Raw genomic sequence first — 72,089 nt, 5'->3', positions numbered from 1 at the left:
TGTATTCCTGTCCTTTTTCTTTCTTCCCAGCTGGGCATTGAGGTCACCAAGCTGTTTGATGGTGTGTGTCTCTGGAACTTTATAGAGTATATCTTGTAAGTCTTCCCAGAATTTGTAAGTTCTGTCTGAATTGCGTCTATGGTCTTGGTTGGTTGAGGCATGTACGTTGACTACATTGTAGTCCTTGATAGCACATTTGAGGTAGTGCATGGATACACGACTCCTTGGAGAGGTGAAGTCAATCACTGAATTCAGTATCTTATGACTGATTATAAGTCCTGTACCTAAGCGGTGTACATTCTTCATTACCTGCTGACCCACTTTCCTTTGAGGATCCTGTATCCTTGGAACTTGAAGGCACGATCATCCGTGAATCTAGTTTCCTATACTTTTGTCAGTACTATGATGTGTTGTGTTAGTGAATCAGTCAGATTTGTCAATTTACCCACTTTGACCAGTGATTTAGCATTAAATGTTGCGAAGAAGCTTTGCCGTCTTGGTCTGAGTTTACATCCGATGATTTCAGGATGCTTCGACTCATCCTCAAAGCATGTTGATGGGGACTCCGCAGAATTCGAAGGTCCGCTAATGTCACCTCGGGTGATGGTGTATTGGTTACCACCTGGACTAGTGTATTCAGCGAAATTTCTCTCCATGCTCAGTTGAAGATTATTCTTCGTGGCATCAGTGCCGAGCCACTGTCCAAGATAGTACCCAAGTTGTTAGCTTGAGAGGCTTATTATTGGAGTTTTTCACCCCTAGACAGATGGCCTTCACTATGGCTAAGGAGCCCTGTCAACCCCACTCTTTACTTATAACAAGGGATGGTAGGAAAGGGAACAAGGAAGGGACAGAACGAGAACAGGAAAATGGGGATAGATAGCACATTGTGGGACAAATTTTGCCTGGCTCCTTCCCTGCAGCCTGTCTGGCTTGGGTGACGCTTCTGGTAGGTAAACTACCGCTGGCATATCCCTCCGGATCAAGACCATGTAAACCTCGTCGCCCGCACAGACAGTGCTTCGTTAAGGTGGTGCACCCTGAGGAGGCCAGTTCCTTCTAGAAATTCTTTTGAGATCTTCCTGTCAGAATTCATTAATTCATTACACTCGAGTAGCAATTTATATTTAATTTGCACCTGGAAAAGATGGTAAAACTCTTCTGGAAGAGTTGTTTTTGGAACTCTGCGCAATTACAGTTGCCAGGTCATCATCGTGAATCTCTACTACAAGAGTCTGCTATTTCTGCCTTAAATATTTTCTTTCAGGGCCTCTTGTGCTTCACAATTAACACCACTGCCGCACATGACGTTAGCGAGATGGTCATAGATTTCATTTTTAAAGTCGTTCTGAGTTGTGAGAATTATTCTTTTATTTTTTATTATTTCTTTTATTTTCTTCATTATTCTTTTTCCCCTATGCTTTTCATCTATTACATGTACCATTGAAGTTCCTTCACGGCAAACAGCGTCCTGCGTCCTCACACGTGTTTGAAACCTGTCTGTTTCCGCTTCCGGGCCAAAATTGTGGCTTTCATTTTCTTGATCGAGACATAATTTTCAGTGACAGATGTGTCGAGTTTGAATAGGTCCCACAGTCATTGAAATTAAAACTCTGCTACTTTTCTTTAGCAAAACTTTTTTTTTTCGCGAATAGTCGATTAACATTTTCCTTAATCGCTGTTTCGCGCATTTTAGCCACCGGGACAGAGAAGAATTCGACAGTACTGGAAATCAGTGTAGAAGCTGTGTTCCTACGAAAGTAATATCTCAAGAATACAAGTATCGAATTTATCATGAAAGTAGTAGATACACATTAGATATAAATAATCATGACGGAATTGCATAATTCCTTGATAACACGAGTAACAAAGTAAGGCGTTTGAATTGCCTGGATGGAAACTGATATAAGGGCACTCACTATCCAGTTGTGTTACTGCAGTGTTAGTACTTTGCCCAACATCCGTTCTTGCTGATTATCTCATAATTATCTACAGCGTTGATTGTGTTAAGGTTCGTTGTTCTTGCAGTGAAACTGTCATGCACTCTTCTCGTATCGTTCTTTTGAGCTTACATGCAGCCTTAAACTGCCTTACATTGCGATAAACAGGCCTTGCAAGTATTCCCCAAAGGTTTTCCACGTTGTCCAAATGCTACGTACAACACTGCGCGAGACATTGATATCTTTACCTTCAAACCACTTTTTGACTGTAGCAGAAACACTTACACATGCAATATCTTGTTGAAACTTTAGACTTTATTCCCCTAGATCATCGTACATTCTAATCAGTTCTGTCTGCAGAATTTCAGTGTACATGTCAGATTTCATTCTAGTGATCAGCCAGGCAAAGCGTGATTTATCTTTAGTGTAGAAGGCTGCCCAAATTACACCGCCAAAATTTCTGCTCATTCTTACTTGCTGCCCTGCCCTCACGTCATGCAAATAATATTAAAAAACATCCTGCCCACCTAAATTAAATTTCTCCGCCTTATTGAAGACCTCTTTATCCCAGTCTACATTCCATGACTAACGTTTTTAGCAAACTCATACCTAGCTTCATTACGTGTGGGTGTTAAAGTAGGTTTCTGCAGTCATTTCTTGAATGCAAGATGTCTGTCATTTGATAAAATTTGTGTCTGGCAGCTACTGACAACTGTAAATCAACAGCAAGTTGAGACGAATAATGATTTGTAGCCATTGATTTTCGAAAAAGTAACCGTTTTGCCTCATAATTTTCTACTCTGGCCATATCTTCCGTTCTGTTCATGTCGTGCACCCAGTCTAACGAAATTATCAGTCACTATACTTCAACGGTTCAACTTGCTTGCTGAGTCCCATTTCCTTGTACACTCTGATTTCTGCTTTTTCATCATATGGTTACAATTTTCCGCGTGGCATTGCCATTCTAGTGGTTCATATACACAGCGGGCACTTCATTAAAGATGTGTGTAAGGGCACATACACAAACACCAAGAACACACAAACCCGATTGCGTGTACAGAATTCCACACTCAACCGCCAGAAGCACTGATGTCTTGTTATATACTACACTACTAACTTCAAATGCGCTACCACTCGACTGCATTTGTCGGTATACTAGACCTCGTACTACCGCATACACAATGCACAACAATGTTAATTCCCCTACAAATATCTATGCCTTTATGCTGATTTCCATTAACGTAGGAAGTGAACTTACTTTTGCATTCCTGCCAAGTTTTGTGAAAACGCTCGCGGCATTCGGCATGTTGCAAGTGTGCAACGTATAGCCTCCAGTAACTTCTAGCTCTGGAGGTCCCTGTTTCTCCGGGTTAGTGGCTAGTGGGCCACTCTACTAGGTGCAGAGTATTAGTCTTCAAATTGTTAGATACCTATATTCTATCCAAGCGTCTTGTCGAGCAATTGGCGATGAACGTAAAACCAAGCACGTCACCGTTTCTGTGCTCTCACGTGTCAGTTAAATTGAACTCTTCGATTATGTATTATAATTCAGCAGACGAGTTAAAATTAATGAGCTTATCTTTGGGAGGTAGGATACAGTTATAAATCTCCCGCTAAAACAATATTATCATAATGGAGTCCGAAGAGGGGGACAATTTCGTATTTAAAAAACTTTGTTCGGTTGCGTCGTTTGGTGCTACCAGATGGAACATATAAACACATCAAAAATTTTTGCATCAGCCTGGTTCCCAGAACTCCTGAGGAAACACGATGACTTTGGATATTGTATTACAGACACAGTCCCTCTGACTGTTCAGATATGTCACTAAACCCGCCCAAAGATGTAAACAACCATACATGAGCAGCGCCTATTACACGGAGGGGGTCCAACAGCCGACCGATTTCAGTCATTCCACCAGGAAGGAGATACATGGCTCTTGTTTGCTATAGTTCAACCATGTTTAGGCGGTCAATACCGCGGTTCGAATCCGTCCTCATTGTTACTTTGTGAGAGGAAGGAGTCTCTCAACAATGGGAAGTGTCCAGGCGTCTCAGACTGAACCAAAGCGATGTTGTTCGGATATTGAGGAGATACAAAGAGACAGAAACTGTCTATGACATGCCTCGCTCAGGCCGACCTAGGGCTAATTCTGTAGTGGATGACCGCTACCTAAGGATTATGTCTCGGAGGAACCCTGACAGCAACGACGCCATGTTAAATAGTACTTTTCGTGCAGCCACAGGACGTCTTGTTACGACACAAATTGTGCGCAGTAGGCTGCATGACGCACAACTTCACTCTCGACGTCTATGGCGAGGTCCATCTTTGCAACCAAAACACCATGCAGGGCGGTGCAGATAGGCCCAACAACATAGTGGAATGACCGCTCAGGATTGGAATCACATTCTCTTCACCGAGGAGTGTCTCATATGCCTTCAACCAGACAATCGATGGAGATGTGTTTTGAGGCAACCCGGTCAGGCTGAACGAATTAGACACACGGTGCAGCCACTGCAGCAAGGTAGAGGTTCTCTGATGTTTTGGGGTGGCATTATGTGGGGCCGACGTACGCCGCTGGTGGTCATAAAAGGCGCCGTAACGCTATACGATACGTGAATGCCACACGTCGATCGATAGTGCAGCCATATCGGTAGTATATTGGCGAGACATTCATCTTCATGGACGAGAGTTCGCTCCCCATCGTGAGCATCTTGTGAATGACTTCCTTCAGGTAAACGACATCGCTCGACAAGAGTGGCCAGTATGTTCTCCAGACATGAATCCTATCCAACATGCCTGGGATAGATTGAAAAGGGCTGTTTATGGACGACGTGACCCACCACCCACTCTGAGGGATCAACGCCGAATCGCAATTAGGAAGTGGGACAATCTGAACCAATAGTGCCTTGATGAACTTGTGGACAGTATGCCACAACGAATACAGGTATGTATCAATGCTAGAGGACGTGCTACTGGGTATTAAAGGTACCGGTGTGTTCAGCAATCTGGACCACCACCTCTGAAGGTCTCGCTGTATGGTATACAAGATGCAATGTGTGGTTTTCATGAGCAACAGAAAGGGCGGAAATGATGTTTATGTTGATCTCTATTCAAATTCTCTGTAGAGGTTCCTGAGCTCTCGGAACCGAGGTGATGCAAAACTTTTTTTGATGTGTGCTAGCAATCCAGGTGTCGTAGATAGTACGAGCGATCCTTCTATTATTTTTGAGTTTTTCAACGTGATTGAATATTATACACTCCTCCTTCGAAAGTACCACTGTCTAAGATTCACCTTAACTTCCAGCATTAATTGCAGTGCTATAACTCAGAGATATCGTGTTGTGCGACGTCTGTTACTTCTTGAAGTACAATATTAATTTTTGCCGCATACAGAAAGTCTTTCGGGCTATTCAATTTCAGTGAACTGTGTATGTTGCTGATGTTCAGTATTGCAATTCTGTAGGCTTGAGGTGAACTCATAATTTACTATGTTCTTATACATTCAACTCTTTCATCACACACAGTCAGTATGAAAGCTGTCAGTAAATATCAGATACATAATCGCTTACTGTTACTAAGTCTCGGAGAGGAATCTGTTCTTGAAAGAAGACTGGCAGTGCCCCTCTAGAAGTTAAAGGAGTTTCTCTCATTTCCACATCTCCCACAGTCTCGTCTCCCCAGTTCTTCTAAAACGAAGATCTGAAGTTGTCTTCCACGGCTGTATGGAGGATCCCTGCAACACATTTGTCGGGAGCTGCACTTGTGTCTTGTTCTTCTTCCTTCGTTAGGAATGGGTGCTCTACCGCCGGCTGGCGTGTGAACATTTGCAGACTGAGTACGACTGGAAGATCCCTGTCAACTTTCATTTACTTTGTGGGCTACCTTTTTGATCTTTCCGTCCATCAGTGGAACAATTTGCTCAGCAGTTCATGTGCTTCGTTTCAAATTTTTTTCTAGGCGAGCAGCTTTTCGGTGAGCTTGGAGATTTTTCTGTTGCAATATCCTGTTCAGGTTCAGTGATGTTCCCGTCAGCAGGTGGTGCGTCGGATTTCGGATTACTTTCCGGAAGCGGCTCGTGTAGGGCTTCCTTGGAGTGTACTGTTGGTTGCAGTGTGGTTGGAATTACCTCGTCTACTTCATTGACTTCCACTGGAATACCATTATCATTAGCATTATCAATCTGAGGAGTGGTCTTAATGGGGGCGGCGTGTGGGAGTCCAGTGACTGCCGCCACATACTTTATCGGCATACAGGATGTAGCTGTAGGTCTAACAGCTTCGTCGGCCGGAATCTGGGCCGCCCGCCATTGTATACATTTGCACGCACGTGACCCATTGAACCACGCTATGCGCACATTCTATGCTGTCCTTCATCCATGACGATGGCTCGATAGGCACAAATGTTATTGTAAGGCAGGTTGTTTTTCAATACTTGCACTTTACGTTGTCTGATATCACTGAGCTCTGGAAAGTTATGTGAGTTCGAACATGACAGAGCCCTATCTCATAAGACGATTCTACTATATTTATTTGCTGGTCTGGAGCTTCCAATGGCCATTCGAAAACCATTACTTTTCTTATACCAAAAACGGGCAAAAGTTTCAGTCAGAGAGCTTAAATCTGAAAGATTTTCCACTAGATTCGACCGTTTTACCACAAAGATCAGCATTCGTCAGTTTGACATACATAACAGCTATCACGATCGAGAAATAAATACTAACGAAACTGAAACTTTCTGGCAGATAAAAACTGTGTGCCAGACCGAGACTCGAACTCGGGACCTTTGCCTTTCGCGGGCAAGTGCTCTACCAACAGAGCTACCCAAGCACGACTCACGCCCCGTCCTCACAGCTTTACTTGTGCCACTACCTCGTCTCCTACCTTCCAAACTTTACAGAAGTTCTCCTGCGAACCTTGCAGAACTAGCACTCCTGAAATAAAGGATATTGCTGAGAAATGGCTTAGCCACAGCCTCGGGGATGTTTCCAGAGTGAGATTTTCACTCTGCAGAGGAATGTGCTCTGATATGAAACTTTCTGGCAGATTAAAACTGTGTGCTGGACTGAGACTCGAACTCGGGACCTTTCGCAGGAGAGCTTCTGTAAAGTTTGGAAGGTAGGAGACGAGGCACTGGCAGAAGTAAAGCTGTGAGGACGGGGCGTGAGTCGTGCTTGGGTAGCTCAGTTGCTAAAGCAATTGCCCGCGAAAAGCAAAGGTCCCCAGTTCGAATCTCGGTCCGGCACACAGTTTTAATCTGCCAGAAAGTTTCATATCAGCGCACACTCCACTGCAGAGTGAAAAATCTCATTCTGGCCACTAACTAAACTATCAGAAGTTATCTTCATAGCTTGTTCAAGAAAATATTCAAATTTGTAAGAGTTCGGTTCAAAAGACTGCCAGTCGAAGGTGTCTGCTATGTTTAGGTGACTTACACCTCCATATTCTGAGAATCGCACAAAAACAAACACCACAGCATAAAGCTGCAGCAAGCGCTCAGACTGGACTGGCTTTATGAAACCATCTGCATGGTGACATAGGTTAGAGTCCCAGCAGTGGTCCGCACACGTCTGCTGCCAAAGTTGGACTGCCACTGGACCGTGAGCAGGTACTGCACTGTAACAGCTCATGATGAGTTACAGTATATCCTCCATACACTTCAGCATCCTACTGTGTTGCAAGATGGTGCATATGGCCCGAGTTAGATTTCTAAAGGGCAGCCAGTTATATTGGCCACCTTAAGTGAATGACACCGACTTGGTCTCTGCGGCGGCCATCTGGCGGTCGGATTTATGTCGAAGACTGTGCATGACAGGCTGAATCGCATAGTTAAACGCCTTCTGTATTCCGCATGTTTACCGAAAGTTATTCGCAATATTTCAATTGTGCAATATTCATTCTTTTATTACATTCTTAGTGCACAATGTATTTCAAAATTTCTATCGTCATTTAGTGACATTTATAACATTTCCGCTATTTGATGGTTTTCATATGACTACCAGGCATTGTCTGACATATGTAGACTATTTGTTTTCGTGTAGAGCTATCAGTTTGTTTTTCTTATTTTTGTTGTGGATCCAATTACAGTTGCTCAGTTTGTTTAATACGTTATCTGGCTTCATTGTAGCCTGTTTATTTATATTGTTGATTGTGTTTTGTAAACAGTACTGCCTTTAGAAAATTTACCTATAGTAAGTTTACTTGAGATCTGACTTTGTGAATAAATATTCCACTCCAATGGCCATATTGTCTTTGTAATGAAACATACCCATGGGGTGTGGATAGTGTTTTTGACTAATAATCAAAACTCCTGCATGCTGGCTTCTAATGCTGCACTGCATAAATTTTGAGTAAAAATCATCAGCAATGGCAGCTGAAGTCTTCCAGCATAAGAAGTCACCCTTATCTGCCAATGGCGTTGTCAAAGAGGCAGAAGAGTGCAAAGAGGTTCAGGGCACTCTCTTGCCTTGGGGTGGGAAACTGCTCCTAAAAGGCGGAATAATCGGCAATTAGCTGCAGAAGACGAGGAAAGCCACTGCATTAAAGATAGGTAACGTGCATCCTCAGGAGATATGGCCTGTAATGGGAAAAGTATCATCATGATCACTCCACTGGTAAAAGGTTCTGAACTAGTCCCCCATTCAAATCTTCAGAAGGGATTTGCCAAAATGGAGGTGACCATGAGAAAAAGACTGAATAACCAACGAAATGGTGACGTTCTAAAAATTAGGGCATGGAACATCAAAATTTTGAAAGTGATAGCAAATTTAAAAAAACGCATTTAAATAAAGTAATTGAATGAAAATAATGATGAAAGTCATTTGATTCCATTTGGCGGCGTAAGGAATGAAATCCTTTTTTATTTTTAAATAAGTATAGAAATAACTTTGATCACTGCTTTAATTTAGTTAATTGACTTAAATGTATTTTCTATAATTTTTTAAATCCTTTCACACATCGTTTTAATCATTGTATTAAATTTTACATTTACTCTCATATTTTCTTCCTATACTTTATTTGCTATCTTTCTGCTCATGATTTCTATGACTTTTTCGTATTAATTTCCATTTAACTTCATCCATTTGATCATCTTATATTTTCGGCCATATTACTGCACTCATTATTTCTATCCCTCATATTCCACATTTATTTATAATCCTATCTTTTGTTTAATTCTTAATCTGTGTTATTTTGTACATGATACAACAGCAATTTGTGTTTTAAATGTTTGTATGTCAATTACTAGCCAAAATATTTGCACCTTGTATGTAACGAAAAATACGTTAATGACACTATTACAACCTCAATAGACTATTTCACCTTTCGTCTTTTAACCGATAGTTTGGCTATTCGATTATTTCAATGTTGCGACAGATAAATACAGGTAATAAAACCACATGCACAATGATTCCGAATGAAAATAGGAAGACAGGCAGAAGTTAATACGATGGTTAAACTTATATAGAATATGATTAGAATTTTTTAAAGTTACATGTGAACCAAGTAATTGAATAAAATTAACTGTCAAACTGACGTCGATTACTATTTAAGAATGAAATGAGATTCGAACCCACATGGTCGTATCCTAACCATTATGCTGGAATGGCACTGTATGCCCTAACATCAATTTTATGTCTCAAGAACATCAAGAAAATCTATGAATTTCTTTTTCCATCTATTACTAGCAAACAAGGACCCGCCAGGACTAACGACAAGAATGGGATATCTGGGACTCTAACCTATGTCACCATGCAGATGGTTTCATAAAGCCAGTCCTAATGCATGATACCTCTCCTTCTAGCCCTTAATCTAGATATAGTGGGGGACACTGAACTTAAACAGAAATGTGACATGAACTTCTGGTCAGACGAGTTAGTGGAATATCAAGAAAAGCAGATAATGGTAAAAGGTGGTAGGATTAGTTATGGATAGGAAAGAAGGGCAGAGAGTGAGTAACTGTGATCAGTTTAGTGATAGGGTTGTTCTGATCAACATCGGCAGGGGCGACAATAGTTCAGATATACATGCCAACGTTGCAAGCAGAAGATGAGATAGAGAAAGTATATGCAGATATTGAAGAGGTTATTCAATACGTAAAGGGACATGTTGAACGAATAGTCATGGGGGACTGAAATGTAGCTGTAGGAAAAGGAGTAGAACAAAGGATTATGGGAGAATATGGGTTTAGTAGAACGAAAGAAACAAGAGAAAGACAAATTGGGTTCTGTAATAAATTTCACACAGTAAAAGCTAATAATCTTTCTGTGAATCTCAAGAGGAGGAGGTAAACGTGGTAAAGCCCAGGAGATACTGGAAGATTTCAGTTAGATTACATCATGGTCTAGCAGAGATTCCGAGATCAGATATTCGATTGTAAGGTGTACATAGGAGCAGATATAGACTCAGAAGAGAAGACTGAAGTTTAAGAGAAATGACCAGAGAAGTCATTGTACAAAGAATTGGGATACTGAAGTACTGAGGAATGATGAGACCGTTGGAAAATCTCTAAGGATGTGGATATTGCGATAAAGAATACCAGGTAAAGCAGTTTAGCTGAAGAGGGGTGGACATCACTAACATGGGCAATCACATATATTGGATGCACAAACGTATGTATAACAAAGGTAACTGAGAAGAAGAAGTAGGTAACACAAGAAATAGTTCAGTTAACCAATGAAAGAAATACATACAAAGACATTCAGAGAAATGCAGGAATACAGAAATACAAATCATTTAGAAATGAAACAAATAGGAAATCCAGAGAAGCTAAGGCAAGCTGCCTGCATTAAAAATGTGAAGAAATCAAAACCGAAATGACTGTCAGAAGGAGTAGCACACAGAACTGTCAAAACAACTTACTGTGAAATTAAAGCAAAGGCGGGAACATTGAGAGTGCTGCAGGAATGCCACTGTTAAATGCAGATGAGAGAGCGGATAAGTGTTGGTTGGTTGGTGCTGTAGTGTGCAAAACTGCTACGGTCATGAGGCACCATGTCATAATGTATGAAAAGAACAAAATAACCCGAGGCGAGAAAGGCAAAAACCCAATCAAGAAACTTTAAAAAAGGAAGAGCAGCTGAGGACAAGGAAGTCCCTAGGAAAAAATTTTCGGAACATCATGGAGATCGCGGATTTCCCCTTCGGAGAGGGTGGGGGGAAGGATCAAATTTGCTTCGCCATCCCGCTGGGGCAAATAAAAAGCTAGACGCGAACAACAGAGAGTGTGTCATCTGCTAAAACATCTGGTAAAGTAGACAGCAAACAGACGAAAATGTAAACAATTAAAAATTGGGGGCCGGATCTGTAAGAGGCACACCGACGAAGGGTTGAGAGCAGTATTAACAGTGTGAGACAGAGTCGCCATCTAATAAATAGTACTGACAAAAACGACAGCGTCCTATATGCAGCTGGGCTAGAATGACCTCGTCGCAACATGGGGGCCAAGAGTAAGTTCACCATGCTGTTGAGAGAGGTATGACGTCCTGGAGTTTGTTCCCCTGGAGAGAAAACCTTTGTGCTCTCCAAAGTGAAACTGTGAGGTGTGATTGGAAAGTCTTAAGAATGGATCCGGTATTGCTTACAGGTTTGGCAACCAGGTACACGGAGGGAGGGGTTTGACTCATTGCCTCGTTCTTGAACGCTCTCTGACAGGAAACAGCATTTCCTTCATTCAGTTCATTGTGACAGCTGTTTGAGTGCGGGTCTGTTAGGGCTTGTTTCCAGATTCTGTATGCGTAAAAATGGACGTAAAAATGGAGCAACGAGTTTGTGTGGAATTTTGTTTTAAAACCGGGAAATCAGCTTCTGAGACTTAAGAACTATTGAAAACAGCTGTTGGAGATAATTTTATGAGCCTGTCAAATGTTTTTGTCTGGTGCAACAGATTTAAAAATGGCCACGAATCATTTGAAGATGAACCATGAGCCAGCCATCATTCCACCTCAAAAATGATTTAAAATGTAGTGAATGTTGGCGACGTAGTCTGCTCTGATCGTAGACTTACAATTAGATAGCTGATGAACCTAATTTAAGTTTCTATGCGGTTCAGTCAGTATTAACTGAAGATCTGAACATGCATCGAGTGTCCGCAAAATTCATTTCAAGTTTTGTCAAGCGACCAGAGACGACAGTACCGACATGAAATGTGCTAAGGACTGATTAATGGGACTAAAAATCACCCAGATTTTTTAAGTAGGGTAATTAAAGATGACGAATCATGGGTATATGGATATGATCCTGGAACCAAAGTGCAGTCTTCTTAGTGGAAGACTCCAGGTTCACCACGACCGAAAAAAGCACGGCAAAGTCAAAAGTCAGTCGAAAGTGAAGACAATGTTGGTGATTTTTTTCGATTCTACCAGTATTGTGCATCATGAATTTACCTTGGAAGACAGACAATTAACCAGGAATACTACAAATGTGTCCTTGAGCGTTTCCGTGAAAAGGTGCAGAAGAAAAGGCCTGCATTGTGGAAAGACATGACAATGCTCCGGCTCATAGTGCCTTCTCCATAGCTGAATTTTTGACCAAATTCAACATTCCTGTGCTTTCACAATCACCATATTGTCCTGGTTTGGCCCCTGAAAACCTCTGGCTATTTCCTAAACTGAAATTTTTAGTGAAAGGGAAGCGATTTGACTCGATTGAAGACATCCAGGCAAATACGGAGAGCGTCGTTAACACACTTCAGGAAAAAAATTTCCAGGAATGTTTCCAAAAGTGGATACACCGTGGGAGTCGGTGTGTTCAGTCATAAGGGGACTATATTGAAGGAGATGCATCAGAGTAGCATGCAAGAACCACAACTGTACAATTACAAGTCCATTCTTACCATTGTACAATTACAAGTCCATTCTTAAAACTTTCCAATCACACCTCGTACGTGCCGACAGACAGCAACATGAAGATCATCGGAGGTAACAAAATGACTACCAGGCCAAGGGAGAAGAATTCCAGACTTTGCAGCTGCAGCAGGAGCCTCGTTCCCTGGCAAGTAGACGTGACCGGGAACCCACAGCAACACCACGTCGGCTGCCCTTACAGTAAGCGAGTGGAGGCAGTCTTGCATCCGTTGTACTAAAGTGTGGACTGAATACAGTGCGCAAAGTCTGTGAAGAGCACTGAGAGAATCAGTGCAGATGACACAATTTGGAAGCCCGTGGCGCCAGGATGTACTGGCTAGGTGGCCTAATGAAGGGCGTCGAGCTCCACGGTAAAAAAGGATCATCGCCAAGTACAAGAATATGGTCAGTTTTGGAATCATCGGCGCAGACGAAGACACTGTCCCCAAGGCGCGTGAGAACTGCGAGAAACTCGCTGCGATACACCAGGCCAGGAGTGGGGTCCTTAGGAAATGGATGTAGTCCGGAATGAGCACGTACCTCGGCGCGAAGCCAGGGATTTAAGAGCGCACCCACATGGAATACGTGGCAGGGCGCTTAAAGCAAAGCTGTCGAATCAGCAAATGAAAGCAAACTCCGGGAGGCAACAGAGATGATGGACGCAGCCCATACTGGCGGTCAAGGGAATCGTCAAAAAAGGGAGCATATAATGGGTGACCAGGCACAGAAGACAAACGGCTTGCATAACGACTGAGGAGAACGTTTCGCCGGTAGGACAATGGTAAGACAGCAGCCTCGGCATAAAGACTCGCTACAGGGCTAGAATACAACGCGCAAGTGGCTAAACGTATTCCGCAATGGTGGATGGTGTTGAGATAATTTAAGACACACGAACATGTTGATGAAATTACGATATGTCCATAATTCAGTTTGGAACGGACAAGGGATCGGTTTAAATGGAGGAGGTTAGTCCGATCCTCTACCTACGAGGCACCGCATTAAAACACATAGGAAATTGAGGGATCGAGTACAACGTGCTGCCAGGTAAGAGGCGTGCGAAAATCAACAGAGTTTCCTATCAAAATTAACTCCCAAGAATTTCGTGTGTCAACGAACGGAAGAAGGAATGAGACGAGATTTAGGGATGTTCATACAGACGGTCTTGTCAGCCAAAAGGGGAAGCCATTGTTGATGCTCCACTAATAAAGATGTTCAAGACATACCTGAAGACGCCGCTCAGGTAGACAGGTTCCCTCAGACCTGCAATAGATCACAAAGTCATCACCGAAAAGAGAGCCTGAGATACATGGTGAGAGACAATCCAAGATAGACTTAATGGCTATGCAAATAAGACGACGCTGAGTACAAAACAATGAGGCACCCCGTTCTCTTGAATAAATGTGTCGGACAAAGACGACCCCACACGTATCTCAAAAACACAGTGTTTTAACAATTTCCAGGTAAAAGGGGAAGGCGACTGTAACACTGCCGCCCTGTCGGACGTGCGTTAGCTCAATAAAGCCTGTACTGTAATACGTTCACGGGCTTCACCTTGTAAACAAGGATTTAGTACATAAGTTGACCGCGTGTAACTAATGGAAGCAATTCGGACTTATCTTCAGTCAGTAACTACAGTGATGCGTCAAGCAAATGTAAAGTACCATTCTGCGTTCGCATGGACAAGAACTACACATAGTTGATACTACCAATGATAAATAATACGGTCGCCAGCCTAATTAGGCATTGAGTGAGTTTTTCCCTGTACAAGTGGTAGCATGTACAAGCATAATGACGCGTAGTAATGTTGCGTTTTATAGCAAAATTTAGAACCAGAAAGAATCTACTGAACTAAGGTTTTCTTCTTTTGTATTAATTTGGATGAGCTAAACTTATACAACACCACACAGCAATGATTACTACGAGTAGTACTTTGTATATTGATCAGACTGAAATCGGGCATAGATTACCCTAGAATCAGCAATTTTGAAAATACACATACAATGTCACTATTAAAATTGGAAAAAACACTAATACACTTAGGTTTAACATAGAAATTAATTTTACTGTTCAATTCTGATCAGTACACTTCAAAATGTGCAAGACTAGGCAAGAGAATGGGGGGGGGGCCTGAAACTGTTATGGTTGTTATACTGAAACTAGTAAGTCCTGAAGTTAATTTAACACTCAAAATTGTCAATCTGTGGATAACGACTCTTTTCCTTTTTTATTTTGAATTACTTAGTTATAATTATTTTAGTCACACATCAATTAAATAACATTGCTAACTCCCTTCAAAATTTATCTTTCAATTTAACCCCACTGATGTTCTTTACTAATATTAACATTCGCACTCCTAACTTTCAAACTGCTTTATAGCATAGATTGATCTGCAGATAATTTCATACTAACTGTAAACTTTCAGTTCGGGATACTCGGGTTGCACAATATGTGGTAAGGACCCTATCTAGGTCAGTGATAAGGATAAGTAACGGCTAAGGCAATTCTGGTAAAAGTCACGTTATTATTGAACAGTTAAATCAGATTCGACACTGGTCCACACAGATACACTTCTAAAGATGAAATAAATGTTTGACCTGTGCACGTCGGTGCGGCGGATGGCGGGCAGCGAGATAGCGGGCAGCACAGCACACATACAAGCACGGCTAAGGCTCTCACAGTATCGGCACTTTCATTCTTCTTAGCGTCGTAATCTTTCCACTTTTGTGCCTAAGGATATAGCCATGCCAAGTAGTCGTCGGAATCGGCCCATCCGAGGCTTAATGGAATCCACTTTTCCTATATAGCCTCCTCGGTACAGTACATGTTGCTCTGACCGATGCCCAACTCCGACTGTATTACTGAGCCCGTTGTGCCGAACCGCGTCAGTGTGCGTTTTCCCGCGCTCGCCTGCATCCACCTTTCCCGCTCCCCTACAGGTAGGGTATTCACCACAGGTTTTCTACTACACATATTCTAATGCATTACCTACGTATGGACCAAGTGTTTAAATTACAATTTTCACATCATACAATAGTTTTAACATTAAATACACTTTCCTTTGGTTATCGAATTGCTTAAAATCTAACATAAGTAATGACATTCATTTCAAAAGTTGTGTACAGTTTCGTTAACATGACACGAAAAGGAAAAAAAATCCAAAATAATATTTACATTATTTTACATAAATTCAGAAAGAAACATTTATCTAAATGCATAAAGAAAAAAAATTATTATAGGTACATTATTGTTACACATGCCCCTGTTTCCAGAAAATTTTCTTAAGTCTAAATTTTATGGGAACACTAAATTTAACAATGATACACTGGTTCTGAATCTTTACGTAAATGTTCAAGAAGATTTACACTACATATTTCCTTCCACTCACTGTATATAGGTTCACACTATTTTAACATATCAAGACCAATTTCTCGTTATTTATTTAAGTGCCTTTTGCACAGTCCAACTTCCCATTTTAACATTACTAAAATAGCAATTTAATCATTTTTTCCCAAATTTCTTAAAGAAATAATTTAAAATTCTGGAATGCAAACATTTAACTACAAAAACAAATGCATATTTCTTATACACTATAAGATAATCTGTCGATACTCGCTTTGAATAGCAGTCCATTTCTTAACTTATTAAACAAAACACATACACAAAATTTTCAGAAAATTATCTACACATATTTGCTGCCTATTATGTGGATTTGGGCAGTCCATTTCACTTTATATTGTCACATCCTCTGGATTACATTTACTATTTTCCATCGACTATATATCTGCCCTCATTGGTATTTGGCAGTCCTTCATACTATGGTTCATACACTGCCCATTTTCATTTTAGACAGTTCCATCTTTTATCTGGCTGATAGCATTTATCCTTTCTTTTCAATCCTTTCCTCCATACATTTTTACAGTTACAGTACAATTGGTAATCTGAAACTCACATATCTACATTAGTACACTTTCAAGATTATACAGACATTTACAAAGAATAGTTACAATTGAAATAACTTGGGTTCATCATAAGATACAGCACAATTACTCGTTCCTGGGAACATACAGTTTCAGATCCACTATATTTCTTACTCCTAAAGGTCTTTTGGATTTTGGGTAGATTAGGTAGTAAGCATTGTCGTGTGGAATATTCTGTATTATATATGGTCCATTATAAATATATTTAAATTTTGAAATCTCATGGTTTAGTTCACTAGATTTTTCGTGGGTTTTTAAAAGAACATAATCTCCTATTTTAAATTTTGAAACCTTTAGATTTTTATCGTGTCTTCTAGATCTGGATTCGGCTTTTTGCTTTGCCCTTTTTATTACCAATTTTTTCTTTTGATTCAATCCCAAACTTGTACAAGGTGGAAACTCTAATTTTTCTTCAATTAAACTTCTACTACTTTTACCTAACAAAATTTCTTCCGGTGGGAACCCTGTAGTTTCATGATGTAATGTGTTCATGAAATTCTCAAAATTCGATATGAATCTGCCCCAGGCTCTATGATTGTGACTGCAGTATGTTCTACACAATCTCCCGACTTCGCGCATATACCTTTCAACCGGATTACTTGCAGGATGGTAGGCTGCAATATATTTAACCTCCACATCATTTTTCTCCATTCCCTCTTTCCAAATTTTGGATATGAACTGGGGTCCATTGTCCGATAGTACTGCCTTGGGTTTCCCGATGGTCCTGAAGTATTCGACCATCCTACTAAATACAGCTTTTGCTGTGGCTTTTTTCAAGGGGTATAGTTTCACAAATTTAGAAAATACTTCCAGAATCACCAAAACATATGCACAATTTCCCGAAGTCTTTGGGAGGGGACCATATAAATTTACCGATAATAAGTCTAGGGTGTCTTCAGGCAATGTACTTTGCATTGGTCCCCTACTAGTTTTGTTCGGTACGTTGGTCTTTTGACAGACATCACATGACTTAATCCGTTCCTTTACCTTCTTACTTACACTACCAGTAATCACTACGACATTATTCAGTTTATCCAAACATTTTTTCGGCCCACTGTGCCCCAATGCCAAATGAAAATAATCTATGACATCAGTATCAAACTGGTTTGGCCAACATACCCTCCATTCCTCAGTAACTAAATCTTTCCTCCTATATAAGATGCCTTTATAAATTTTGTAATATTCCTTAATTTGAGGATACTGCACACTGTCAAAATTTACCTTCACTGATTTCCAGGTTGAATCCTCATTCTGATTGTACCTCATATTTTTACATATCTGCTCAATTTTCCTATTTCCTGAAATCTCTTTCATATACCTTATCTGAAAAGTACCCTCTTCCCCATTTTCATTGGGCACTTCACTCATACCATTAGGCAATCGAGATAAGGCATCTGCCACATAATTCTCAGTACCTTTAACATAGCAAATATCGTAATCAAATTGCTGCAGGTACAAAGCCCAACGAGTTAGCTTACCATTAAGTAAACGGCAATCTTTAAGAAAAGTCAAAGCTTTGTGGTCGGTATGTATAATGAGCTTATGGCCCCACAGATAATTTCTAAATTTCTTTAGCCCCCATATAATGGCTAAAGCTTCCTTTTCCGAAATAGTGTAGTTTCTCTCGTATCTTGTTAGGGTTCTACTGGCAAATGCGATAGTCCGGTGTTCGATTTCTTTGCCCTCACAGATTTCTTGGAACACTTCTATGCCAATTCCATAAGCACTGCTGTCAGTACTCATATGGAAAGGTTTTGACAGTATGGGGTGATGCAAAATATTGTCATTCAAAAGTTCCCTTTTTAAGTTTTCAAAATCTCTCATGCATTCTTCAGTCCACACAAAAGCACTATTTTTCTTAAGTAAATTGTTCAAATGAGGACTATTAAAAACTTGGCCCTTGACGAATTTTCTATAGAATCCACACAAACCTAGAAAGGCTTTCAACTGTTTTCTATTTCTAGGAACTGGACATCCTGATATTGCACTTAACTTCTCCGGATCCTTGCCAATACCATTTGTAGTAATCACGTGCCCCAGAAACTTTATTTCCGATTTCACAAATTCACATTTCTTCCATTTATGTGTCATGCCCCCTGCTTGTAGAGCAACAAAAACTTTCTGTAATAACTCGCAATGCTCCAGCCATGTTTCTGTAGCAATCAGTAAATCGTCTACATAAATGGTTAACCGGGAACTCAGTTCTCTACCTAACACAAAGTCCAGTGCCCTAATAAATACTGCCACAGATGTGCTAAGTCCAAATGGCACTACTTTATACTGATAGCATTTCCCGGCGAATAGAAAAGCGATATATTTACGGGATTCTTTACTCAATGGGATTTGCCAGTATCCGGCGGTCATATCCAGACTGGTTAAATATTTTATGTTATAAAATTTTTGGAGCATTTCGTCCAGATTCTCAGGTCTATCTATTTCCTTCTTTACAATTTTGTTTAAAGTCCTAGCGTCGATAACTACTCTCACTCCCCCATCCCTTTTGTTCACTATGATAAGGGGACTATTATACTCGCTGTTACTTCGTTCGATTACCCCCCATTCTATCATCTTATCTATTTCCAATTGAACAGCCTGCCTCTTTGATATGGGTATCGAAAACGGTCTTACGAAGAAAGGTTTATGCTCTATTGTCTCAATCTGGTATTTAAAATTCCTAACTAGGCCAGGTTTGTCCGAAAATACGGGGCTGTTATTATCTAAAATTTCAAGCAATTCTGCTTTCTGTTCGGGAGATATTCCCTCTAAATTTTCCACCATTCCCTTAAATTCATGCCCCTGCTTGTCACTCTCATTTAATAATTTCTGGACATGGTACACCTCGTACTTGTTTGTCAACCCATCATTCCCTTGGTCAATCTCCAACAACAAAGAATCAATTTCTGAATCAAACATTTTCCCAGTCCCCTCAAAATTTAATTCCAAATTCCTAAATGTACTATTAATTTTGATCACTCCCTGGCTACAATCAATAATAACCTTTTCTTTATCCAACCAATCTATCCCCAAAATCATTTCAGTACTCAGGTCTGGCACAACCAAAAAATCGTGTTCAAAGTTTTGTCCTTTTACACTAAATTCAACCAAAATCTGGTTCTTTACCGGCTTGCTAGCCTTGCCAGTAGCCCCAACAATTTTTACACCTGTTACTGACATAATTACTAGCCCAGGCTTATCACAAATGTGTTCGAAAAACGATTGGGAAATTGCACTTATCTGAGACCCAGTATCAAGAAGTACCTGCAATTCCATGTTATAAATTTCAACTGGTATTATTGTTTGTTTCACCGTCGAAGGTTTTTCATTATCGTGGTCTTCCTTAAGCAAATCCGGGTCGACGATAACATCGTCCCAAGATATGCTTTTAACATTCACTTCACATATATCTGGCGGTTTCTTTGGTTCCGGGAGTTCAAAGTCATTAATTACCTGAACCCTTTGCGAAATAAACTCTGAATCGTCCGGTGGTTCTTTCTTTCTTTGTTCGGTCTCAACGTCTGGATTTTGTTTTGACACTTCGTCATCGTTAGGTACAGTATCGTACTTAACTGCATTCCCTTTGATTTCATTGATTTTCTCATACCCTCTTTCAGTAAAAGTATATTCACTTTCTTTTACACCAGAAAATTCATCTTCACTAGAGTCATCACTACTCTCTTCCTCCACATCAGATTCGCTTAAGTACGCTACTTTTGCACAATAGGGAAAGTTAATATATTCAATTTTGTCTGTATTAGCGTATCCTTCATCATCTGAACTATCGTCGGAATCCGACCATTCCGGATCGCTATCAGGTTCTAACATAAAGGCTTTTCTGAGACAGGCACTAAGTTCTTCCTCGGTATTGTCGTCAGGCTTAGAAGTTATTTCAATCTCCTCTTTTGGCGAAACGGCCTCATCATCAGCTTTATTTACCTCTACTGTGACTTCATATTCAGTGTAATCCTCGTGGACTTTAATTACTTTCATGTAATCATCTGCCCCTTCTCCACGGTGCCTCTCGGTAGCAGCTTGCACTATTGGCGGCTTGTTAGCAGAAGTTATTTCTTCATCAATGCTGAGGATTTCATCCTCCAAATCCTTCCTATCATTAACTTTCCCCTTATCGGCAGCACGCGTACTTTTCGCGGCGCTATTTATTCTCCCTTCTTCAAATTTGGGCCACGTCACTTTATTGACGCCCCTATCATTTCCCTTTCTATTAACTAATTTCTTCGCCTCATACTACTTCTTAAAATCCTCCCACTCACATTGCTTTAGGCCCTTGTACAGATCGTCGATCTGCACACGCCAATCAGTTACTTCTGCTAATTCATTGTCGCCCTTTTCCTCATTGCAAACACTGCTAACCGCACCTCTCTGTGTACTCACAGTCTCATTCATTGTTTCCTTTGCCACGGAATTATCACTCGTCAAATTTTCATTATCTCTTACGGCTACGTTCGTACCTACTGCCGCCGTATTGCTAACGGCTTCCTTCCGAACAGATGTTCTGCTAGGCTGGGCCGTTGCCCTCTGACGCTCCATTTGCCCGTTCACCTGGAGTATTCTGTGCGGCCGATAAGGCTCATGCTGGCTCGCACCTGACGCTTGTCTCGCCACAACATGTGGCGTCGCTTCACGCCTGTCTCTAACCTGTCTCATTACATTGCGGTCGGTCCGGTATCTTTTCTTAAATCGGGGCCGGTATGTATTGTCCGCTTCCGTTTGGCCCGCAACGTTCGCGGAAATTAGTTTCCCGCGTCGTTATTATTTTGCGCGGTGTACTGTCGACCGCGACCTGGATAACTTCCTCTGCCTCTTCCCCTACCTCTTCCTCTCTGTATCATATTGACGCGAAATCCATCGCCGTCATTTCTTTCGTCATGGTTTCGGTTATTACGGTTACCAAAATTTTGATAATTGGTTCGACTTTCGCGCCAATGGTCTTCGTCTTCGACCCTTTCTAGAAATGCTTGGAAGCTACGATGGTTGCTTCCTACATACCTCTTTGAATCTTCTGGGAGCTTTTTATACAGCTCCCAGATAATTTCTGAATCCGATCTTCGGCCTCTTAAATGCGTCAATTTTCGGTACCAATATTCACAGAACTCTTTTAAAGAATTCCTGCCCCTGTTATCATGCAGTTTGGCCATGATAAATTCGCGCCATAAATGGTCCTGCTTTTGTTCAGACCAATATTCTTCTGTAAATCTTTGCCTGAATTCTTCGAACGTCATTCGTTCGGTATCTAAATTTATTCCCCAGCGCTTAGCGTCACCTGCTAAGGCGCTAATTACTACATTTATCTTTTCCTGATCAGACAAGTGTTCAGGAAATACTCTCTCGCAATTTTTGATAAAGTCTAACGGATGCCACCCGTTATGTTTCTTGGCTGGATCGAAGCGTTCCTCGCCTTCTAACAGCTTCGTAATTGGTGCGCCATTACAGACCACACCAGGCCTATCTTTAATTTTGCTCTCTAGATCGAAAATTTTGCCTTGAATTTTCGTACAATTTTGAACACATCCGGTTACTTTTTCACCTAATTCTTTTTCAGTGTCTACAACTACCTTTTTCAACTGAGATATTCCGTATTGACATTCGTTTACGATCTCAGTTTTTAGACCGAAAACTTTTTCGTCTACCTTAGTTTCAACCAGAGGTTCTACTTTCTCTTGGATGTTGAGAATTTCAACATCGAATCTACTGTTAATGTTACCAATTTCCTCCTGCATAGTATCCATATTTTTGTTAATGGTGTCAATTTCAAATTTCATATTATTTACCACAGAACTTAAATTTCCCACTTTTTGTTCTACCTGCTCTATTTGTTTACTAATTTTAATTCCTTGATCTTTTACCTGTGTTTTAATTTGATCAACGTGCGTTTTAAGCTGCTCATTCTGTGTTTTAAGTTGCTCGTCAACGTGTGTTTTAAGCTGATCAACCTGATTGCCGACTTGTTTTTGAAGTTGCTCATTCTGTGTTTTAAGTTGCTCAGTCTGTCCTGCAATTTGTTTGGTTAATTGTTCTAATAGATCGTTCATGCTCAAAATTTTTACACTGTTTTGTTCTACGGAATCCGTGTGTTCCGAACCTACTTCAAAAGTTTCTTTCGAGTCTTTCTTTATCTGCGGTGAATCAAATATGTCAGTGGATTCGTTCACGTACCCACTATCATCTACAAAGTCACCCTCTACTTCCTGTTTTGTCCCTTGCTGTGTTCGAGGCGATCGCGACATTTCAATCTGTTCATTGACGTGTTCATGGTATTGTATGTACGCCAATTGTCTTCCGCTAACGCCATCTGTTATCTGGCCGCGTAAACTCCTGCTACTACTAGCCGCATTCTCCATTTCGCTCGGCACATCTACCCTGTCTACATTACTGTCCATATTAAATGCCAACTGCACCACACTATTGTACTTGACTCACACTGCAGTTTATTTTACTGAACTTTATTGCTATTCGAGCCACTGAACATCCACTGTTCGGTCTTTACGTTAGTTTATAACCGACAACAACTGGACGTCCTGTCACCGGGAAGCCACTTGTAACACTGCCGCCCTGTCGGACGTGCGTTAGCTCAATGTAGCCTGTACTGTAATAAGTTCACGGGCTTCACCTTGTAAACAAGGATTTAGTACATAAGTTGACCGCGTGTACCTAATGGAAGCAATTCGGACTTATCTTCAGTCAGTAACTACAGTGATGCGTCAAGCAAATGTAAAGTACCATTCTGCGTTCGCATGGACAAGAAGTACACATAGTTGATACTACCAATGATAAATAATACGGTCGCCAGCCTAATTAGGCATTGAGTGAGTTTTTCCCTGTACAAGTGGTAGCATGTACAAGCATAATGACGCGTAGTAATGTTGCGTTTTATAGCAAAATTTAGAACCAGAAAGAATCTACTGAACTAAGGTTTTCTTCTTTTGTATTAATTTGGATGAGCTAAACTTATACAACATCACACAGCAATGATTACTACGAGTAGTACTTTGTATATTGATCAGACTGAAATCGGGCATAGATTACCCTAGAATCAGCAATTTTGAAAATACACATACAATGTCACTATTAAAATTGGAAAAAACACTAATACACTTAGGTTTAACATAGAAATTAATTTTACTGTTCAATTCTGATCAGTACACTTCAAAATGTGCAAGACTAGGCAAGAGAATGGGGGGGGGGGGGGGGGCCTGAAACTGTTATGGTTGTTATACTGAAACTAGTAAGTCCTGAAGTTAATTTAACACTCAAAATTGTCAATCTGTGGATAACGACTCTTTTCCTTTTTTATTTTGAATTACTTAGTTATAATTATTTTAGTCACACATCAATTAAATAACATTGCTAACTCCCTTCAAAATTTATCTTTCAATTTAACCCCACTGATGTTCTTTACTAATATTAACATTCGCACTCCTAACTTTCAAACTGCTTTATAGCATAGATTGATCTGCAGATAATTTCATACTAACTGTAAACTTTCAGTTCGGGATACTCGGGTTGCACAATATGTGGTAAGGACCCTATCTAGGTCAGTGATAAGGATAAGTAACGGCTAAGGCAATTCTGGTAAAAGTCACGTTATTATTGAACAGTTAAATCAGATTCGACACTGGTCCACACAGATACACTTCTAAAGATGAAATAAATGTTTGACCTGTGCACGTCGGTGCGGCGGATGGCGGGCAGCGAGATAGCGGGCAGCACAGCACACATACAAGCACGGCTAAGGCTCTCACAGTATCGGCACTTTCATTCTTCTTAGCGTCGTAATCTTTCCACTTTTGTGCCTAAGGATATAGCCATGCCAAGTAGTCGTCGGAATCGGCCCATCCGAGGCTTAATGGAATCCACTTTTCCTATATAGCCTCCTCGGTACAGTACATGTTGCTCTGACCGATGCCCAACTCCGACTGTATTACTGAGCCCGTTGTGCCGAACCGCGTCAGTGTGCGTTTTCCCGCGCTCGCCTGCATCCACCTTTCCCGCTCCCCTACAGGTAGGGTATTCACCACAGGTTTTCTACTACACATATTCTAATGCATTACCTACGTATGGACCAAGTGTTTAAATTACAATTTTCACATCATACAATAGTTTTAACATTAAATACACTTTCCTTTGGTTATCGAATTGCTTAAAATCTAACATAAGTAATGACATTCATTTCAAAAGTTGTGTACAGTTTCGTTAACATGACACGAAAAGGAAAAAAAATCCAAAATAATATTTACATTATTTTACATAAATTCAGAAAGAAACATTTATCTAAATGCATAAAGAAAAAAATTATTATGGGTACATTATTGTTACACGACTACCGAAGCTCCACTTGTACATAATACGGGGGATATCCGTCCTCCAGTAGGTGTCATACCCCTTCTCCAAATCGAAAAACACGGCCGCAGTTTGGCGCTTCCGCAAAAAATTGTTCATAATATGAGTTGACAAGGTGGCGAGATGGTCAACTGTGGAGCGGTGCCTACGGAATCCACACTGGGCGTCAGTAAGAAGATTCCAAGACTCAAGACACCACAACAGCTTACCATGAATCATACATCCCATCACCTTGCAGATGCTACCGGTGAGGGAAATTGAGCGGTAGGTGGAAGCAGGTTTAAGTATGGGAATGACAATGGTCTCACGCCAGTTACTGGGAAATGTGTCATCTGTCCAAATGTGGTTATATATATGGAGGAGAAAGCATAGGTCCTAGGGAGTTAGGTGTTGCAACATCAGAATGTGAATGCCGAATGGTCCTTGGGGGATGACCGGGACCAAGAGAGCGCATGTTTAAGCTCCCTCATAGTAGAAGCTGTATTGTAAGATTCACAATTATCTGAGGAGAACGATATCGTCCTTGCCTCTGCCGCCCGTTTTACAGCCAGGAAGGCACGAAGGTAGTGCGTGGAACTGTAAATGTCTGCAAAATATCGGCGCAAGGTGTTGGAGATACAGAGAGGGTGTACAATGACATTGTTCGCTAAGTTCAGACCAGGAACTGAGGAGTGAACCGCGGTTCTTGAAATAGATGGAAAATTACCCCAAACAACAGAAGAGGTAGTAAAACCGTTAAAAGAGCTTTGAAGAGAAAGCCAACTAGCTTTTTTGCTATCCCTGAAAATATAGCGACACTGCGCACGTAGCTGTTTATAGCGAATACATTCCGCCATCGTGAGATGGCGTTTAAAAACGCGGAGAGCTCGTCTCTGCGCGCGGATTGCTTCAGTCCACCAGGGAATGGGGGCACGTCGCAGCGAGGAAGAGGTGCGAGGTATGGAACATTCTCAGCAGGAAAGACAGCGTATGTAAGGGCTTCTACCTGCTCATCAGTGCAGAGCACGTGGTGTTCATCGAATGTGGCCATTGGGGAGTAGAGCTACCTGTCACCTTTGAAAAGCTGCCCGTTGGTTGGAGACACAGATGCATTAGCAAACGAATGACACAGGAGAAATGCTCACTCGAGTGGGTGTCGGAAAAACCGGACCATTCGAGACGAAGAGCAAGCTGAACAGTACAGATCGAAAGGTCCGAGTGCGAAAAGGAGTGCGTGGAAACGGAAAGAAATTGTCTTTGTGTACCCATGTTCAAAGAAATTACATTGGGTAGTTTGAAAATATCTACTAGGAGAGAGTCTCCCAGACAGTGGCGTGGAGAGCACCAGAGGGAATGGTGGCCACTGAAGTCGCTGAGCAGCAAAAAGGGAGGTGGAAGTTGAGCAATAAGTTGCAAAATGTCCGCCCTGGTGACAGCAGAAGACGAGGGTAAGTAGACGTTACAAAGAAAGAGGGTTAAACCAGGAAGGGAAAGACGGATAGCAACAACTTGAATCTGTGTGTGCAAGGAAATGGTGTGACTACAAACGTCGTCTCGATTGAGCAACATGACTCCCAGTTTAGTAGGAGTTCCGTCCTCAGGAGGAAGGTCTAAACGGACGGAACAGAAGTGGTGGGACGTGAGAGCGGTCACGAGGGCATAATCTGGAGGCAGAAAACAACTGGACAGTATGATCGCAAGAGGAGGTGTAATTCAACCATACTGGATCGGATTCGTGGATGTTCCATTGGAGAATAATCTTATCCAATGATAGACAGGAGATGAGTCAAATAAGGAGGCAGTCACCACAGTGGCTGCCGAGTGGCAGAATTCGAACGTGGACAATAAACAATTTCAGGGGCTGGAGGATCTTGGTCCATCAAGTTCGACAGAGGTGTCGATAATGGCCTTCGATTGGCTAGTAAACAGGTTGTTGGCGGTGCGTCCCAGTGAAACGGAGCTTGGCCGGACGAGGGTAATGCATCGTGACACTGTTGAAGAGAAACGCCGAGGTGGAGAAGGGGAAGATGGTTTGCCTTTGTTTACTGCATAGAACCCTGGCGTTTGTCAGGTGCAGACCCAGATGTTGGCTATATGTGTGCAGAAAGCCACTGCGGAAGGACTTCTTTTTAGATTTCCATGCTTCTGTTTGCGAGGCAGGCGAAGGTTTGTTGGTGTGGTGGGCACCTGTAGCAGGTGAAGATGAGGGTGAGACCGTGGAGCTGGACGATTTCGCAACAGTGCCACTAAACTGGTAGCCGCAAGTCTGCGTAGCAATGCCTTACGTAGGTCTGAATGTAGCGAGAACTGTACTACGAGTATAATTGTCAGAGAGCGGTGTACAAGGTTTGCGGCTACACAACATTTTCCGATTACTGTTAGTAGGAACATTTTCTTCATCCGATCTCCTCAATGTCTCTCTCATAGAGGTAGATTGGACGGTCATAGGAGGAAGCAGCATAATCACCCTTGCATTTGATAGAGTGAGGAGAAGGAAGTGGACACTCACCCTCATGAGCGTCCTTGCCGCAGGTTACGCATTTGGCTGGATATTCACGAGTGAAGTTGTAGCAATTACATTTCTAGTAACGCATTGGATTCGGGATATATGATCTGACAGCAATAGCTTCGTAGCCAGCCTTAATTTTTGATGAAGGTACCACACACCCTCAAATGTGAGGAATAGAGTGCGGGTTGGCACTAACTCTTTGTCAACTCTTTTCATACAAGGTCACCTGGAGTCGCTGTTGTTTCAGCTTCGGCCAGGCCATCAGGCAGTCGGGTGTATCAGAGTGCAGTGGGCTTCTACTTTAACGGGATAGCTGTAGGGAAGCGTTGAATTAAGCAGTTGTGTGCTTGAAATGCGCTGTCCGTCGCCAAACCAAAGTCCCATTATGCACTTCTGGACAACAAGAGGATTAAGTGTCGCGAAGCTGTGACAATCTACCACGCGTGACACCACATGGTATTGCGGTGCAGCCAGGAGGGGCGTCGATTCTTTCATTTTAATCCATTTACGTTTTTGTTATGAGAAACTCATTACGAAGAGATCACTCATGATTGACAGCGTCTCTGACGGCGTCATCCTTCCTGATGCCCCCAATCTCCCTCAGGGAGGGGTGTGGGGCGCACCTGCTTTAGGTGACTGTTCACACCTCAGGTCACACCTCGCAGACTCCTAACAGAGGCACCAATCGGCATACAGGAAGGTACCAGCTCAGGCAGTCACCCTTCCCTGGGCCAGGCCTACTTGGCGTCCCGACTCGGAATTACGCGCTACCCAGTCAACTTTTACGCGTCAAACGCGTGAGCTGGCCTCCAGGAACGCGCAGGGAGGAAGAAGAAGAGAAGGAAAAAGAGAGACCTGAAACGCCAAAGTGAAGGGAGACTAAGAAGAGGAAGCAAAGGAAAAGAAAGACTGCTGGACACGGGGAATCCACAAACAGTTTTACCAAGAACTTAGGTTTCCCAAAGAAGGGATACGACTCGATCCCCAAGAGAGGGGAAGAGAATAGCAGGAGGATAAACATGCAGCACGGAAAGGGAAGCTGCGCGGCGAAGACTGAGACCCCGAGTAGCCAAGCACGAACTCACGAAAGAGTGGTGAGCCCCCTGGGGAGAGAGCGAATAAGTGGAAAGAGTACATTGAAGGCATTTACGATGGGGAGGAGCTGTCTGTTGATGTGATGGTAAGAGAAACAGGAGCCAACAAGGAAGAGATAGGAGATCCGGTATTAAAACCAGTATTTGGATGACATTTGGACAACTTAAGCTCAAATAAGGCAGCGGGGATGGATAATATTGCATCTTAATTTCTAAAATCATTGGGGAAGTGGCAACAAAACTACCACTCAAGTGCGATATTCCTGATATGGTCAATGTGGGGGCAATCTGCAGTTTATGGTAACTGAAGAAAACTTCCGAAGCCAAGATCGCTAAAAAAGCATTCTACTGGATGGCAAAGGTATGCTGTCATCATAAGATCTTATGTTCTGAAAGGTTTACAACATATTGTCAGTCAGTATTGCAAAAAATTGTCGCTTTGATTTGTATGAGATCGGCGACATACCATCAGATTTTCGGAAGAACATCATCCACACAATTCTGAAATTAGTAAGAGGCGACAAGAGCGAAAACAATCAAAGAATCAGTTCGACAAGTGGTGCATCCAAGTTGCTGGCAAGAATTACAAGAATTACTGAGTAACAACCGGAAAAGAAGAGAATCGAAGCATTTGAGATATGGTGCTACAAACGAATGTTGAATATCCGTTGGAACGATAACTTATGCAATGAGGAGGTTCTCTGCAGAATCGGCGAGGAAAGGAGTATATGGAAAACACTGAAGAGATGAAGGGACAGGATGACAGGACATCTGTTGAGATATCAGGGAATAACTTCCATGGTACTGGAGGGGACTGTAGTGGGTAAAAACTATAGAGAAGGACAGAGATTTGAGTACATCCAGCAAGTAATTAAGGACGGAGGTAGCAAACGCTACTCTGGGATGAAAAGGTTAGCGAGTCGCATCAAACCACTCAGACAGCAGACAACAATGAAACCAAATAAAATTTTTCTCTACGGTGTCTATAGCTGTTCCATTGCTTTCTGCTTTTGAGACGGTCAAATAAGAATTATCGAAGAAAGAAAAGTAATTAATGAACATTTTACCACTCGGTGACGCTGTAAGCGTCATAACATAGATGGACTCGGATAGAAACGACACATGAATCTCAACACGAAGGCTTTGGTGTTGGTTGCACATTAAACCAACCGCACTATGGAATGTGCATGACCGAACAAATTTGGCATTCAACAGTTGCACCACTGTTAGACGGGTAAGCCCTTCCACCATGGTAAGGTCTTACCACATCGGATGGGAAAAATCGGTTTTTAATTGTCTTGAGGCCAAAAACCGCATAAAAATCAACAACGGAGTCGGTTTTTATCTGTCGTGAGACAGGCGTACGACGTGTTCCGTATGCTGTCGACCGTTTTATTCCACAAGTTGATATCGATAAACAGCTTCTGCCACAACAGGGGGGAGAGTCGCAGGCGTCACGTTCGAGGTGGCTCGCGCGTGTGTCTTCAGTTCAGCTACGTTTGTGGAAGAGGAGATTATTGTTTAACGTCCCGTCGACAACGTGGTCATTAGAGACAGAGCACAAGCTCGGATTAGGGAAGGATGGGGAAGGAAATCGGCCGTGCCCTTTCACAAGAACCATCCCAGAATTTGCCTGATACAATTTAGAGAAATCACGGAATACCTAAATCCGGATGACCGGAGACGGGTTTGAACCGTCGTCCTTCCGTATGCGAGTCCAGTGTGCTAACCACAGCGCCACCTCATTCGGCGCTACGTTTGTAATCGGTGCATTGAACACAGTATCTTTCAGTCAATCTCACATCCAGAAGTCGCACGGCTTAAAATTAAGTGACCTGGACTGCCAGGCTGTAGCGAAATAAAGGGTGATAATTCCAGCATTTCCAGAATGCCCCTGCAACAGCCACTTCACTGTCCATGGCAATGTTCGTGGAAGCGCTATCTTACACCAAAACGATTGTGCCCACACATTCACGGTGTTGAAGGGCTGGAACAACTATGGTGCGCATAATACTCTCATAACATTTACCGGTCTTAGTCATCTGAAATCTGTCTACAAAAAAGAGGGGCGGACCATCTAGGTGCTCTGTAGCTCATGGCAGTAACTGTGCGACTGCGCGCCTTCTGCTTGTGTAAGTGTGCACTGCGCTTTCGTGCACTCTTATTACTGTCGGCACAGACTAAGTTGGAGCGACCACAACGAAATCGCGCGTCTATGGAAATGACCGTCAGACCTCGGTATTTTTCTGTGGCATTTATCGTATACACTCATAGTTCTTGTTCTCCTGGAGTTAACGTGCTACCAATGACGTAACCTAGAAATTGGTAAATGTGTTCCGGACTCCAGTTAAAGGTCGTAATAGTCGATGGTACTTCCAGAGAGGATAGTTATTGAAGTGAAGAGTATTTTCATTCTGCTACCGCTGGCCAGAAATAACACAGCCGTTTATAATTTTGTAATAATATATTGTGTTAATTTTGGACAGTATAGGAGACTCATGTAGGTAATAATATAAGATGCAGCACATCTCCAACCTTCTCAAAAAATGTACTTAATAATTTGTGACGTTACTGAGAGGAAAAACTCCCTGCATTTTATCTCGTACACAATATGGAAAGAGACGAAGTATTGTAAAGAGTATGCAACATGTTAATATTTTTTAGAGATTTTACACTTACTAAATTTTTTTGGGTATGGTAGGCGATCTGAAATGGAAAACTGTTGACTGTCTTCTCGAAGCATACCGTATCCGTAGAGCTTAGTGGCATCACTGATGAAAAAGTGCCAGTGCTGTATCACAGATCAATCTCATCAAAGGTATCTTACGAAATTACGAGTACAAAAAAGTTGTGTAATTTTGCGGTACTTAGCTTTGTGACATTATTAAGTGAAAAAAGGGATTTCTCAAATTTCACACCTGCATATGTTTTGTTTTTAATTAGTCTTTGGCCACTGACTTGGAAAAATTTTCTCCGACGTATTGGGCACATCAGTTTTATATAAGAAAATTGTACAATGGAATATTTACGCTTCAGCCAAGTATGGAAAATTAAGCATTTGGAATGAATACAGGTTTTTACAACAATAATATGGTCAGATACTTGTCAGTGGTATTTAAATAAAACTGTAGATTAACTCAGTTTAGGGCCTACTAGGACTTGTGCATACTAAATCAACATATTTGAATGATATATGCTATTTTGTTTTCAAGGAGCTCAAGTCAGCTCATTTTCTGTGATGTTAGGGAACACTGAAAATCTGTCTGCCTGGTTCACGCATTATCGTGTTGAGGTTTAGTTGTACACAAAAATTATCCCTTCATTATGAGTAGTTATCTGTCTCATACATGAAGTATCCTGTCATGTATTTAGACACTCAACTATCAGGATATTAAAATGTAAAAAGAAAGAAAAACGTCATAGCAGGCAGGTGACATTGCCGAAGTGTACCGGAAAGGGTGGATATTATTGCCTCACATATTTGACGAACTATGTACGCTATCATCACATTCAAGTTTTTAAAACTAAAGGCGAAACATGGAATCGACAGCTAAGTATTCCCCAGGACAGGAAATTTTGTTATTGAGAAATTTCTGAAAACTCTGCACATTCATATTTCCCCACACCAATACTGTAAATTCAGATTCTTCCAATGTGGATACCCAAAGAAGAATTAGGTCAACAGAGTAAAAAGGTGTGGTAATGACATCTTAGGCGTTTATATTTGTTACTCTAACAAGATTAACACTGTTGTGGATTGGCAAGAGAGCCAACCCGTTTTTGAGAGGAAGCCGAAAGGCACGCGTTTTAGCTCACGCAGGCTGGCGTGAGGTCTGGAACAGGTCAAGGAAATTAGACGAGCAAAAAAGGGCGTAGCTGTGGAATACTTAACTTTAATCCATAAATGGTGAACATCGCTCTTGACGGTACATGTTTTACAGCATCAATAGTAACTGGTAATGGCGTCTTGCTAGGTCGTAGCAAATGACGTAGCTGAAGGCTATGCTAACTATCGTTTCAGCAAATGAGAGCGTATTTTGTCAGTGAACCATCGCTAGTATAGTCGGCTGTACAACTGGGGCGAGTGCTAGGAAGTCTCTCTAGACCTGCCGTGTGGCGGCGCTCGGTCTGCAATCACTGATAGTGGCGACACGTGGGTCCGACGTATACTAACGGACCGCGGCCGATTTAATGGCTACCACCTAGCAAGTGTGGTGTCTGGCGGTGACACCACAAACACAATCAGCCATCCACTGGAATTCTGCGTACAATAACGCCAAATAGAGGAGATACGTAACAAACTGAAGACTTGGAGATACTTATTTAGCCGCTCTCTCAACAAAAAAGTAAAACTCTCTCGATAGCAGAAGAAATCAAGCAGTTTTCCAGAACTCACATAGAACTTCGCTCAGATGGGCTATCTTGTACAGGAGTAAGAGAATCTATCACGTTGCGTATATTTTTGTGTTGTATTACAAGGCCCTGCACTTTTTCCATTAAGCGAACAGCATCACAAATTAAGCTTCGAATTTTACCTACAGTAATCAGCTTACATGTTAGTTCCTACGTGAAAAAGCGCGTTTATAATATTTCCCTCTAACAGTGATGTAGCAAAGTTCCGTGTATTTCCTGTTGCAGCTGCGAGGGTAATATTTCTAATAGCGACCGATAACCTATATACGTACTATATGAAACACCAATAATCGTTCAGTCACCAACTGATATGTACTGGACCGTTAATATTCTAAAGGTGCTTCCACACGATGACGTATTTGTGTTCAATTTTGCGACTGCCCATTAATTTCCGACAGTGGAGCTATGCACACGCATTTGTACATGCGTCATTTCCTGGAAATGGAAAAAATGAACAAATTTGTGTGAATTCCTAAGGGACCGAATTGCTGAGGTCATCGGTCCCTAGACTTACACACTACCTAAACTAACTTATGCTAAGAACAACACACACACCCATGCCCGAGGCAGTGCTCGAACCTCCGGCGGAAGGGGCCGCGCAATCCGTGACATGGCGCAATAAACCACGCGGCCATTTCGCGAGTCCCTGGAAGTGGGGGCCGTGCGCAAAGCGCATTCCTGCGCGCCTTCGGTGGGAATCTTTGCGCTTTTCAGCAGACGGAAAGCAGCTGGGGCCCATAGGTGTTTGATTGTGAAGTGTGTTGTGGTTATACTGTGAACCGATTTATGTGCAATAATGTCTGTTGACTTCAAAGGAAGTACGTTTAAGTTTGTAGATGATTTCAGACAAAGAAAAAGGTCGTTTCGAGTGCCGCTTCTGAAGAGTATTTGAATGAAAATTCGAGATGTGTTGCCCTGTACGCCACGCATTAGATAAAAAGCCTCCGATCATATTTCTGTAAAGAATAAGATACTAGAAGTATCTATACATTGTAAGTAAAGCATACTGTAAATTTTGTGTATGAAAAGTATATACGAAAACTGGACGAATATTCATGCGATTTAAAAGCACAGAAACTGACGAGTCTGACATTTGAATAGAAGTGTTGGGATATGTGTAGCTGCTCAACAAACTACTAAAAGAGAAATGAAGCACACTGATGATGAAAAAAATATGAAACTGCAAAAGCAACCTCCGTTTGTTTTGGATTCTGTATTATATGAAATTTCCAAATTTTTCGAGTCCGAGAATTTAATCAACATATCATATTTCATCATTACATACAAAAGACGTACTGAAATTTACTAACCTTCACATAAAGACTAAGAACCTTCCTTAAATATTTCACTGTTATTTTTATTTATTATGCCTGTTCCGTTGATCCAGTATGCAAGATAATTGTATGGTAATGGAACGAGTCATAATTATACATGAGATCAGTACTTACAGATCCTAATAGCCAAGAGCCAATGAAAGTGGTACATCTGACCAGTTTCGCGTGTGGCCCCAGCAAACACGCAGAAGTGCCGCAATACAATGTGGCATGGACTCGACTAATGTCTGAAGTAGTGCTGGAGGGAACGGACACCATGAATCCTGCACGGCTGTCCGTAAATCCGTAAGAGTACGAGGGGGTGGAGATCTCTTCTGCAGGCATCCCAGATATACTCAATAACATTCATGGTTGGAGAGTTCGGTGACCAGCGGAGGTGTTTAAATTCATAAGAGTGTTCCTTGAGCCGCTCTGTAGCAATGCTGGACGTGTGGGGTACTGCTGGAATTGCCCAAGGCCGTCGGAATGCACAATAGACATGAATTGATGCAGGTGATCAGACTGGATGTTTACGTGTCACCTCTCAGAGTCGCATCTAGACGCATCAGAGGTCCCATATATCTCCAACTGCACATGCCCCACACCATTACAGAGCCTCCACCAGCTTGAACAGTCCCCTGCTGACATCTAGGATCCATGAATTCATGAGATTGTCCCCATACCCGTACACGTCCATCCGCGCGACCCAATTTGAAACGAGACTCGTCCGACCGCGCAACATGTTTCCAGTCATCAACCGTAAAATGTCGGTGTTGACGGTCCCGAGCGAGGCGTAAAGGTTTGTGTCGTGCAGTAATCAATGGTACGAAAGTGGGCCTTTGACTCCAAAAGCCCATATCGATGATGTTTCGTTAAATTGTTCACTTTTTAATGATCCAGCAATGAAATCTGCAGCAATTCGTGAAAGGGTTACACTTCTGTCACATTCAATGACTCTCTTCAATCGTCGTTGGTCCCGTTGTTGCAGGATCTTTTTCCGGCCACAGCAATGTCGGAGATTTGTCGTTTCACCGGATTCTTGATATTCACGGTACACTCGTGAAATGGTCATACGGAAAAATCCCTATTTCATCCCTACGTCGGAGATGCTGTGTCCCATCGCTCGTGCCCCGACTATAACACTACGTTCAGACTCACTTAAAGCTTGATAACCTGCCATTGTAGCAGCAGTAACCGATCTGACAACTGCGCCAGACGCTTGTTGTCTTATATAGGCGTTACCGACCGCAGCGCCGTATTCTGCCTGTTCACATGTCTCTGTATTTCAGTATGCATGCATGTACCAGTTTCTTTGGCGCTTCAGTGTAAATACAATTTGTAATATGTGTATAAGAACAAAATATGATAATAATTACAAGCTCAGGCATTTCCTACAGTGAAAAGAGGTATAAAAAATTTCAATAATAAATTACAATTATTCCACTTTACACGTTACAAACTTCATAGAATTGAAATGCTTTGCTTTGAAATCAGGAATAAATGATTCAAACTAGTATGAAAGCCGTCAGTTACTAGCTAACAACATTTTTTGCCAGCATTATCGCTGCAGTTTTCCGAGCACAAAATCTAAAATCTCGTTACGACCTCGCTCTGAAATACACACCCAAAACTTTGTCATCACTTTGTAGTTCTCTTGCCTCTGTTGTTTACATACTTTTTTACCCACAGTCGCTTATTCGTTTTCTTTCTCCGTCACCTTGACATCACAATAAACATCATTTCTGGAAACCCAGAATCTACTCTGTAGGAATCAACATGGATTCCGATCGTGTGAGACCCAACTCGCTTTATTTGTTCATGAGACCCAGAAAATATTAGATACAGGCTCCCAGGTAGATGCCATTTTCCTTGACTTCCGGAAGGCGTTCGATACAGTTCCGCACTGTCGCCTGATAAACATAGCAAAAGCCTACGGAATATCAGTCCAGCTGTGTGGTTGGATTGAATCATTTTTAGCAAACAGAACACAGGAAGTAGTTCTCAATGGGAGGGCGTCTACAGACTTTAGCGTAACCTCTGGCGTGCCACAGGGTAGTGTTATGGGACCACTGCCTTTAAAAAAAAAATGGCTCTGTGCACTATGGGACTTAACATCTGAGGTCATCTGTCCCCTAGAACTTAGAACTACTAAAACGTAACTAACCTAAGAACATCACATACATCCATGCCCGAGGCAGGATTCGAACCTGCGACCGTAGTGGTCGCGCGGATCCAGACTGAAGCGCCTAGAACCGCTCGGCCACTGCTGCCGGCATTGCTTTTCACAATATATATAAATGACCTAGTACATAGTGTCGGAAGTTCCATGCGGCTTTTCGCGGATGATGCTGTAGTATACAGAGAAGTTGCAGCATTAGAAAATTGCAGCGGAATGCAGGAAGATCTGTAGCGGATAGGCACTTGGTGCAGGGAGTGGCAACTGACCAATAACATAGACAAATGTAATCTATTGCGAATACATAGAAAGAAGGATCCTTTATTATATGATTATGTGGTAGCGGAACAAACACTGGTAGCAGTTACTACTGTGAAATATATGGGAGTATGCGTACGGAACGATTTGAAGTGGAATGAGTATATTAAATTAATTGTTGGTAAGGCGGGTGCCAGGTTGAGATTAATTTTGAGAGTCCTTAGAATATGTAGTCCATTAACAAAGGAGGTGGCTTACAAAACACTCGTTCGACCTATATTTGAGGATTGCTCATCAGTGTGGGATCCGTACCAGGTCGGGTTGACAGAGGAGATAGAGAAGATCCAAAGAAGAGCGGCGCGTTTCGTCACAGGGTTATTTGGTAAGCGTGATAGCTTACGGAGGTGTTTAGCAAACTCAAGTGGCAGACTCTGCAAGAGAGGCGCTCTGCATCGCGTTGTAGCTTGCTCTCCATGTTTCGAGAGGGTGCGTTTCGGATGAGGTATCGAGTATATTGGTTCCACCTATTTATACCTCCCGAGGAGATCACGAATGTAAAATTAGAGAGATTCGAGCGCGCACGGAGGCTTTCCGGCAGTCGTTCTTCCCGCGAACCATACACGACTGGAACAGGAAAGGGAGGTAATGCAGTGGCACGTAAAGTGCCCTCCGCCACACACCGTTGGGTGGCTTTCGGTGTATAAATGTAGATGTAGAACACAAGCTCCCAAGCAAAGGAGGGGTACTCATAACAAACTGCTCGCGCATTGAGCAAATGTGTTGACACGAGAACGCCCATGCGTACATGCGTTCTTTCCACAAAGTTTTGTGTGTGCCCTTTTATTCCCGTTGTAGCCACTCACTATTCTTCGAAGTAACTGGATTAATAGACGTGTCGAACCTAAAAAACACTGAACTATCGTCCCTGGACTACTGTCACTCTGATACGTCCCCATAGTAGTCCCCCTTCCCTCCCACCCTTTTTATGTGGGGCATACGTGTACCATTTTGTGTCGACTCTCTGGAGACTGTGGTTGATGTTTCTTCCCTTCCGACTGTAAAAATGTTCCGGAACCCAGGTGCGCCTGGACCTCTGGACGCGTAGGATAAATGCGACGTGCAGGTCGGGAGAACACTTCACTTCGCTATCCTGTTGTTGATCGAGGTGTCTCAGTAGGCACTGCAACCGGTTCCCATGGCCTTCTTTGCTGTTCCTGTGGCTGCGGCTGATTGGCTGGCGAGGCGTCTGGAATGTAGGGCGCCGAGGTACGACTTTTCTTCCTGCCCGCGTTCTATGTTCCTCTCGGACTGCGTGTCCAACTGGCTGCTCGTCCTCTTCCTTCTGATATGTCTGTCAACTTTTCTCCTTTCTCGTGAAGACCACTGAATTATGAGGTGATAATGTTTCTCCACCTTGTCGATTGTTTGTGGTTCCTGGTTTTGCAGGCTGCACTGTGTCCTCCTACTCTGCCACATACTCTGGTTTTAGTTTCTCTATAGATACTGCCGTGGCCTTGCCTTCTTGCTCCATGACAAAAGTATGTGTCTTACGCTTCAAGACTCGGCATGGTCCCTCATAGGGGGGGAAATGGTGGTTTGACTGCAACTCCTTGTCGTAACCACACAGCAGAACATTGTTGAAGATGTTTATGAATAAAAACAGGTATTATACAATTACGCAGAGGAGCCTATGGGGGAAGTTTTTGGATTGAACGCTAGCTGAAGGTATCATTGTATTTTGAAGCTGTATTAAATCCGCGGCAATACAAATCTGTTTGCCTAGAACCATTTGACTTGGTGCTAGGTCGATATCTGCCCGTTCTTAACCCAAGCACCACTACAGGGAAAGGTTCGATCCATGTCTCCTGGTGACACATGAATGCAGCTTTACGAGTTCTATGCAGTCTTTATACCATGCCATTGCTGGCAGGATGATAGCTTGTAGTCCGCAAATGGGAAATTCTACATAATCCCTTAAGCTATGAAAACCTTTAACACTCGAACTGACGTCCCCGGTCAGTTGACACCGTGGACGGACTCCAATGTAGGGGCGAATTTGACCACGAGCTGTCTCGCACCACGATGTCGTATGCCTCCCGCCGGAGGTTCGAGTCCTCCCTCGGGCATGGGTGTATGTGTTGTTCTTAGCACAAGTTAGTTTAAGGAGTGTGTAAGTCTAGGGACCGATGACCTCAGGAGTTTGGTCCCTTAGGAATTCACACACACATTTTTGATGTCGTATGCGCGGCCAGTACGTAAGTTTATTTCAATTCACAACTTGATTTCTTTTTCTTCCTTTAATCTCTGCAATTCATCGTCTACTTTTTGTGCTGGGGCAATATCTGGCCATGAAATTCCTTGAGTCGCTGTACTCGCTTTTGATATACAGCCCGTCACAATGACGCTATAACCGCTGATGTGACGAACGTCCTTTGTAAATTGTCCTATGAATTCCAGATGTCTGATGCGACGTGAGGTACTCTCCTGGTGAATCCTCTCAGAGGCGTTGACCAGTGGGCGGTAGAGAAGGGTCTTGCCTCTAAATCTGTACTGAAATATTTTACTTCTTTGTATCTTGCCAATAACTCCCTATTGATAGCTGACCACAGAGTTTGAGCTGGTATGAGCTTTCTTGAAAACAACGTCAATGGCTGCCGTATCGCTGCCACCCGCTGCTGCATTGCTGCATTAATGTCGCTCTGGCTAGCGTCAGCCATTAGAGCCAGCTCTGCAGTATGAGTTGGATGACATAACAGTAGCCAAGACCAAAGAATCCTTGAGTTTGGAGAAGGCTCCTGTCATCTGCTGTAGCCACGGCACCTGACATTTGCCACTGGTATATTCCCCTGCTAGATTTGTATAAAGAGGCTCTAGAATCTCAGCTACATGTGGTAAGTGACGTCTGTAAAAATTTATCAATCCCAATAAACGACGTAACTCTTCGTATGTTTCTGGTTGGCGCATATTTACTATAGCTTTTACTCGCTCTGGAAGGGGCTTATACCTTCTGCTGTAGCCTCGCACCCCAGAAATTTGATCTTTCTTTTCCCTAATCTACGTTTATCAGGGTTTAAAAGAACGTCAAATTTTTGCATCCGATCGAACAACTGTAGTAAATGGCTCCTGTGTTCATCCTCCTTTCGTGAATTGTTCTCATTTTCAAGTGCATTGCGGAATTTGCTTAAATGAATATGCTTGGTTCGCTTCTCTTGCGTGTTTTTGAAGTTAGACAACAGTCAGAAAATCTGAGAAGATGAAGGTGCGGACTACAACAGAAATTAGACCAGACCTTAAACAATGAAAATCAGGAATATACAAAATAGTATGTAAAACTTGCTCAAGCCACTACATTGGACGAACTAGCAGGAATTTTCCAATTAGGTACAATGAACATATCAACTGCTATACGTGTGTCTAATTTACAAAATCAGCAATAGAAAAACAGATTAAAAAACACTGATAAACACTGTACACACATTCGAAAACATAGAAAATTCTAAAACACTTCACCTCTTCCAGAAACCTCATGCAATGGATTTGATAGAGGAGCTTGAAATTTTTGTACACCACAAAAAGCGAGGAGACTACATTCTCAAAGACAAACTATATGGTGAATCACTTAATTTCTGCAAATGTTTCTCTTGTATATGATAAGTCCAACAATTTTCATAAATATGTACTTTTCGTCATTAGAAAAAAAAGCCGATAATTTAAGACAACAGTGGTAAAAGTATGTTTTATAATGTACAACCCAGTAACCCTAACAACTGCGACTGAGTACAAACCTTTTGTGAAGTCATATCATCGTAATATCTTTGTGGCATGTTTGTAGACAAAAACTGTAAGTGTTAATTTGCATCTGTGTGATATTCTGTGTAGTGGAGTAGACACCCAAAGATTGAGTTTGTCCGATTTTCCGATTGCAGTCTAACTTCAGAAACACGTAAGAAAGGCAGAAAATCACACATGCAAACATCACCAAATATGTTCATGTTATTTAATGCACTTTGAAACGAGAATAAATTCTCGCGACGCGTTGTGCTAAGCAAAAAAATTAAGTAACTGGTGCAGTTATTATTATTTAAACCATGAATGACACAAATATAGACTTACCTGAATCATATAAAATGATGAACGATATTAAATCGATTTATTGTCTTTCAAGCCAGATCTTCCGCGTATGACACACAACCAATATGGATTTAGAAAGCGTCGTTATTGCGAAACATGGCGCTTTATGTATTCGAAGAACTGAGTGTTACCGACAGGGGATTGCAAGTTCAGTTTATGTTTCTAGACTTCCAGAAGGCTTTTGGCGCCTTTTCCCACAATCTGCTTCAAATCAAACTGCGTACCTGGAGTACAGTCTCAGTTGTGCGACTGGATTTTTATTTTCCTGACAGAAAGGTCAAAGTTCGTTCCTGGGGTTCCCCAAGGAAGTGTTACAGGCCACCCGCTATTCTTAGTCGATGCAACAGATTTAGGTGTCAATCTGAGCAGCAAATAATGCTGTCGTCTATAGTCTGGTAAAGTCATCAAAAGAAGAAAACCAATTGCAAAATGATTTATACAAAACATCTGTATGGTGCGAAGAGTGGCAATTGACCCCAAGCTATAAAAAGTGTGAGGTTCTCCACAATTGAAATACTGCCAATTCAACTGTAAGGAGCGATCAAGAAGTTTCCGTTTCAGGTCGTTGTTGCACATTATATACAACAGAGCGCGACTACGATGCTGGTATATAATCACCGACATGTAGGCAAGGGATTAGTGTGGCTTTAGTGTCTTTCCGCCATGTGTGCACTGAAACCGGAATTACCTCGGCGCATCATAAAACTCCCAAATGGCTAAGCAGGGCAGGGGAGCATTCACCTTTTATCGTTCACAATATTTATTAACGTCAATGAACAGAAATAAGGATTGCCATAAAGCCCATCAGTTGGTTTCAGTACCCAACTAAATGTAACAACTCTTCAAATCAGAAAGACAATACCTTAAAAAAGGGTAACTTTACACATTAACTGTGAATAATTGCATTTTGTATTAACAAATAGTGAAGAAACAACATTTCTAATAATCTTCCAATCAAAGAACATTTATATGTAAAGCCCATGAGTTTGCTTTAGCTACTAACAAACGTATAACAACTTGTCAAATGAGAAATTTACTACATTTCTATAGAACATAGGAAACATTGCACGCCCAAAGGGCTATCGTAAGTGCACTTACAGAGAGTTGTAAAACCCTGACCAAACATGTTCATTTAAAAAAAAGAGTAACCTTACATACGGACTCTCAATCTGACAGGCAATAATATATATTAGACACTTCTATTACAATTAGTTCCCAGCTCACGGCATACGCCAAGTGCGGACATGAACGTCCTGAGGAGCGGCCAACACGGTCCACACCTGGTTGTGCCGCTCGGACCCGATTTATCCGCCCGACCGAGGGCGCGAAGTACAGTAGTTGCATCCGACTTCACTTCCCGGTTGCTCCTCTTCCTCAACCGGTTAATCCAGAGGCCTGAATTGGGCGCATCTGGGTCTTAACGGAACGTTAAATTCCGTCAGATTCAAGAACAAGCGAGAACCCGAAGGTGTAGCCCAGACCCACCACCTAGGCACAGAGTAGAACACCACAACTGAAGTCCAACAAAGCGCGTGTGGGGACGCATCAGCAACACGATACAATCAAATGTCTCAAACAGTGCGATGTTAGTGAAAGCAAAATCAATCACTTAAAACAACTTTAAATAAAAAGGCATAGCAACAATATCACAAGATTTAAAACAAACTGGGACTGCTAATTTTAGCTTAAAAGTAACCATTAAACTCAGGGTAGTGATATTTTAAGTAATCGATTGAGCTCACTTCCACACGTTATGCCCCCCCCCCCAAAAAAAAAGAAAAAAAATGAAACTTTATGCTTAAGATAATCGACTCCTTGGTGGATGCCGACATTCAAACCTCATCACAAGTGTCTCACGGAGTTAGCGTACCTTCGTGCATCATACAGTTCAAGATCCACCAGTTGGGATGGATGGTAAGGCAGAACTCCGACGTTACCAGCCACCAAGCAACAAGTGTTCCATCAAAATGGTGCAACAAATTGCGTACAGTGCGACCACAAAATGGATTAATAACAGATTCCCATAACTCAGCACTCGCTAATAGTTTGTCTCAGGTGAGGTACACTTGCAATACCGGAGGCAGAAGGTGCATGGCCAGTGAAAAACATGAAGAGAAAGACGTCACCTTATCAGTCCAGCGAAATAATCGTCCAACAGCATCGAAGAAGCAGGTCGCCACTACAAGCTCCCAGTAACATGTCATCGGTTAACGGCCACCAACTAATTGGCTGCGCAGACCATCTCAAGACACAGCCGTTACAACAGGCGCCTGTACAACGCCTTTTCAAAAACACCTCTTCACCGACCGGGCTACCTCCCCTCCTTGGGCAATCGCACCATCTTCTCTCTCAAACTCACTCGCTGACCCGTCTTCCCGCTCACCGCCGCGCCACCTGGCGACCGACCCACCAGCGCCGAAAGATTAGCATCTCTGAACAAATATCGATAGCCGCAAAACCGGCATGGCTCATGCACTAAATGTAAAGGTCAGCTATAGCGACGTTATTGCCGCATGTGTTCAAACAGGACCAACGAGCTGTTATTCTTTTCTTAGCTTGTGAAGGACGATCTACGATAGCCATTCGTCGGAGAATGAAGAATGTGTATGGGGCAGTATGATTGTAGAAAACCACCATTGTGGATATCGCAATTGTCATAAAGCAAAAGTTACGTCAACTCAAAGAGGGAGGCGCCGAGCATCCGTTCTATTGTCCTGATCCCTGCCCATGCGTTTAGAACGCATTCAGTCCCTTAGAAAAGGTCTTGAATGGTCGTCACTTCCTGTAGGACGAAGATGTGCAGCCGGCACTTACGGCCTTCTTCATGTACTAGGATCTTCAACCTCGTGCGTAGTTGGGACGATGCCCTCAATGCTCACGGTAGTTTTTCCTGATTGGCATACCGATTCTATACTGTGCGACCTATGAACGGAAATTATATGACACCCATTAGAAGTATCTAGGAACTACTGTCACTACCAACTTAATTTGAAGCTGTAACATAGAAAAAGTTCGGGGAAGACGATTTTTTTTTCGGAACATTTACAAGATGCAACATACACTCCTGAAAATGGAAAAAAGAACACATTGACACCGGTGTGTCAGACCCACCATACTTGCTCCGGACACTGCGAGAGGGCTGTACAAGCAATGATCACACGCACGGCACAGCGGACACACCAGGAACCGCGGTGTTGGCCGTCGAATGGCGCTAGCTGCGCAGCATTTGTGCACCGCCGCCGTCATTGTCAGCCAGTTTGCCGTGGCATACGGAGCTCCATCGCAGTCTTTAACACTGGTAGCATGCCGCGACAGCGTGGACGTGAACCGTATGTGCAGTTGGCGGACTTTGAGCGAGGGCGTATAGTGGGCATGCGGGAGGCCGGGTGGACGTACCGCCGAATTGCTCAACACGTGGGGCGTGAGGTCTCCACAGTACATCGATGTTGTCGCCAGTGGTCGGCGGAAGGTGCACGTGCCCGTCGACCTGGGACCGGACCGCAGCGACGCACGGATGCACGCCAAGACCGTAGGATCCTACGCAGTGCCGTAGGGGACCGCACCGCCACTTCCGAGCAAATTAGGGACACTGTTCCTCCTGGGCTATCGGCGAGGACCATTCGCAACCGTCTCCATGAAGCTGGGCTACGGTCCCGCACACCGTTAGGCCGTCTTCCGCTCACGCCCCAACATCGTGCAGTCCGCCTCCAGTGGTGTCGCGACAGGCGTGAATGGAGGGACGAATGGAGACGTGTCGTCTTCAGCGATGAGAGTCGCTTCTGCCTTGGTGCCAATGATGGTCGTATGCGTGTTTGGCGCCGTGCAGGTGAGCGCCACAATCAGGACTGCATACGACCGAGGCACACAGGGCCAACACCCGGCATCATGGTGTGGGGAGCGATCTCCTACACTGGCCGTACACCACTGGTGATCGTCGAGGGGACACTGAATAGTGCACGGTACATCCAAACCGTCATCGAACCCATCGTTCTACCATTCCTAGACCGGCAAGGCAACTTGCTGTTCCAACAGGACAATGCACGTCCGCATGTATCCCGTGCCACCCAACGTGCTCTAGAAGGTGTAAGTCAACTACCCTGGCCAGCAAGATCTCCGGATCTGTCCCCCATTGAGCATGTTTGGGACTGGATGAAGCGTCGTCTCACGCGGTCTGCACGTCCAGCACGAACGCTGGTCCAACTGAGGCGCCAGGTGGAAATGGCATGGCAAGCCGTTCCACAGGACTACATCCAGCATCTCTACGATCGTCTCCATGGGAGAATAGCAGCCTGCATTGCTGCGAAAGGTGGATATACACTGTACTAGTGCCGACATTGTGCATGCTCTGTTGCCTGTGTCTATGTGCCTGTGGTTCTGTCAGTGTGATCATGTGATGTATCTGACCCCAGGAATACGTCAATAAAGTTTCCCCTTCCTGGGACAATGAATTCACGGTGTTCTTATTTCAATTTCCAGGAGTGTATCTACGAAAGAGACTGACCACACTGCACTTGTGCGTCCGCTTTGGAATACTGCTCCGCATTATGAGATTCTTAGCAGATATGACTGACGGAGGACACCGAAAAACTTCAAATTCAGAGAAGGGCAGCTCGTTCTGTACATCACGAAACAGGTGACTAAGTAACATCGATATGAGAGTCGAATTCTGGATGCCACTCATTAAGAGAAAGGTGTTTTTTTCGTTCTGCCAAGAGCCTTTTCACGAATTTCAGTCACACATTTTCTCTTCGGAAACCATCTACATAGGGAGAAATGACAATCGCAATGAAATAAAAGAAATCAGAGCTTGCACGGGAGGACTGGGGAATGCTTTCTGCCTATGTGCTATTCGAGAGCGGAACGCTCGAGAAATAGTGTAAAGGTGGTGCTATGAACGGTCTGCCAAACATGTAAGTATGAAATGCAGAGTAATCATGCAGATGTAGATGTAAAATGAATTATACCGCTGCAGGGGTCTTTCAAGGGTTTCCAGGCTGGCATCTACTGTTCCCTCAAGTCGCTTTAAATCATCGCTCACTTCAGGTCACTCCCAGCTGTTTTGCATTTCTTGCTGCTTCCAGGGATTTCTAGCTAATAGTCTAATCGAATGGTAATCCATCTCATCGTCGCAATGCCTTTTGTTCATTTATGTTGAGTGTCAGTTGCTCATCACTGCATCAAACATCGATCATCGACCCTCTACAGTTCTTACTGCAATTGGCTACAGACTTCTGACGTTGCAACTTCCCTACGGTCAACAGCACCATCTGCAGACATCCTCATCATGCTTCCTATGTTTGCCACCTTATCATTTATATGCATTATGAACTGTATTCTTTACGATCCATCAGGTATTCTCTGCATAATAAATTAATGGTGCAGCCCTAGTACAGGCACCCAATGACTCAGTAGATGAGTTTCAACCGTTAACTAACTTCAGGTAAGACGAGTGCGTTGATTTTTCGATGGGGCCATCGGTAAAGTTTTGCTTTCAAAATTGATTGAAAACTTTAAGAGATAACACTATCGTATTGGCCTAAAAATGCAGTTTATTGTAGTTTCTTTTCAGAAAGAGAGAAATAATATTTATGATAGCTACTGAGTATATATTTAAGTACATGGTGATTATAATTAAAGTTAAACTTTCAAACCGCCGTAGAAATAACACCATTGGTGAGAATGACGTCAAATTGCAACGAAATATTATCGGAGAAGGGGAAATGGTATGGCAGAAGAAAAATAAATAGTTACAAAATGTAGCAATAGATGGTGCTTTAAGTGTCGTAATTTAATAGTGGTCGTCTACAAATGAGAAATGAATCATACAACAATACCTATGGTGAATGTTTGACGTTAAACAAACTGTACTACTCAGTGTGCTTGGGTGTACAGGTGTGATACTGTTAGTTCGTTAGCCCATCCACCATTGCAAGGTCATATCAAATTGGATGGGAAAAATCTATTTTTAATTTTCCTGACGTAAAAAAAATGCTTCAAATGGCTCTGAGCACTATGGGACTTCACATCTGAGGCCATCAGTCCCCCAGAACTTAAAACTACTTAAACTTCACTAACCTAAGGACATCATACGCATCCATACCCGAGGCCGGATTTGAACCTGCGACCGTAGCGGTGGCGCGGTTCCGAACTGAGGTGCCTAGAACCGCTTGCCAACAGCGGGCGGCTGAGGCCAAAAAAACCACATCAAAAGCATCAATCGGTTTTTAACTGTCCTGAAGCAAAAAACCACATAAAAAAGATAAAACACGTCGGTTTTTAATTCTCCTGAGACCAAAAACCGCATAAAAGCATCAATCGAAATCAAATCGGATTATTAATTTCCGTGTGATTGGCGCAGAACATGTTTAGTATGCCGTCCGGCGTTATCTGGAACAAGCTGAAATCGAGAAACAACATGTTTGACAACTTATCGATGTGTTTCCGGTAGGACGTTCAGAATATGTTGCGCAATTCGTCTCTTCGATGCAGCTAGGTGTGGTAATCTTGACTGAACAGTACTACACTTGTTAATTTAGTGACGACAAAGAAGTCCATCACGGAAAATTCTGTACATTTTGGAGCACGTCCATCTAACTACATAATATTGCTATTATTTTGCCATGTTGAGTTATATGTACTCTTGTGTGTAAGCCATACAAAAGGGGTCATACACAAGAAATGACAACGAAGCAAGCCTTTATTAGGCCTGCTCAGATATCTCATTAAGGGTTCAAATAATGATGACTGTATCAACTAGGAACAATTTATTTTCGAATCACCTAATGCGGCTACGGGATAAAGCGCCTTGTGATCAATAATATGCACAAGGTATACTGTGTGTGTGGGTTTCTGAGAACACTTTAGTTTAATGAGAAACAGGCAGCTTGGTGTAGGCCTGTTTAAATTAAACTTAAGAACACCGTGAAGGAAAAGTGCTACAGCGCCACGCCTGTGGTACCGGTAGGAGCCAAAAAGAATCCGTGATTCGTCAGTGGGCGTTTCTTTCGATGCCACGACGGCTGTACTTCCTCCTGCACGACGCTTCGTAGCGACCATTTGAATAGTTAGCTCACAGTGAAAGAAATACATGCCGCTAGTTTGTTATTTATAATTGGTCTCTGTAAGATGGTGAGTGGCAATGATAAGCAGTTTTACATTGTCTTGTTTTCATAAATAATACATGCAGTGCGGCAACAAATTTGAAGCATTAATGTATTTGTTTAACTATCGATTTTTGATGTTGACACTTTTAAATTACTTACGTTTAGTATTCCTACGTGTATTTAGACGTAATACAGTGAAAAATAGTTACTAAAAGAAATACTGAGCTCCAGCTTCCCTCAGTCGTGCCCTATTTTACACCATCAACATAAATGCATATTCAAATAGATATATTGGCATACACTACAAATGTTTAGTATGGCAAATCTCTATAAACAAAAGGCGATGTCCTGAGTGACTGACACATCACCGCCCTGCCTAAACCTGTAAGGACAGAAAGTTGAAATTACGTGAGGGTGATAATCTTATAGTATGGGCATCGCAGATGAAGCGATTTTTCGAAATTCCACCTCTAAAGGGGTGAAATAGGAGACTAAAGGTTTTTCTTGAAAATACGTCTGTATTAATCTAATTTTGAACGTAGTACGATGGAAATTCGTACTTGGTTTCTCGGTCAGAAATAAAGAAACACTTATTTCCATATTTTTTCAGTTTTAAGCCTTATGGGGGGGGGGGGGGCGGGAAAATAGTTGATGAAAGATTTTTGGCAACGAATCATTATTTAAGAACTACTGAAGAATTTTTTAAAGCCATATTCTACAAAATTGGTATTTGATTTCTCAAACAGAAATGAAAAGTACGTGTTTCAGTATTTTTGGAGTTTCAACCGCTACAGGATTGAAATAGGACCTGAGTGAGTCATTGAATCATCATCACCCAGCCTAAACTGCTAAGGACGAAAACTTTAAATTTCGAAAGGGTGTTGATTTTATATTATAGGCATCATTTAGTAAGGGACTATTCGTAATTCCACCCCTAAAGGGATGAAGTAGAGGATGACAAGATTCTTAAAAATATGTCGCTATTAAGGCAATTTTGTGGCTAGATATATGAAAACTGGTGTTCATCTAATCGGTCAAAATTAAAAAATGAAAGGTGCATACTTCAGGACTTTTTGATAGTCAACGAATAAGAAAGTAATATATTAGGTGAAAGATTTTTAGAAAATTAATAATTATTAACGTTTTCTTGTAGAAACATTAAATAGCTAATCAGTTGTTTTACCATGGTTTAAACTTTTATAAAAACGTCTTCTCCACAAGGAGACATAGACAACTGGATTACATGTTGTGGCAAAGGTATTTTAGAACATAGCCGAAAGGCATCAATTAAATATATAATTTCACATCCATAATAAATTAAAACATGCACAACATGGTAGTTGTTATGTCGTGCTTCCTCGCCAAAGTACATCTGGTGCACACGTTGAAACCATGGTAAAGCCATTTCAATAAACTTTCCAATATGTTGCTGACTGGCTATTTACTATTTCTCCAAGGAGATTTCATTTTATGGTTGCTGCTCCAACCATGTACAAAATTTTGAAACATTGTTAAAGTACCAATGAAGCATTTTCAAAGCTACATTAATGAAAACTGGTATTGAACATCGCAGTTAGGTTTTAAAAAATCGTGTTTTCAATGTTTTTGGAATTTTTATGAGAATAATTCGTTATATTTAAATATTTTTGAAGTTAATTCTACAAAAATTTGTATTTGACAGCTAAAGAAATATGTATTAAGGGATGAAAGTTGTTACAGAAATATCACTACGAAAACTCAAAAGAGAGGACTAACTAAGACTTAATAATCTAGCTGTCAGAATCCGTTTTTGGTCGGAAGTACATTCGGAAAATACAATGCTTCTATTGCCGTATTTAGCGCGCAAAGTTTAGTGGATCCTGCAAATTGTGAACATAAAAATTCGATTAAAGGAAAAATTTAAAAAAAAACATTGTACAGAGTGTACAGTCATCACGAGAAAAGCAGTGGGCGCTAAGCTACTTTTGTTGTTGTTGTTGTGGTATTCAGTCCAAAGACTGATTTGATGCAGCTCTCCATGCTACTCTTATCCTATAGAAGCTTCATCTCCCAGTACCTACTGCTACGTACATCTTTCTGAATCTGTTTAATGTATTCATCTCTTGGTCTCCCTCTACGGTTTTTACCCTCCACGCTGCCCTCCAATACTAAATTGGTGATCCCTTGATGCCTCAGAACATGCCCTACCAACCGATCCCTTCTTCTAGTCAAGTTATGCCACAAATTTCTCCTCTCTCCAGTTCTGTTCAGTACCTCATCATTAGTTATGTGATCTACCCATCTAATCAGTATTCTTCTGTACCACCACATTTCGAAACTCTCTATTCTCTTCTTGTCCAAACTATTCATCGTCCATGTTTCACTTCCATACATGGCTACAATCCATACAAATACTTTCAGAAACGACTGCCTGACACATAAATCTATACTCGATGTTAACAATTTTCTCTTCTTCAAAACGCTTTCCTTGCCATTGCCAGTCTACATTTTATATACTCTCTACTTCGACCATCACCATTTACTTTGCTTCCCAAATAGCAAAACTCATTTACTACTTTAAGCGTCTCATTTCCTAATCTAATTCCCGCAGCATCACTCGACTTAATTCCACTACGTTCCATTATCCTCGTTTTGCTTTTGTTGATGTTCATCTTATATCCTCCTTTCAAGACACTGTCCATTCCGTTGAACTGCTCTTCCAGGTCCTTTGTTTCTCTGACAGAATTATAATGTCATCGGCGAACCTCAAAGTTTTTATTTCTTCTCCGTGGATTTTAATTCCTACTCCAAATTTTTCTTTCGTTTCCTTTACTGCTTGCTCAGTATAAAGATTGAATAACATCTGGGATAAGGTACATCCCTGTCCCACTCACTTCCCAACCCTGCTTCCCTTTCATGTCCCCCGACTCTTATAACTGCCATCTGGTTTCTGTACAAATTGCAAATATCCTTTCGCTCCCTGTATTTTACCCCTGCCACCTTCAGAATTTGAAAGAGAGTATTCCAGTCAACATTGTCAAAAGCTTTCTATAAGTCTACAAATGCTAGAAACGTAGGTTTGCCTTTCCTTCATCTATTTTCTAAGACAAGTCAGTATTGCCTCACGTGTTCCAACTTTTCTACGGAATCCAGACTGATCTTCCCCGATGTCGGTTTCTATCAGTTTTTACATTCGTCTGCAAAAGAATTCGTGTTAGTATCTTGCAACCGTGACTTATTAAACTGATAGTTCGGTAATTTTCACATCTGTCAACCCCTGCTTTCTTTGGGATTGGAATTATTATATTCTTCTTGAAGTCTGAGGGTATTTCCCGTGTCTCATACATCTTGCTCACTAGATTGTAGAGTTTTGTTATTCCTGGCTCTCACAAGACTGTCAGTAGATCTAATGGAATGTTGTCTACTCCTGGGGCCTTGTTTCGACTTAGGTCTTTCAGTGCTCTGCCAAACTCTTCATGCAGTATCATATCTCCTATTTCATCTTCATGTACATTCTCTTCCATTTCTATAATATTGTCCTCAAGATCATCGCACTTGCATAGACCCTCTATATACTCCTTCCACCTTTCTGCTTTCCCTTCTCTGTTTAGAACTGGGTTTCCATCTGTGCTCTTGATAATCATACAAGTGGCTCTCTTTTCTCCGAAGGTCTCTTTAATCTTCCTGTAGACCGTTTATATCTTACCCGTAGTGAGATAAGCCTATACATCATTACATTTGTCCTCTAGCCATCCCTGCTTAGCCATTTTGCACTTTCTGTCGATCTCATTTTTGAGAATTTTGTATTCCTTTTTGCCTGCTTCATTTATTGCATTTTTATATTTTCTCCTTTCATCAATTAAATTAAATATCTTTTCAGTTACCCAAGGATTTCTACTAGCCCTCGTCTTTTTACCTACTTGATACTCTGCTACCTTGACTATTTCGTCTCTCAAAGCTACACATTCTTCTTCTACTGTATTTCTTTCGCCCATTCTTGTCAATCGTTCCCTAATGCTCTCCCTGAAGCTCTCTACAACCTCTGGTTCTTTCAGTTTATCCAGGTCCCAGCTCCTCAAATTCCCACCTTTATCTAGTTTCTTCCGTTTTAATCTACAGTTCATAATCAATAGATTGTGGCCAGAGTCCACATCTGCCCCTGGAAATGTCTTACAATTTAAAACCTGGTTCCTAAATCTCTGTCTTACCATTACATAATCTATCTGAGACCTTCCAGTATCTCCAGGCTTCTTCCATGTATATAGCCTTCTTTTATGATTCATGAACCAAGTGTTAGCTATGATTAAGTTATGCTCTGTGCAAAATTCTACCAGGCGGTTTCCTCTTTCATTCCTTACTCCCGTTCTATATTCACCTACTACGTTTACTTCTCTTCCATTTCCTACTATCGAGTTCCAGTCATCCGCGAGTATTAAATTTTTGTCTCCCTTCACTATCTGAATAATTTATTTTATCTCCTCATACATTTCATCAATCTCTTCGTCATCGGCAGAGCTTGTTGGCATATAAACTTGTACTACTGTGGTAGGCGTGGGCTTCGTGTCTGTCTAGGCCACAATAATGCGTTTACTATGCTGTTTGTAGTAGCTTATCAGCATTCCTATTTTCCTATTCATTACTGAACCTACTCATGCACTATCCCTATTTGATTTTGTATTTATAACCTTGTATTCACCTGACCAGAAGTCTTGTTCCTCCTGTCACCGAACTTCACTAATTCCCGCTATATCTAACTTTAATCTATCCATTTCCCTTTTTAAATTTTCTAATCTACCTGCCCGATTAAAAGATCTGACATTCCACTCTCCGATCCGTAGAACGCCAGTTTTCTTTCTCTTGATGACAACGTCCTCCTGAGTAGTCCCGGCCCGGACATCCGAGTGGGAGACTATTTTACCTCCGGAATATTTTACCCAAGAGGACGCCATCATCATTTAACGATACAGTAAAGCTGCATGGCCTCAGGAAAAATTACGGCTGTATTTTCCCCTTGCTGTCAGCCGTTCGCAGTGCCAGCACAGCAAGGCCGTTTTGGTTAGTGTTACAAGGCCAGATCACTCAATCATCCAGACTGTTACCCCTGAAACTACTGAAAAGGCTGCTGTCCCTCTTCAGGAATCACACATTTGTCTGGCCTCTCAACAGATACCCCTCCGTTGTGGTTGCACCTACGGTACGGTTATCTGTATCGCTGAGGCACGCACGCCTCCCCACCAACGGCAAGTTTCATGGTTCAAGGGGGTGGGGGGTGGAGTTTCTTAATAATTGTGAATCCATGAGTTGAAGAATCAAGCTAATCATATGGGACACTTGTATTGACGACATTCAGTAGGCGTCAACATAGAAAATTACACGCGAAAGAAACTGTGGTGCAGACTGCTCGGCCATCAGGATCAAAAGGACTGAGCGATTGATTGAGGTTAAGCCTCATATTTTACATAAAATATTTGTCGAAACTCTTATTAAACTTAAGATTAACCAATTCATCAAGACAGCTTTAGTCAAATAGCCTTTCAAATATTTAAAAATGTTTGCCAGTAACAGTGAATTCCGAAAACCGTTACAATAATAGAAGAAAGAAAGGCTGGCAAGTAATGCAACTGTCGAAAATGCTTATGTGAAGAACGAATTAATACCCTTCCGGAAAATAGTCTTTAGTTAAGACTGGCCAGCAGGTGGGGCTTAATTTTAAAAGATTAAAGCAGGCAGTACACACATACAACCACAACTACCAAAGGTAGTTATGGTTCTCTTCGGCACATCATTACGCAAACATAGAGAATGGAGCTGCTTCGAGACTGTTAAAGCAATCTTTCAAAACGTTCAAGTAAGATTAGAAAGTGCTGTTATAATAGATACAGTACATTCATTGTAATAGGAGGCACAAACTACATTAGCTTCCCTTGTTCAATACGTGTTGCACCAACGTCACTCTCCTTCACACATGTGACAGACCATTCGGCGAATCGTTTCTTTCAAGTAACAGCTGTAAAGGGAATCTAACCAGCAACAGACTATAATTAATAACCACTACTCACTGTTCTTAAAGTCAAGGCTGTTTAGCACTTCTTCCTTTCACTACAAATGCCGGCCAACGTAAATATCAGTACACATCCAACTGACTTACAGTTAATCACGTGAGCTAACCGGCATTCAGCAAACAGCAAGCAGAAATGTCGGCGCCCAAAGAAGCACTATGTGGTGAAACGTTCCAATAAATAATTTTGATGCCAGCTGAAATATTATGATCTCTGTAGAAATACAATAGATATGTTAAGGTTGATCTTGTTTAGTCACATACTGGTATCTTTAATTTTTCAACGTTGAATAGATTTTGGGGAGAGGGGAGTAAGTCCGGTCATTATTAAATAATAACCATTCAAGTGAAGAAACCAGTGTACACAAACATTATTACAGTCCGGTGACAACTATGAGTGTAGAGAAGCGAAGGAGTTTAGCAGTTTTTCGAGGTAGTAAAAGGTCAGCTCATCCTGAGAAGCCCTCTGCTTCCTGCATACCGATCTAAAGCGAGGCATGTGTTCCTTTCCTAGATCGTAAAACTAACCATAATCATGAAACATGGCACTAGGAAATAACCCGTTCGTACCTCTCTCGGTAATGTTAATCCCTTTTGTGCGGTGCGACTAACGATTTCATAGAGAATCATCCTCAAATTGCGTGCGTATCTGATTTTCAAAATTATTAAGATATAAGTCTCTGACTAAGCAGTCGACAATGTTTCTATCATTTCGATACTCGTCAGTAAATCCAAGACACACAAAGGGAGGTTTTACAGTGTGCTTTAATACAGGAACACAATCTGCCGGTGGACTCAAGTAAACTTACTGCCATCCAAAACGGGGCTCAGAAAATATGACAGTAGCCTTAAACACGAAGAGCAAGCGCAGCCCGGGCTCGCTACACACACCACAGACACATACCCTTCCACAGGAGGGGCCCAGCAGGATACAGACGTCCGATGTACAGGGAGCGGCGCTTAAATCCAGACAAATTTCAATATGAATTTCCCGCCATATCGTAATTCCGACGTAGGTCGCGATTGGCGTTCTTGAAAGCCACAGGCATCTAGTAAACAGTCATGACCTCAAAATGGCCGATATGTGACGGACAAGCGCGGAGTACAACCGAAGAGCCGCGATTATCGAAACTCTTCGCGCTGGGCGATCGTCCACTGAAATAGTTCGATTCTTCGTATAGCCGAGATCAACTGTTTACCATATTCTGGCCACGTATAATGCTTCGGGGAGGTGTGGGGAACGTTCTGCTAACGCGGCGAGGAAACGCCATTCGAGGAAACGCGTGTGACGAACTGTGGCAGTGGTAGAAAAGGCTCAGGCGCTTGTTTCGGAGCACCCGGGGCCATCGTTGAGGAATCTGGCGCCAGTAGTGAATGTCAGCAAGCGAACAATGCCTCGAATGACAGAGGAGGACCTCATACGAGCCGTTTAGTTCAAAACTGGCTCTCGAATAACGTTGACATGTTTTCTGGTCAAAGAAGTTCTGTCCCCCCCCCCCCCCCCCCGGCCCAACAGCCGGATTTGAACCCTTTCGACTGTTATGTTTGGAGCTTAGTCGAAAGAGTTATCAATAACGCGAGACATCGTAACGTCGCATCCCTACGCACCGCTATCGAAGCAGCATTCGTGAATATGGAGAGCAATGTTATTAGAGTGCTCGTGCGATCGCTTCAGGACAAGATCGGAGGCGGCCATTGCGGCTGAAGGAGATTATTTCGACTAATATCATACGATTATAGTTGGTGGTGGCTTCAATTTACCCTCAATAGGTTGGGAAAATACACGTTTATTTCTGGAGGTACGCATAAAACATCATCCGAAATTGTGCTAAACGCATTCTCTGAAAATTATTTCGAGCAGTTAGTTCATAAGCCCACGCGAATAGTAAACAGTTGTGAAAACACACTTGACCTCTTGGCAACAAATAATCGTGAGTTAATAACAAGCATCAAAACGAATACGGGGATTAGTGAACACTAGGTTGTCATAGCGAGACTGAATATTGGAACCCCCCAAATCCTCCAAAAATAAACGAAAAATATACCTATTCAAAAAGCAGATAAAAATTCACTTGACGCCTTCCGGAGAGACAGTCTCCACTCCTCCCAAACTGATAGTATAAGTGTAGACCAGATGTGACTTGAATTCAGAGAAATAGTATCGGCAGCAGTTGAGAGATTTACACCAAATAAATTAACAAACGACGGAGCCGATCCTCTTTGGTACACAAACCGGGTCAGAACACTGATACAGAAACAACGAAACAAACAGGCCAAATTAAACAGACGCAAAATTCCCAAGATTGGCGATCTTTTACAAAAGCTCGAAATTTAGCGCGGATTTCAATGCGAGATGCTTATAACAGTTTCCACAACGAAACATTGTCTCGAAACATGGCAAAAAATCCAAAGAGATTCTGGTCGTATGTCAAATACGTTATCGGCAAGAACCAATCAATGCCTTCTCTGCGCGATAGCAACAGAGATACTATCGAAGACAGTGCTGACAAAGGAGAGCTACTAAACGCAGCCTTCCGAAATGCCGTCACAAAAGAAGACGAGGGAAATATTTCAGAATTCGAATGAAGAATAGCTGAGCTGCCAACATGAGAAACGTAGAAGTAAATATCCTCGGAATAGTGAAGCAACTTAAATCACTTAATAAAATCAACTCTTCTGGTCCAGACTGTATACCAATTAGGTTCCTTTCAGAGTACGCTGATGCATTAGCTCCATACTCAACGATCATATACTACCATTTTCTAGACGAAAGATCCGTACCCAATGACTGGACAGTTGCACAGATCACACGAATATTCAAGAAAGGTAGTTGGAGTAACCAACTTAATTACAGGCCCATATCATTAACGTCGAAATGTAGCAGGGTTTTGGAATATATATTGTGTTCGAACATTAGGAATTACCTCGAAGAAAACGGTTTATTGACACACAGTCAACATGGGTGTAGAAAACATAGTTCTTGTGAAACACAACCAGCTCTTTATTCGCATGAATTGTTGAGTGCTATTGATAAGAGATTTCAGATCGATTCCGTATTTCTGGATTTCCAGAAGGCTTTTGACACTGTGCCACACAAGCGGCTTGTAGTGAAATTGCGTGCTTATGGAATATCGTCTCAGTTACGTGACTGGATTTTTGATTTTCTGTCAGAGAGGTCACAGTTCATAGTAATTGCCGGAAAGTCATCGACTAAAACGGAAGTGATTTCTGGCTTTCGCCAAAGTATTGTTGTAGGCTCTTTGCTGTTCCTTATCAATATAAACGATTTGGGAGACAATCTAAGAAGCCGTCTTAGGATGTTTGCAGATGACGCTGTAGTTTATCAACTAATAAAGTCATCAGAAGATCAAAACAAATTGCAAAACGACTTAGAAAAGATATCTGAATGGTTCGAAAATTTTCAGTTCAATCTAAATAACGAAAAGTGAGTGGTCTTTCATATTAGTGCTAAAAGGAATCCGTTAAACTTCGGTTGCACGATAAATCAGTCAAATCTAAAGGCCGTATATTCAACTAAATACCTAGGAATTACAATTACGAACAACTTAAATTGGGAGGAACACATCAAAAATGTTGTGACGGTTGCACGATAAATCAGTCAAATCTAAAGGCCGTATATTCAACTAAATACCTAGGAATTACAATTACGAACAACTTAAATTGGGAGGAACACATCAAAAATGTTGTGACGGTTGCACGATAAATCAGTCAAATCTAAAGGCCGTATATTCAACTAAATACCTAGGAATTACAATTACGAACAACTTAAATTGGGAGGAACACATCAAAAATGTTGTGACGGAAGGCTAACAAAAAACTGAGTCTTATTGGCACGACACTTAGAAAATGCAACAGACCTACTAAGGAGACTGCCTACACTACGCTTGTCCGTCCTGTTTTAGAATACTGCTGAGCGGTGTGGGATCCCTATCAGATAGGACTGACGGAATACATCGAAAAAGTTCAAAGAAGGGCAACATGTTTTGTATTAATGAAAAATATGGGAGAGGGTGTATCTAAAATGATACAGGAAAAGTTCAAAGAAGGGCAACATGTTTTGTATTAATGCAAAATATGGGAGAGGGTGTATCTAAAATGATACAGGATTTGGGCTAGACATAAGGCGTTTTTCGTTGCGACGAAATCTTTTCACGAAATTCCAATATCCAAATTTCTGCTCCGAATGCGAAAATATTTTTTGACACCGATCTACATAGGGAGAAACGATTACCACGATAAAACAAGGGAAATCATAGCTCATACGAAAAGACATAGGTGTTCGTTCTTTCCTCACGCTATACGAGATTGAAATAATAGAGAACTGTGAAGGTGGTTCGATGAACAGGCAATTAAATGTGATTTGCAGAGTATCCATGTAGATGTAAATGTAGAATGTTACTCTTGAAGCATACCACTAATTATAAGAATTTCCATTTTCATTTGTATTTTGTTTCATAAAATTGCTTTAAAGTAAGTTCCATTTGTCCGGATTTAAGCACCCAACCCTGTACAGTGTCTCAGAAGATAAACTTAAGGACATACACCAGACCAGCTGCGGACGTTTGTTTACGAGGAAAGCCGTCACAACTGTTCGCTTCCTCCTGTTCCTTGCTGTCATTATCCACTTCCTCCATCGTGCCCCGCAGGTAAACACTCTTTCTGGCAGCCATCTCGTAAAACACAGACGGCGGAAGTGTTGCCAACTTAGGTCATACGTTGGCACAGCTGAAGAATATTCCCTACATTTTTTTACAGCTTCTTATAGATAATACCTAACATACGCAAACAATACTCTAATCTATATTCCCCACATATGAAGAAATTGCATATACGAGTATGTATGTGTGATGTATTTTGTATGTGTATGTATGTTCCACACCTCCTCCTAAACCACGGAACCGATTTCAACCAAACTTGGTACAAATGTACCTTACTGTCAGACAACAACCGCTATGGGGGTGAGAACCACCGGCCTTGCCAAAAGGGTGGTGGTGGGGACGAGTTAGCAGCGTAGCCTGCGACGTGTGAATTCTCAGAATCTATTCATCAAGTATGATGAAGAATGATAGCACTTAGCGACTTGGAACAAACTTTGCATATAATTTCAAATCTTTACCAGATTTTTTATCTTTGACAACCCCTGCAAAATGATGACAGGAAAAAAGTTTATCCCTTGCCACTTTTCCGTTATTCATGCAGTAAACGTACCGTATGAGGCATGACGTCATGATTTGTTACTCCTTCACTACTAACTGTTTCACATCACATTTTTCAGACAGTATGCACATACAGCACTCAATGTAACAGCAAAATTATATCATTGTGTGACTCGTAGTTCAGGAGCATGACGCCATAAACAATGCGCTGCGTGAAAACTGTCACATCGTGCATGACGTTTAAATTTATTACTTCGTTACTATTAAATCTATTTGCAAAACATTTTGCTGACAGTATCCACGTACGTTTTTAAAAGTACCCAGAAAATTATATCATTGTACGAGACATGGTTAAAAATATATGAAGTCATAAAAAATGGTTCAAATGGCTCTGAGCACTATGCGACTTAACTTACGAGGTCATCAGTCGCCTAGAACTTAGAACTAATTAAACCTAACTAACCTAAGGACATCACACACATCCATGCCCGAGGCAGTATTCGAACCTACGACCGTAGCGGTCGCTCGGCTTCAGACTGTAGCGCCTAGAACCGCACGGCCACTACGGCCGGCTATGAAGTCATAAACGTTAAGCACAAGGCGAGACGCTGCGCGGTACGGGCGTGGACACACAGCTACAAAGAAATACCTGGGCCATGCAATGTTTGTCTCGTAGTGAAGTCCGCAGCTCGTGGTCGTGCGGTAGCGTTCTCGCTTCCCGCGCCCGCGTTCCCGGGTTCGGTTCCCGGCGGGATTAGGGATTTTCTCTGCCTCGTGATGACTGGGTGTTGTGTGATGTCCTTAGGTTAGTTAGGTTTAAGTAGTTCTAAGTTCTAGGGGACTGATGACCATAGATGTTAAGTCCCACAGTGCTCAGAGCCATTTGAACCATTTGAACCTACTAGTGAATCAATAAAATAGCGGTAGATAGTACCGAAAAGTATAATTTTAGTACTGTCAACACTTTTGCCGTCGTCAGTGTCCTGATGTAACATTTAGAAGAATTTTTGATCACACTATAAACCAGTGGCGGATTTCTGCTTGCCTTATCGCTTATTAGTTACAGCTAGAGCATCTGTAACAGGAGTCCAACAGGGGTTTGTCAAAATACCAGTACGTCACTTCCCTGCATACCATACTCCTTCTCAGTGACTGCAGTAACCTATCGCTCGCAGCGTTCGTCAGGAAGAGTTCTGCAATATTCAGGGTAGAAGTCGAGGTCGGTACGAGGGAAGTGTCTTTCAGAGACATGTTACAGCCAAGGTTTTCGTACCATGACAACAGTTCACTCCCAAGTTACTTATAATTATGTGCTCTCTTATTACCTTATTTTCTTTAGAAAATTGTTCATGAAAGATATAAAAATCAGTTTAGAAGAAAACATAACGATAAATTATTGTAACTAACATCTACAGTGCTAACTGACTTAATATACTGAAGTAATATAATGTGAGCATTGAATAATGTTTGCAGTACATAGTTTCATTTTTTACGTATGTAGCAGTTATACGTGCATTGGCGATAAATTTCTTCTAGTTTTCTTTGTAAACTGAATGCTTCAGCTAAGTTTCGTTTTTCTTTGTTATATTCGTTGTTGGCATTATGAAATCGATAGAAATTATGTATTTCATGCAATTTGCATTTTCACTGTAGTACGATGCTACCTAAATCCTTTTATCTATAGACTCCGCTCATGGTGTCACGAATATTATATGAGCTTGCATCATTATGCGTTGCCATGTCTTTTAATTGCAGCTGAATTTCTCAATTGCAGCTGAAGTGCTTTCTGTCCGCAAGGATGTGGCGGAAGCTCCGTCGCTGGTTTTCGTGCTGTGTGAGGGGAGAGGTGGAGGAGGAGGAGGAGAGGAGTGTCCAGCAGCAGAAGGAGGAGGAGGAGGAGGAGGCGTGCCGTCCAGTTCCTCTGGGGGACAGCGCGCAGGTGAGGGTCGCCGTGGTTCGTCACTCTAGAGGCGTTAAAACACAGCAGTGCTTCGAAGCAGCCACATTGTGTTTAGCATGTCCACAGCATTATACCGTATCCCGATTTACTGCTACTGCTTCTGGACAATAGCAAGATTACTTATCGAAACACAGTTTTAAACACTGTATGGTCGAATTCCAATTCTTATGCCCCTACTTATGAATGTAGCCCTCTGTATTCACGTTTATAATAACAGGAATGAAATGTCATTCGAGTTTCGAGAACCGTTCTCTGTACTTTTGTAAGGGACAGTCAAATGAAAACGAGGGAGATGGAATAAAAATAAGTAAACTCTTTATTATTTCGAAAGTAATCACTGCACCTGTTAATACAATTATACCACAGTTAGAAAAGCCAGCCAGTACCTTCATGGAAAAATGTTTGCGGTTGTCGACGAAAACACGATTGTTCCCTCCTTCGGAGCAAATCAGCAGCCACGGACCTCTTTCTTCAGGGCTCCAAAAATATGAAAATCGTATGGGGAGAGATTGGGACTTAACTGAGGACGTGTAATCACTTTCCTGCGAAACTTGTACAGCGTGGTCGAAACAACCGCGGCAACATTCTGGCGGGCCCCCTACATCCTATGATAATGGTCTGAAGTAACACAGAAAAAGACATCACGTAAGCAAATCTTCCGCTTGTTATGTAGAAGCCTACAGTCGACAATACCGACACCATAATAAACCTACACAGAATGGTCCATGTATTGCGGGAAGTGTAATATTTTCGCAACGTTTGTGAATAACCTAGTGCGGATATAACGAAACAACAGAATATAAAGATGCAGCTAATTTTTCTCCAGTTCAAATCCAAAGCATTTTTTTCCTGAGATATAAAACCAAGTATATTCTTTCTAACGGCAACGAATATAACGCAAACTCTATTATTTACTGAGATACAAAACCAAGTATATTCCTCTTAACGGCAACTAATGTGTTGCCAGTTGATAAAAAAGAATACAATTATACAGCTTTATATGGTAAAGGTCATAGTGCAATAGTTCACAAAAATATTCTTGAAGCTGTGTTAAAAGTTTGATCAAGTTTGTCAACAGAGAGTAGTTTCTCAGGATTTGTTTACAAAGAAGTGTATCTGACAAGGTAATCTGTTAGTTGATTTCGCATATGTCTAATCGAACAAATACATAATTGAGGTTACAATTCCTCAAGTCGATATTGTCTAATTTCACTGAAGCTCGAAAACTTTTATTGTGTCTTTAAACGTATTCATGTTAAATCAGAAAGTATAGTTAGATTTTGGCTACCATGCAGCTTATCCGTCGTTTTGTTTACAGGATAGTCCCATCTACCTTGGCGACTTCTGCGCACTGTACGGTCGGCCGCTCGTGAGGCTGACGCTGGAGTCGTCTGGGGTGAGTAGCATCAGCTCTGTAGACTTCGGTCGTAGCATAAGGCTGCAGGCTTTGGCTGTACGTCCACTTGTTACCTTCCGTTCATAACCGACAACAGACGTTTAGCCATTAATTACTTCGTTCCTCAGTTATTTTTAACAGTTAAGGCTGCCATTATGATTAGATGACACTGTGATTTTTTTCGCGTTTCTGAGTCCGTATCCCGACAAGTAATACCGTTTGTGGCAGAGTGGACTATGTACAGAGATGGAAAGAGCTGTCTACTGCTTGCCAGGAGCGATAGGCAGTTCACTTACACACTTCTTCGTGTCGTGTCAGAAGGGTAGTACACGTAAGCGCGATCTTAAACATCAGTGTATCTTAATTCAATACCTGTGGATGAAAAGCTACAAGTGTATGTTAACGGACCAAGACAGTGCGACCATAGGCCTCCACGGGACTGAATGCGACGCGGTAAAGTAAGCGTGTGAGCGGAGCAGCGGCGAGTGGGAAGTCATTCTAGCGACATCACGGGCCAGGAACAGGGATATCCACAGATATAAGCGACTCTGGCAAAGCGCGGATTATTACCACCCGACGCCTGGGAACAAGCATTTCGGCAACAGCGTAGCTGGTTTAGATTAGATGCGAACAAATACATTTTTCATCCCGAAATGCTTTTCTTATTATAAGTAATCTAATCTCCATTTGATCTCCTCCCTACTTCACCCATTGTCAGTTATTTTGTTTGTCAAACATCAAAACTCATCCAACATTTTTAGTGTATTATTTCCTAATCTAGTAGCCTCAGCATTGTCTGAGTTAATTCTAGTCCCTTCCATATCCCTCATTTTACTTTTGTTGACGTTCCTCTCATAACCACTTCTCAAGGTACTATCCTCTACGCTGAACAGTTTTTCGGAAACCGAACGAGGTGGAGCAATGGTTAGCACACTGGACTAGCATTCGGGAGGACGACGGTTCAATCCCGCGTCCGACCATCGTGATTTAGGCTTTCCCTGATTTCTCTAAATCGCTCCAGGCAAATGCTGGGATGGATTCTTTAAAAGGGGAAAGCTGGCTTTCTTCCCCCTCCTTCCTTAATCTGGTGAGATCGCTGTTTGGTCTCCTCCCCCAAACAACTCGACCCAAGCTCTTCGAAGGACTTTGCTGTCTCTGACATAATTGCAATGTCATCGGCAAACCTCGAAGTTGTTTTTTTGTCCGATCATCAATTCCTTTCCAAATTTCTGCTTGGTTTCCTTTACTGCTTGCTTATGTACACACTTAGTAACAACGTCCTTGGAATCTCAAAACGGTAGCATGTTTCTGTGCAAGCTGTATACAATCTTTCACTCTCTGTATTTTATAACTGTTACCGTAAAATTGCAAAGAATAGATTCCGGCCAGTATAGTCAACAGTTTTCCTTAAAGCAGGGTTCCCTAAATTCTGTTCTGTGGAACACTGGTGTGAAACTAAAGCTCTGGAAGAAACTTGTAAATAACATGGTTGTTTTTTCCGATTTGTTGCCAGTACTAATAGCTTTTTTCAAATTTTATTATGGTTCTTGTGCTAGTAGCTATGGTTTAAAACTGAAGTAATCACTGAATAAAACAAGTTTCTCTGATTTAAAAAAATAATTAACCATCAAAATAAAGGTATTCCATCGAAGCACCAGGATTCTGAAAGTTTTCCGTCAGAGCTGAAGTTTGGCAACCTGTTTCCTAAATCTACATATGCTATAAACGTAGGTTATCATAACTGCAACGAAATTCCCTGCTGTTTCGCAGGAATTTGCGTCTCGCCAGTGCCCCCTCGGTCTCAGCAGTTGACGCGACCCCGCTAAGTATTGACCTTGTCGTGCAGGACACGTCGGCCCCAGCCCTCGCTGCCTACTACTCCGACAGCCGCCGGGAGTTGCCGCACCGGAGGCGGAAGCGCCGTGAGGAGATCTGTCGCCGCTCGCCGACGCCCAGCAGTTCGACCTGCAGCAGCGAGGAGAGGCGGCACATGTCGCGGAGGCGGAGCCGCCGCTGCCGCCCCTGCGACCGCAACGCAGCCGCCGCGCGCCAGCCGGCCCGCGTCGGCCTGCGATGTAACTACAGGCTGTGTCCGCGCAGCCAGCGATCTCAATAAACGGCTCTGTTTGAGCCTCATTTGTACTCAGCTGTTTTTTTTCTTCCTTTATTGAATTTTAGTTCTCCCCGAAGGGGGTGGGCTGGCAGCAGCTTAGTACGCTGCTCTACAGCCTACAGACATTTTTAAAAACAGAAGAAGAAAAGAAACAAGAAAAACAGGCGAGATAACGGTAAAAGTGTAAAATGGCTGAAAATTGTGGAAAGTTAAAACAGAAAGCAAACGGTCTGGCAATGTTAACAAAATACTCAGGAATCAGACAAGTAACACAGTAGACACACAATTAAAAAAAACATGGCGACAGTCTGGTTCCTGTTCGCAAGAGATAAAAAATCACACCCAGTGACAGTATGATGGCCGTTCGCAACACTTCCTAAAAGACACACAACACGGAACACTCACTGTAAAACACTGCACGAAAATGTCGGCACAAAGATGACACTCCCTAGCCAATGGCAGATAGGGGGGAGGGGGGGGGGACCTGGTGCAAAACAACGAGGGAGTGGAAGAAAAAACGAAAAGGGGGGGAACCAAGGGAGGGAGAGGACTCATAAGGTGGGAGAGGGGCAGGGCAGATGCGAGAGGGGATGGGAAAAGGCAGAGGAGGGAAATGCAAAAGGACCCAGGGGAGAGAAGGGGGCAGAGAGAGGGGAGGTGGGGAAAAAGAGGATGGAAGGGGGGGGAGAGGGAGCCCAGGAAAAGGACAAAGGAAAGGAGGGGGAGTGAGGATCAGAGTTGATAGGAGGGATAAATGGAGGGAGAGAGGGCATCATCCAGGAGGGGGAGTTGATGGATGCCACCTTGGAAAGGAGATGAAGGGTGTAGAGATGGAGGGTAGGGAGGACACAACAGTGAAGACCTGGCCGGGGGTGGGGATGGGAGATTTCGCGTCGTTGTTCGTGTCACTCTTTTCTATTATTATTATTATTATTTGCGTAACAACGCATATATGAAAAGAGCCGCGAAATAGCTTTTATTAATGCTGTGCTATGAATTTCTTTATCGTCATTACTTTTTAACAAAACAGAATATATTGAGTTCTTATTGTTCTGTATATGGCCTTCTATTAAAGGAACATTTTTCGTGACTGTAACTCATTCTAAAAATCAACATATCTTCCCTACTTTATAGTTATTGAAAATGAAATTTACTTTGTTATGAATATTGATGTTACAGTTCGTATGATTGTTTAACAACAAGATTTTGCAGTGGATTTTGTTTCTCGGTAAAACACCATTCAATACCACGACTAGCACAAGAACATGAGACTCTTATTGAAAAAATACATTTCAATATAAAGTTTGCCAGATCAGAACCGAGCACAGCAAGATTCCTATTAGATTTTGAAGGTACATTATCTTTTTTTGTACTGTTAGTTATATATTATCAGCGGCCCGCGTCAACCTGCAACACATCATAAAATCTGCTGCTCTGCACTGCAAGTCCGGAAGCTAAAAGAAATAATATTATTTCACTATTACTTTCCCGCTTCCTTGCGGTATGATAGATTCTATTTGAGGTAGTTTGAATACGCCGCGGCAGCGGCTCTTTCGTTCGCCGCGCAGCTCGGCACCACAGATAATATTTAAATAACTGAAAAATGTCTCAACAGGATGGGATCATATGCAAGCAAGCTATAACAATTAATAATGCAAGTTTTCATTTAAGTAACTCTATTCAAACATTTAAATACGTTAACTGTTACACACCTTTAAAATGCACACGTAATGGCGTACATCTTTCAGTCTTGACAAAAGAATGCTACGCTAGCGTACAATACAACGTCACAGGATATCCTACTCGCTTAACTCCAAAAAGAAGAAGAAGACAGAGAAATTAATGTTCGTCAAGTATTATATACTAGTTACCTATTCTAATCTTTGTTTGATATTTATCGTCTGTGGCGGTTTCATTACTCGCCGACGCAGATATTCTCTAAAATAAATAATAAAAAAAAATACATAATTTTATACAATAACACTATATGATACATATAATTTTCTCTTTACTACATAATATGTTTTTTTTTACTAGACGTTACAGAGAGGAGAGGAGCAACCAGGGGGTGAGGGGGATCAAGGCGGTGGGAGGTGTAGAGTATGCGGATAGGAATAGGAGCAGATGGGGGAAAGGAATGAGGTCATAGGGGATCCGCGTGGGGGACGGGAGGTGTAAACGGAAGGCGAGGCAGAGTGCATGACGCTCAAGGATCTGGAGGGACTTATATAATTTGTGGGGGGGGGGGCAGATATCCAGGCGGGACTGGCATAACAGAGGATGGGATGGATTAAGGCTTTGTAGGTGTGGAGGATGGTAGAGGGGTGCAACCCCCATGTCCGGCCAGAAAGGAATTTGAGGAGTCGGAGGCAGTTGTGGGTTTTGGATTGGATGGAGCAGGGATGAGGGATCCAGGTGAGGTGACGGTCAATGGTGAGGCCAAGGTAGGTGAAGGTGGGGGTGAGGCAGACAGGAGGGGCACAGACGGTAAGGGAGAAATCCATGGCACTCAGCTGTTGTTCTTGTAGTCTCACTTAAGGGTAATAGACGCGCACCAATCACCCGACCGATCAACTTCGTGTCCAACTTTCACACGACCCGACCAACTTTACTCAGTCATTACAAAGACGCAATGACAAACTTTTGTGGGGCGGTTGGAACGACAGCGCTACACACGGCACCGTTATTTTTAGTGAAAGGGGAAGGGGGGGGGGAGGCGAGTGAAGTCGTTGGCGGGTCGCCTGTCGAGTGGTCGTACGCAACAGACCAACTGACAAGGATAGTTGGTCGGTCGGTTGGCCAAAGCGCCTGCAAACATCCAGTTTGTTGGTCGGTTGGTCGGTTGGTACGCGTGTATGGCCAGAAACATTCTCAGAGTTATGAATTCATTGATAAAATCATTGAGCCAACTTCGATACCGCTCACCAGCTCTGAGCTGTAACGTAGTAGTGTTGTGCGGGTTAAGTCATACATGTGTGGAGCGCTGTTCGTTTTTCTTTAGGGCGCTATTAGTGTGAGTTAATGCTGCATTTGCAGTTTGTTCTCTGCGTCACGTGGCCTTACTCGCACACCAAGGAACAACCGGAAGTTGGTTTAATGAACAGATTTGTGTAAACCCTCGTCGCAAGTTTTCTAAAGGCCTTCTCGCTACTCCTGTGTACGTCGAGTTGCCACTGTTACGGTAGGCCGAGTTTGTGAGTTCGTGTAACGGCTTCTCGTGCAGTAAACCGCTGTCTGTTCACTTCAAAGAGTTCACTAACGACGTTCCGTATCTAAGTCAGCTCTGGGCATTCATCTACAATCAACTTTTTTTTCTTTATTGAATTTCGATTCCCCCTGAAGTGGGAGAGCTGATAGCAGCTTAGTAAGCCGCTCTTCAGCCTACAGACTTTGTTGATAAGATGAAGAGAATAAATAATAAAAACAGGCGAAAAATCGGAGAATTAAAATAGTAACATGGCGAAAAAAAAATCGTGGAACTTAAAACATAGAACAAAGGGATGGTGATGCTAATAAAATACGTACGAAGCAGACAGGTAAAACAATAGACAGACAATTAAAAAACACGGCGACAGTCTGGTTTCTGTTCGCAAAAGACATAAAATTCACACCCAGCGACAGCATGGTTTCTGTTCGCAACACGAGAAAGACGAACAACACTGAACAATCACTGGAACATGTGATGTTACAAAATAAAAGTGAGGTTGTTATTCAATGGAAAGTTGGAAATTGAGATTTCGCTTACTGTTTTATCAATCACAATTGGCGTAAGAATCATGGATTGACCATTGTCATAAAATATTGCATTATGAGATGTGAATAGTTTTTACTTGCAGTTTCGCGTGGCTTGAGGCAGTCAAACCTAGCGTGCTATTGATTAAGAAATTGCGCTATCGTCTTTCTAATTACTTCATGATCATAGATACGATCATACCCATTCGTGAAGTTATTGTTATGACAAAACAATTTCCTAAGGGACCAGAAAGTTCTTAAGGGCGCAAAAACAACTGTAACATCACATTTCGCCGGCTCTATTACTATTTGCTTCGTTTTATTATTACTCGCGTAACAACTAATATATGAAATAAAATATGTTACTACGAAAAGAGCCCCGAAATACCTTTTAGCGATGCTGTGCTGTGACTTTCGTTGGATCATTAATTTTCAACAAACAAAATATATTATGTTCTTATTCTTCTGGATCTGGCTTTCTATTAAAGGAACATTTTTTCGTTACTGTAACTCACTATAAAGTTCAACATATCTTCCTTACTTTATAGTTATTGAAAAGGTTAATGAAAATTACTTTGTTATCAATACTGATGTTACAGTACGCAATGATTGTTCAACATCAAAATTTTGCAGTGGATTTTTGTTAACAGTAAAACACCAATAATTACCACGACTAACACGAGAACATGAGACTATTATCGGAGAAAAAAGATGTTTTTACTATAAGGTTAGCCAGACCAGAACTACGCACAGCAAGATTTCTTTTATGTTATGAAGGTAAATTATCTTTTTGCACTGTTAGTAATATATTATCAGCAGCCCGCGTCAATCTGTAAAACACATCATAAAATCTGCTGCTCTGCTCTGCAATTCCGAAAGCTGAAAGAATTAATTTTACTTCACTATTACCTGCCCGCTTCTTTGCGGTATGATAGATTTCATTTAATGCAGTTTGAATGCGCCGCGGCAGCGGCTCGTTCGTTCGTAGCGCTGCTCTGCATCACGAATAATATTTAAGTAACTGAAAAAGTCTTAAAGGGATGGGATAAAATACCAGGCAAGCTTATTGCAAATCATAATGCAAGGTTTCACTAAGTAACTTGATTCAAAACATTTAAACAAATCAATTAATTACACACCTTTCCAAGGCTATGTCTAATGGCGTCCCTCTCACATCTTGACAAAAGAATGCTACGCAAGCGTACAATATAACGTCACAGGCTCTTCCTACTCACGTAACTCCAGGAAGACGACAGAGAAATTAATGTTCGTTTTTTACTATTTATACTAGTCACCTATTCTCATCTTTGTTTGATATTTAATAAGTATCGTCTGTGGCGGTTTCAGTACTCGCCGACACAGATATTATCTAAATAAAAAAATCAGTACATAATTCCATACAAGAACAAAACATGACACATAATGCTTTCTCTTTATTACATAATATGTCTTTTCCTAAGAGACGTTACACACACAAAAGGGAAATTCAATATTAAAGCTGATGCAAGATGACGATAAAACAGTTTTCTTTTTGTCAATGTAACACGCACATTGGATTGCTGATCATGGTGTCTGTAATCTTAGCAAAATGCATAATTAAAATGAAAATAATACTGAGGAGATGATAGGAATGGGCACTGCTAACTGATTCAATATTCCCAGAACAAATATTTATTATAACTAAAACATATATCGTACCTTAAGCTTAGTACTACAATGACGGTAGATTTTTATGTCCGTATCATTTAGAAAATTCCACCGTCGCTATGCGACGCCTTATTATACATTAATCATTATTTATAAACAAGTATTTGCCTTCTGGCTGAAAGTATTAACTACTTGTATTTGCTGTTTTAATGAAGTCAAAAATAGCGAATATCACATTGCCTCCCATGAGGAGAGAGGGAATGCCGATGGATTACCTCGATCCTCATGTCCTCATGAGATATTCGTGATTTTTGGTGTGACATTTACATAATGTTACTGGCGTACAAAGTAGATAAATTGAAATTACATTTATAAACATATCTCAGATATTTATCATTTTTCAAAATAAAGTTTTTCACTCTTTGTTCATCAGTCACTGCATTTCATAATACCAAGATTAACATTTATGTGCATATTTAAGTTTGGTCCATATTTGCTTATAACAAGTGAACGTTCATTTCACACTTCAGGGGATAGAATTCAGAAATTACATTCTCTTGAGTTTAACAACTAATACATGAGTACAGTGAGTGCTTATTTTCACTAAACTAGAGTGGACAATGTTCGAGCATCTGTTGACTCATTGTGGTTCAATTACAGTTTAATAGCGTAGCACTACACTTCGTGATGCTTTCACTTTCTGTGTTAGCTGTCTATGGCGTTCATCATGCAGTATATCTGTCCTTTCCACTGTGGTGCCAGGAATTCAAGTGGCTTCCCGGGTTTTTATTTACAATATGAAACAGAAGAAGTGGAAAATTATTAGTATAACTTAGAACCTATTGGATACATTTGTTAAGGATCGGGACTGGTCTGGAGTTCAGGGTCTTCCTACAGTGCACATTCATTTTCTTTGTCCATCAAGAGACAGGATTATAATTCATTTTAGCAGTGTTCAGGAGTGCCGGTATTAATGGCTTTAAGGTCTGAGTAATCTAACAACCTACTTCTCACTCATCTTAACTTCAACTCAAGAAAATTGCTTAATTTACGTTTGAAAATGTAGTCACACAAGTGTGCAAATGTCTTTCCTCCAGTATGTACGGTTGAAGTCATGGCGGTTAGCAGTTTAAAGTTTGGATTGTATCGTCACCCACACGTCAGCCACTCACAGCGGCTGCACAGTGTTGCGTGCGCTCCAATACTCAGTATCCGTTCGCGCTCAGGCTGTGACAGAGCTGCCGGTCGTCGATCGCTCTTTTTTTTTTTTGTGAACTTCGTATCACGCGAGTGCATCGATACAAACACCTCGCACGTTTTCCATCGGAGGAGCCGGACACTGAAGCTGGCTCCATACTTCCCTGTCAACTGCCTCCCATGAGGCTCACAGGTAAGTGACGACGAATGTTTTAGCTGTCGCTGCACTTAGAACAACACTGAACTTTGCTTTGCACCTGTTGTCGTAGCCTTGAATTCTTTTTACACTTGCAGTACAGCACTACCACTAATACACACTGAAAAGTTATTTTTATTATGCACGTCGCACTTTAGTGTGTATCTTCACACAGCATTCGTGCTCAGTTCCTTTGTCAATAGCGTTCATTTACAAAACAGTCAAATTTGGCATGTTTCCTCCATTGGTACAGAAAGACTTATATTCTACTATTTACAAAAGATCACTTACGAGCTAATGGTTCAAATGGCTCTGAGCACTATGGGACTTAACTTCTGAGGTCATCAGTCCCCTAGAACTTAGAACTACTTAAACCTAACTAACCTAAGGACATCACACACATCCATGCCCGAGGCAGGATTCGAAACTGCGACCGTAGCGGTCGCACGGTTCCAGACTGTAGTGCCCAGAACCGCTCGGCCACCCCGGCCGGCTACGAGCTAATATTTACAATTAATGGTCACTCCTTTTGTTAAGTCCAGTGAACA

The sequence above is a fragment of the Schistocerca cancellata genome, chromosome 5 (assembly GCF_023864275.1).
Source record: "Schistocerca cancellata isolate TAMUIC-IGC-003103 chromosome 5, iqSchCanc2.1, whole genome shotgun sequence".
NCBI classification, from domain to species: domain Eukaryota; kingdom Metazoa; phylum Arthropoda; class Insecta; order Orthoptera; family Acrididae; genus Schistocerca; species Schistocerca cancellata.
The sequence above is the reverse complement of the archived record's forward strand: the minus strand, read 5'-3'. Positions refer to the sequence as shown.